General features: G+C 35.4%; 4 protein-coding genes across 4 annotated transcripts; 3 read left to right on the forward strand and 1 right to left on the reverse strand.

Annotated features, from left to right (window-relative positions):
* Window positions 1-19470: 19470 nt before the first annotated feature.
* Window positions 19471-22367, forward strand: LOC145043732 (uncharacterized). Its single transcript, XM_078992473.1, has 8 exons — window positions 19471-20466; window positions 20578-20853; window positions 20923-21045; window positions 21187-21267; window positions 21356-21419; window positions 21495-21577; window positions 21713-21837; window positions 21970-22367. The coding sequence occupies exons 1-5, from the start codon at window positions 19605-19607 to the stop codon at window positions 21382-21384; spliced, it is 1371 nt and encodes a 456-aa protein (XP_078848599.1). The 5' UTR covers window positions 19471-19604; the 3' UTR covers window positions 21385-21419; window positions 21495-21577; window positions 21713-21837; window positions 21970-22367.
* Window positions 22368-26382: 4015 nt separating this feature from the next.
* On the forward strand, window positions 26383-28676 carry APE1 (acclimation of photosynthesis to environment). The gene is made up of 9 exons (XM_078992474.1): window positions 26383-26797; window positions 27296-27342; window positions 27422-27524; window positions 27641-27727; window positions 27836-27919; window positions 28042-28095; window positions 28196-28276; window positions 28376-28421; window positions 28515-28676. Exons 1-9 carry the CDS (start codon window positions 26501-26503, stop codon window positions 28571-28573), a joined length of 858 nt encoding a protein of 285 aa, XP_078848600.1. The 5' UTR covers window positions 26383-26500; the 3' UTR covers window positions 28574-28676.
* A 5658-nt stretch (window positions 28677-34334) lies between these two features.
* On the forward strand, window positions 34335-38360 carry LOC145040730 (toll/interleukin-1 receptor-like protein). The gene is made up of 2 exons (XM_078988636.1): window positions 34335-34449; window positions 37942-38360. Exons 1-2 carry the CDS (start codon window positions 34335-34337, stop codon window positions 38358-38360), a joined length of 534 nt encoding a protein of 177 aa, XP_078844762.1.
* Window positions 38361-38957: 597 nt separating this feature from the next.
* On the reverse strand, window positions 38958-43198 carry LOC145043735 (uncharacterized). Its single transcript, XM_078992475.1, has 12 exons — window positions 42812-43198; window positions 42109-42206; window positions 41949-42035; window positions 41707-41875; window positions 40664-41587; window positions 40372-40526; window positions 40090-40281; window positions 39917-40007; window positions 39662-39830; window positions 39471-39581; window positions 39284-39383; window positions 38958-39197 (listed from the first exon to the last, which is right to left on the reverse strand). The coding sequence occupies exons 1-12, from the start codon at window positions 43022-43024 to the stop codon at window positions 39149-39151; spliced, it is 2358 nt and encodes a 785-aa protein (XP_078848601.1). The 5' UTR covers window positions 43025-43198; the 3' UTR covers window positions 38958-39148.
* Window positions 43199-72089: the final 28891 nt, after the last annotated feature.

Consider the following 72089-nt stretch of genomic DNA (forward strand, 5'->3'; position numbering starts at 1 on the left):
CTGATGAATCCTTTTGAGTAATGGTTTGACTACAGCTAGGGACTTCATTGGCCGGTATAAGTCCTAAAGGCACTTAAGTCGTAATAGTATTTGTTGATTATAACATCTTCATTTCATATGTGTCTTTGGGTTATAAATTCACGCTAGCAACGTACTTAATAAGACTATCTCAAATTTCAAGTGTTGTCATCCTACTCTATTAGATTATCAGACATAGTTTTCAATTTCCTGATCAGGCCCACCGTATCTGGCTACCCAAAGGAATACTATTTCGTACTCCGATACATCAACCGTACATCAACACCTGATAGTTTCACAAAACAGAGTTCTACTCTTCGTTCCTATCGCGTACACCCTTAATATGATGCTACCTAATATCCAAACTTGATTGAAATAAGAACTCTTTAAGTCCTACTGTATAACTAGACAAGATTACAAAGCTTGTAATCAACTCAATTTCATGTCTATGTAATATTTTTACAATACATGGTGTAACTAATCACTCTTTTAATTTAGCTTGAACTAAGCATCATTTATAAATCTTATTTTATTAATAGGTAAGACTATAATGCTTATAATGGATTTCCAACCATATTCTTGTTTATACCATACTATTGTAATACAACATACTACTATTCTTTTATCCAACTTAACTGGACCTAAGTATTCTTTATATGTCTTAGTTTTAAACTTAGACAAGATTGCAATCCTTGTAATCAACTTCCAATACTAACTATGTTTAGACAACAATATCCTAATTTAGTGTATATTTTTAATATAGTGTATTAGGTATTTTAATATATATATATATATATATATATATATATATATATATATATATATATATATATATATATGTTATGTAATAATACTTATTTTTAAGATATCATGTAATAATATCATATAAACATTTAACACATAATTAACCATATATGTTTCACACAATATATGTTATCAAATACACGTTTCACAAAATAAACCAGATAATACGCAATTAACTCACAAATAAACTTTCAATGGATAATTAACACTTTTTAATAAGTATTTTATATGAAAGTCATGTTCATGAAAGTAACTATGCACTCACTTGATATAGGTGGAAGACTCGCGAAAAAGTTAGATCTTTGACTGACATTTCAGATTCCCTTTTTAAAATTACCTAAACACGAATATTACTAAGCCTTATATTCATTCGTATTTATACGTTTAAATCGTTATAATGTTTTATCAGATTTATCAATAATCTCAAAAGAACATTAACGTATAGCTGATAAGAAACAACCAGGTAAGATCGTATCGGAGGTAAGATCCGTTTGGCATATAAAGATATACAGTTTGGATAATCACTTTAAACACCTCACTAATCTAGCCTTGACATCATTCCCGTAAGTATATCGGTCAATATAACGACTGGTATTACCGAGAGATCTTATTTATATGTTTATAATAATGATTATAAACATAAATATAAGTTATACTTAAAGCACGGTAAGCATAACTCAACTTGTAGGTTGTTTAGTGGAAAACCGGACATTGCACGGGCAGAACTTCGAAACCGAAAGGTCTATTTCTCTGGGCTCTCTAGCGCTCCAGTTCTTCACTACTAACACCTAAGAAGTATTAGAATCGTGCCTAGGGACCTCGGGAGAGTTTGGAAAGCAATTGGCAACCAAATATGCAAGAAAACGAACCATTATATAAGAAAAATTAGAGGGCGCGTCACATACTCGACACATGTCATCATCCTATCGGTTGTCGTAGGGAGGAAGGGTGAAGGGAGATGGTAACACATGTCGCCCTTTGGTGGTACCACGTGTCAGCTTCTGGCCGGTCGGATTTTAATATTTTTCCAAAATTCATAAGTTTTGCATACAGACTCCGTATTAGATGGTTTTTATATCCACATGTAGACTTCGTCGGCTAATTTTTACTTTATTTTTCATTTTACGGTCCAATAAGGCTTAGATTATAAAGAAGGTTGTGAAATTTATAACTTCTTTATACGAACTCTATTTTCAACATTTTTTATATAGTTGACTTCATATTGAAGTGTAATACAACTTTTATTTAGATTGTTTCGACTAACAGTTAACCGATTTTTATTTCGATTTCTGTGTCGCACTCAAAACTTCGAAAAATCATAACTTCTTCATATGAAGTCAGATTTAGGTGTTCTTTATATCGAAACGTTCCTAATGACGAGCACTTTAACTTTCATTTGCATCACATGGGATAAAAAGCAACATATCTATGGTTCACTTTTTATAACGCACCTTGTCATATCGGTTTGAATGTGAAACTTAGATAAATCATAACTTCCTCATACGAAATCAAATTTGGGTGTTCTTTAAATCCACAGAATTTTCATTACGTCTGCTACAACTTTCATTAAGATAATTTATCCAAAATAATCTTTTATTTTTAATCTTTATTTTATCGCTTAACGATAATTTTCATATTAAGTTTTTCTAAAAATTTTACAAATCCTAATATTTTTTCACTTAATGTGTATGCGATAATTATTTATTAGCTCGTAACACATCTAAAGAACAATTACTTTAACCATCGGATTTAATTTTTCTATAAAATGTATAATTATTGTGATTATACTCTAAACATTTAGCATGGATTTACGGGCGTTACACTCCAAGTCTTAGTCAACAAGTTGACCATGCTTTCTATCTCTCTACTAGAGTTCTTTTAAATATCTAAAATTATCATAAACTTGTCACACTCTTGGAAAGATTTCTCCAAAAGGATGATGCATAAGTCTGAGGACTACTTGTTGGGTGAAATGTTGAAACACCTCCAAATTAATGAGGAAACTCGCAGCATGGAAAATAAAGTAAACTCATATCAATTGTGCACCATAACCAGCTATCAATCGGGAACTCTGGATAAAGAGAAAATCAGAGCATAGTTTTAAGGAATCATGTATGCATTCATGTATGTCTGAACTCTAACCAAAGCTCAAAATTTTCGAAAACGATTTTTTAAGCAAACAAATCTTAAAAAGAAAGAAATATGAGACGAGCAGTCAATCGAAGTTCAACGGGGTAAGCCACAATACTTAAATATTGATGAATGTAATTGCATGTTATATTTTACTAGAAAAAAACAAATGTTAAATGTACTCATATCCTATAATATGGTATGTTTGAAGAAATTGATGTTATATGGATTGATGAATGTTGTAAAGTCCCAAATTCAAACCAAACTTTTCTTTTTGAAATAAGGAGTACAACACCTAAAACCATTTCATAAAATCAAGTACCAATTTATATCACATCTGCTAACTCTAATGATATCAATCAATCCTTTAAAATCTACTAGCGAAAGCGTTTCCTCACAATCATTTTCATAAAGTAGAGAAACCTCTTGCCACTTAGATTTTATAGTGTATGTGTTTCTATCCATGTTAATTTGTCATTTCCAACCACTATCATAAGACAAGGTTTATGACAAATTCAAACTAAGATGGACTGAACTTGCTTAATCTTAATTTCTTGCCATCCGGTAGCACAAGATCCTACCAGTGCTTCCAAGTTATTGATCATATCACCCATATAGATCAATGTACTTTCACTAATCAAGGTGCTTTTCCTTATGCAATCAAATGAGAACTCATAGAATTCACATGCATAGTCAACTTAACTGAAATGGGCACAGAAACAAGATTATGTCAACATGATAGGTTATCAACCTTAGGTTGTGTGCTAGTGATAACTAAAAGGTTTATTCTTGATTAGTTCCTGAAACTATTCAAGACCTTTAAGACTCCCACTGACCTCTCAACATATAAGATTCTCTGTTAAGGAGTATTCCTTCGACAAACAAATATTCAAGGGTTAGTGTGAGTTCTTATCAAGAAAATACTTCATATAATTGGTCTTAGTTGGTCTTTGTTTAAACCAAAACATCACAACTACCAATTTCAAATGTGCAAGAGTAAGAAAACATTTATATGCCACATATCATGAGGTAATGTAAACCTACTTAAAACATATTACTCAAGGTACAACTTTGAGTAATTAGAGTATGACTCTAAAACTTTATTTTGGAATGAAGTATGACTCATCCTTTTGATTTAATCATTTCAACAATTCTTGATTTCTCTTCTTAGTCATATAAATGCACTAAGGTATCCTTAAATGATCAATTGTGACGTGGTTTCAAAATATTTAGGATGATCATAAAACATGATACTAAAGTACTCTCATTTCCTTACAGATTGGAGAAACTTTTATCTTTCTGCCCAGTGGATTCTTCTTATTCGTTCTGCTATACTTTGAAACTTTTTCAAGGTATCAGAATTATACTTAATCTTATAAGCATAACCAAATTTACTGAACCAACAGTAAATCATGACGAATGGGTCTATCTTCCTTTGTGGTGGATCTGACAAGTCCACATCAATGTGCACTAGATCCTTCATTCCTTCACTTGACTCACATACACATGTGAACAAGGAATTAGTCTTAATCTTCCAAAGATTAAGATTCTCATACATCACACAATTTAAATCGCATGACTCCAAGTTTCTGTCCAATTGAGACTTGGGTGATGAGAATCCATCCTCTTTTGGTAAATTATGACACTACCACAAGCGATATAACTAAGAATCTCCATTTTCGACATTGCTATCAATAGAAATACAAACACCAATTTTCATAAATTCCATTGCAAGGAAACGTAAAATAAGATAAAATCAAAGTTTGTTTTATTAACAAAATGCGGATAACTTGTCCTTACAATGCAAATATATATGAAAACTATGTTTATAAATATTCCTAAGCAATCTATCATAACTCCTAAGTAGCATCTCCAAATTCTGATCTTTTGAACCATGTGACCGAAATCCATTTCTTCAGATCAGAATCATCCTTTACTTCCTCTCAAGCTTCCTTTATTTTCTTTGATCATACAAAACATCAAAATGTGATTAACACATCATGTAATAAGAATCTATAAATATGAACTTAATAGAGTTAGAAATTGGATGTACCTGAAGTAGAGTCATACAATTTGACTTTATCATCTCTAAGATCTCTCAGGTAGTCTGGGTAGCTTCGTTTCTAATTCCCCTTCAATCAACAATATAGACAGATGGAGTCTTCTAGAGTGACACGTGAAACTATCTTAGAACTAGCCTTTCTCTTGTGGTCAAACTTTTCAACCTTGGTCGGTTTCCCTCCCTTAGGAGTCGAAACCATTTCTAGACTATCACGGTTGCCGTCACCAACGTCCATGGAACTTTGGGAGGTAGATATTCCAAACGAACTTGCTTGACCAATGCACCAAAGCATTGTTGCTTCAGCAGCAATTATAAAATATGTTAGATCTATGAGGGTCACGTCGTGATCTGTCATATACTAATCCTTAACGAATTGTCTATACGACTTGGGAAGCGATTGAAGAACCAATTCAACAACCATCTCCTTTGGGAAAAATACACCCAACATTCTCAATCTGTCAATGTGCGACTTCATCTTAAGGACGTGTGCACACACAGACCTTCTATCTTGGTGTTTGCATGCCATGCCAATAGGGCTTGAGTAAACTTGAACTTTTCAAGTTGACGAAATCGTGGGTCAGGGAGAATCATTGTAGGAGGTGAAGGAAGAGAAGTACGCTTTCCAGTTCCACCAATGCACAAAGAAGTGAATGATCTTCCACCTTGATCGACACGTGGAATATCATCTTCAAAAGGAAAACTTTTTCCAAATGATTGAGGAAAACCATAGTTATCAAAACTAGACATATACAAAAGGGAGAAAATGAAGTTAGTTGATTTGATCCTTAATATAACACCCAAATGAAATATTAAGGCTAGGACCCAACACAATAATTCACAATTCGGAAGAGGAATGTCGTAATCCAGTTGTAAATTATTTGAAGGTAGGTAAATGACGATTTACCAATTCCACCACGAAAACGAAATTTTAAATGAATTAGGTTTTAAATGAAATTCCTAGATCTTTTGAGATTCATTGAACTTTTCAATGGCATGTTTAATCTCTATTATTCCCTTTAAATTTGTGACTGGGATACTCAGGATCACGAACAAGATGTGAATAATCATGCAAATTAGCTTGGTACTCTCAATGCCATTTATTATCTAATCAATGTGTCAGTTAACCACACACGCTCCATTAATCAAGGATAATTTACGAGCTACCCATTATCATCCTTCATTAGTCCCATATTAGTGTGTCGGTTAACCACACACGCTCCACTAACGACCAATAAGGTGCAATGTGCAATTTCATGGGTTAGCGTCAAATTCACATTTTTCCTCAAGTAACTAAGATTGAGAATTTATAAAAACGATTAGTTACTTTATAATTCATTATACTTTTAATGAGAATTTAGAGTCCTATCTTACCCATTCGGCTAACGACCCTCCACTAGTCAAGAGTGCGGTGGGTAAGAGTCGATACCCAATGTCGGTCATTTTACAAGTCACTTCCTTAAACATCCCTTATAGACCAGCTTCGTAAATGAGGCATACTAACTGTAAGACTGACTTTTCTTATACATATATAATATATTAGAATTTTAATTTTATATAGTATAAGGGTGTATTTTAAACTTTTAAAATACTAAGTGATTTAATCATTTAATAAATTAAACTTTTAATTTAGTTAAACTTAAACCATATATGGATTTATCAATTCTCTTTTAATTAAACAATTAATTAATTTAATAAAATCCATGAGGGTGTAGTTTTTAAACAATTCAAAAATACTAGGGTTTAACCATTTAAATTTTCAAAAATTAAAACTTTTAATTTCAAATTTAAACTATAAAACCATAAGGGTGTATTTTAAAACTTTTCAAAAACACTAGGTTAAATTTCAAATTAAAATAATCTTATTATTATCCATATTTAACCAAATCTTTTAGTTTTGATAAGGATATCAAGTTACCATTCAAAAAATTCAGTTTTAGGCAATAAAAACGAATTATGGTAATTATCCTATTCAAAAAATGATCAGAAAATTGAAAAATCTGGAAACTGATGAGTCAACTCGTCGAGTTGGCAAGTGAACTCGTCGAGTTCATATTGAAGTCAACGAGTTTAAGCTTCGGATAACAAATTTCGACTTTCTTGTTCTTTGGACAATTCACTATTGCATCAATTCAATTGAAAAACATCCTAGGCTTTGATACCACTAATGGGATTTGAGCATATCTACATTCCTATGTGATCATGCAACCCTAATTGCTTTGGATCTAAGTTTTTCACAAATTGAACATGCAAATAGAACACCAAAGCAATAACCCTAGATCTAGCATACTATTTTCGAAATCCATATATGAAGTACGGTTAGAAGATTACCTCATTTGCTATATTGTAATAACAAAAACACCTTTGAAGATCCTTGACTATTGAAAGCTTAGTGCCCCAAGTGTTGCACCTCTAATGGAGTCACAAACACCCAATGCAAGAGGATGAGTTGGAGAGATAAGGAAATCGGCTACACTAGGGTTTCATAAGCATTGGCCAAAATTCTAATGCATGGGGGGTTCCTTATATAGCTGTGGGATGCTAGGGTTTCTGGAGGAAACCCTAATTCCTGCTTAAGGCCTAAGCAGCCCATGGACTCCTCCTTGTGCGACCAAGAATGCAACATAATAAAATTATGGGGTTAAATTTAGAGGTACTTTAACATCGGGATATTACAATTCTCCCCCACTTGAACTAGACTTCATCCTTAAAGTCATCCACAATGAATACTCAGGATAATGCTCTCACATCTCAGTCTTCGGCTCCCAGGTCCACTTGGAGCCTCTCCTATGTTGCCATTGTACCTTTACCAAAGGTATCTCCTTGTTGCACAAAACCTTCATCTTCCTTTCTAAAATATCCACCTGTATCTCAACGTAGTTCAGGCACTAATCGACCTAAATGTCATCAAAGGAAACCATTGCCTCATCGTCCAATATGCACTTTCGCAATTAAGAAACCTGGAAAGTGTTGTGAATCTGACTGAGCTCCTCAGGAAGATCCAACATGTAAGCCCCCTCTTCCTGAAGCATATCACACCTATCCAAGGTGAGACCTTCAGTAATACCATATCTCCGACCTGAAATTCCAACTTCGATCCGCACCGATCGGTATAGCTCTTCTGCTAACTATGTGTTGTCTGTGGCCTCTGCCTGATCTGCTGAATAAGCTTCGTAGTCTGAAGGACTACTTCAGTCCTTCCTATGACCTTGTGACCAACCTTACCCCAACAAACCAGGGTACGACACCTCCGACCATACAAGAATTCAAATGTCGGAGCACCAATGTTGGAATGATAATTATTGTTGTAAGAGAACTCCGCAAGTGGTAGGTAGGAGTTCCAACTCCCACCAAAATAAATAACACATGCCTACCACATATCCTTAGGGGTCTATATCGTCCGCTCACATTGGTTGTCAGTCTGCGGATGATATGCAGTGTTGAAATGTAGCCTCGTGCCCAGTTCCTCGTGAAACTTCTGCTAGAAACAGGAGGTGAACCGAACATCTCGGTCAGAAAACAATGGAAATCAGAACCCCATGGCGAGCAACAATCTCTCGGACATAACCATCAGCCAAATTTTCGACCGAAGAGCTCTCTCGGATAACATCAAAACCCTTTACCATCTTCAACAACTTGGTGATAAAATTCATGGTGATCTGCTCCCATTTCCACATGGGAACCTCCAGAGGCTGCAGCGTGTCATGCGGTCTTTGATGCTCGGCCTTGACCATCCTGCAGTTCAAGCATCTCTTGACATACTAGGCTATCTCCCTCTTCATACATAACCACCAATAGCTCAATCTCAAATCTTGATACATCTTGGTGGCTCCTGGGTGTATAGAAATGTGAGATTTATCAGCCTCCTCTTACACAATCTATCTTACCCCACCAGAAATTAGAGCCCATACCCAACCACACCTCTGATCCGTTCCTGTTTCCAGTTCTCTTTCTGAACCCCCTCTACCTGGGTCTCTCTGATCAATCCCAAAGAGCTCACTAAGAAAGTACCTATTAGGAGCATATACATGAGCATAACCTAAAACATAATCAATAAAACAATAAATAGAAACATTACCAGTGATGACATCTAGAGCTGCTCTGGCCTCCTTGGTAGTGAGCTAAAACGCATGACCCCAAGCCCTTTGGGGCTTTGCACTCCCCTGGCGTCCATTGGTGATCCTCAAATTAGCTGGCTTCAGGGCCAACGTCGACTTGGCGGCGAGCAATGGACAGTTGAACTTCACATGGTCAACCTGATCACAGTGATAGCAAATCCTGGAACTCAAAACTTGGGTCGGTTGGCGACAATCCCTCGCATAGTGCCCCTCCTTGCCACATTTATGGCATACACCACCTGATCAAAAGGCCCCCTCATGAACCTTGTTGCACTTCCCACAAGTGCGGCCCTTCTGATTTCCAGATCTAGCATCAGCGGCCTTGAACCGCTTTGGTGTAGGTTGCGACTGCTTTGGGTCCGGTCTTTGATCCCTCGTCTGGAGCTCCATCTCAATCTCACGCCGCTTGGCAGATTCCTGCAACTCCAACAAAGAACCATAACGTTGAGTAGATACGAACTGGATGATATCCGTCTTGATCATGCTTAATTAACTGGTCATCTAAGCTTTCTCAGAAGCAGCAAACTCATGAAAAAACATGGCCATCTCTGTAAACATCTTAGTGATCTCCGTCACATACTCAGTTCACTGTCTCATATCCATGTACTCCTGGGCCAACCTCTCACGGTCCACCAGCGAAACATATCTAGAATGGAACATCTCTGAGAACTACTCCCATGTCACAGAAACCCTCATATTAGAAGAATACGAGTTGGTAACAAGTATCCACCAATCCTTTGCTCCGAACCGTAGAAGGTTCAGACCACACTTGAACCTCTGGTCAGTTGGGCAAGAGCAAGTGAAGAAACATCCCTCGATGTCAAACAACCACCTCATGGCTATGATCAGATCCCGAACTCCATTATATTTCGGGGGCTTCATATTTTTGAAGTCCCAAAACTAAAAAGCCCTCCTATCACCAATCCTAGTAGCAGCAATGGTTGTGGTGGTTGCAACAGCAACAGCCCCAGACAAGGAAGTGTACCTCTCATCAAAGTACTCTAACATAGCGGTCTTAATAGACCCAAACATCTCCGGCATCTGTGCCCGAAAGAGGGAAACAACCTACTCCTAAAGGATCTCTCTAACCTGATCCTCAGACATAGTTGACCTATCCTCGCTACCCGATCCCGATCCCGATCCGGACCCTGTCTCAAATCGTCTCATCATCACCATACTGAAAATAAACTAGAGAGAGGTCAGATAAAATGCACATCATACCAGGGAACCAACTCCCATCAAAGCACCTAGGGGTTATGACTTCTCTGTTACGCGTACGGGTCATGTGCTTCCAGTAGTATGTGCCCATACTAGCTGCCACACCTACCCATATTTGTCTCGGAGGATCATCACAACAACCCTAACAATACATAACATACGAATACATTCTATCCTTACTCCTAGAGGAAGGCTAAACATCACAAAACTGGCCAAATGACCCCATACAACTCACCCATGAAACTTCCACAAACCTTGCAGCACGTGTGTATGATAATCATACATAACACTGGACCCTATAGATAGTCAAATACTTGATTCTACCCTAAGCCCTTCACCAAACAAGAATAGGAAATAAGGCCAAACCAAACATTCTTAGGCCATAGAGTCTTAGTTATGTACAACTATGATGCATACACTAAGCAAACACAATAATGATGTCAATTCCATATAAAGAAGAACCCTAGGCTATCAGGAATCATATAATCAAGAAATACTAACATGAAATCCCTGAGGATCCCTAGCCTATCACTAGCATGTTGTTTTAACATATCACAATATCAAATAACAGTATGGTAATTTGGGGTCTACTTACTGGCTCCGACTGATCGTACACATCACATCCTCCTTAATTATTTTAAAAAACAATTTGACAATCATTTTTAAAATCTTTTTTCCTTTGTTTGAGATTGGATTCACACGATTGTTCCTCCAATTCACTCAAACCAAGGCTCCGATACCAACTCGTAACATCCATAAAAATCATGATAAATTTAAACTTTTTAAATAGAACCCAAAACCATAAAGTTTTTACAAAATAGTTTTCAAGTCATTTCTGACATCAAAGTTTCCCAAAATCATAGATCATAAACAAAGGATGAATACGGTTATGCCTTCGCCTTCACACGGTCATCCGAAGTACTTGAAACATAACCTAAATTGTAAGCCAACTCTTAGTGAGTTTCCCCCAAAGTACCAACACATAACATAAGCATAATAACAAACAGCATGCATACTGAGCCTTCATGACTGGAACATCACATCGGCCTACAGACTATCTGGTACGCTCACATAACCTTCCGCATGACTGGTACGCCTCACTGGGCCTTCAGCCCATCAAAACGTTCTCCGAGCCTTCGGTATGACTAGTACGTCCCTCGAGCCTTTAGCCTATGCGGTACACTATGGTCTCTTGGCCTTCAGTCTACATTGGCCCGCCTCAACTGAACCGCACATAACTATGTCGACATATACATAACATATAAGCATACATATAACAAATCCACAGACAATCAGACAGATCTTACAGATCACTAAGAACAGCATCATCCTATATAGCAGGATACCATTCTAATAGATCACTATAACACAACACATACTATCACATAACATGATATCTAATCCAATGAGCTGGCCTTGGTGCTTTCGACCCGCAACTACAGTCTACAGTGAGGAAAACCCACCTCACATACAAAATAGTAGTTGATGAGGTCCCGACTCCGAATCTCAGCTCAACCTATCACCTATCCAACCAAATAACCAATCATAATCAAAACCAAAAATACCCTTAAGTCAAACTTGGTCAAAGTCAAAGTCAAACTGGTCAAACCCACCGAGTCAACCCAGCCGAGTCTCCTTAAAATGTGTACGTAGGGCGTACTCCAAAGGTACGTTGGGCGTACTCGCCTACTCACACGTTCACCATCGAGGTGGTTAACCTCGTACGCAGGGTGTACTCTGAGTATGTGGGGCGTACTCCCAGACACTCCAAAACCCATTAAATGCTTAATGGCTTAAGCCCTTACGTCCATATTTCAGATCCATGGCTAAAATACACTCAAGATTCATAAATTTTCCAACTTTATGACTTTACATGCCCATTAAGTGTTTATCTCAACTTCTTAATCAATTAATACATTCTACAAGATGCATGGAGCAAAACCAACCATTTGAAACCCATTTTTATGACTCAAGACCCTCCCAAGGGTTTGAAAGGACAAGTTAATAGGTCAAGAACATGCTTTGTTCATGAAACACCAAATTTGGGACAAAAAGGGCCTAAAACAAGATCTACAAGAAATTACACCAAGTTCATAACTTGATACCTCAAAATGGTGCCAAAAGGTGGTGTGATCCTAGATTTAGAGAGCTTCAATCCTTCAAGGTGGTATCCTCTTCCTTCCTTCTTCTCCAAGAGCACCAAAACACACACAAAAGCTTAGAAATGGCTCCTCGAGATGATACTATGGTTGCAAACACGAATGAGAGGGTGGAGGCTGATAAGGTGAGGGAAAATGAGGCTATAATGGGGTTTAAATATGAGCCAAACCCTAAAAATTAGGGTTTTCATGATGGGCGCGTATGTGACAACCCTATATTTTCCAAAAGCAGTGTAACACTCAAAAGTCAAATACAGCGAAAACTATTTGGAATCAACGAAATTAACCTCAAAAATAAAGTGTTCAAATATCTAAATTGGGATGCATCAAATGTTAGATATCGTGCCAAGGTTTCCAAAAACATAAAGAACATTCAAAACCGGGTTATATTGAAGAAATTATAACCACTCGAATATTTACGACACACCGTCAAAACATTATTTAAACGTAAAAAGTGAAATTACAATAAAATGCATTTTAGCCTTAAGTATCTAAACAAAAGTTGTAGAGTTCGTTAAGTTGTAAACGTACATAAAAAGATCGCCAATTGGACCTCATATGAAGAAGTTACGAATTTTCTAAGTTTCGTAACAGTAGTAGAGGGTTAAAAACTCGAATTGAAGATCGAGCGTTATTTAGCTATCGCAACTTAAACGAAAGTTGAAGGCCTCCACAATAGGAGTAAAATGATAAAAAGACAAACGAAAACCAATGTCGAATAAAGAAGCTATGAATTTTTAACGAACTTTAGCAGTCCCGGCCTATTAAAAACATATCATTAAAAATAAATCAAAACTAGCCGATGGAGTCTAAATGAAAGTTGTAGAGCATAATCTCACCTACGCGTGGATATAAAGAACGCGAAAAACGGAGCCCGTACGCGAAAGTTACGGAATTTAGAAGACGGAAGTCAGGATTACGCCCAGCGTAATGTAGGAGTACGCCCAGCATACTCAGGTGCAGGGTCGAGTCCCATCGGCTGCAGCTCTACGCCTAGCTAGACTCGAGTCGTAAGCCATGACGCAAAGTTACGCCCAGCGTACTCGCCCTTCCAGCCCTATAAATAGAAGGCATAAGCTCCGGATTTTAGCACACCTTCTCTAAACTCTCAATCACTCCCACATACTTCCAAGCACCAGAAGCTGTCCCGACGCCCTCGGTTTCCGCACCCGATCCCCCGACGAAGGTTCTATGCTACCGAGATTCCCGAGGAGCTCGAAGACGCAGCTTTCCGCGGTTGAAGTTCTGCTCGACTCTAGTCCCATTCTCTTCAAACCAAACAAGTGAGTTCATACCCCTACCTTTCAAGTCTTTTCATGTTTTAGGAGGGAAATACAAGTACAATACGAGTAAAAGTATCGTTTTATAAACATAAATGTAACATCTATCCTATTGATTATCGATACCAACATATTACTTTACGTATAAAGGGCTAGTATATCATCAAGTTATTTTCATCAAATGGAACATACTTTCTGAAAAACTATAATGAGTATAGTTAGCAAGTTATTCATACATTCTTACGTATACATCTTGAAAAACAAAATACTTTCAAACAAAATGAAGTAAAGTCTTTCTTATCGTAAATCTATTTATACTAAGCGATGTGAGATATTCAAACTTCAACGTACTCTTATGTATGCATTTCAAGTCCTGTATTATATACCATAATCTCTTGGAGGGAGAGCGTGATACTTGTGTATAGATCTATACGGGATTGACAACCCCGCACCTAAACTGTTAGCTACAGTTAGACCGGCAGGTCTGGGGTGACAAATGTCATAACACTACAACACCTGAAGAATGTTGTTACAGGCAGTCAGTGTCAATAGTATGGTTATAAAACTCACATGAAAGTATAAAAACAAGTTTGATTTACGAGATTCATATATGCATTCAGTTTTCTTCATTATTTTGAGCACAAAGTTTATCTTTATCATTTAAGTATGAAAAACACTAACGCACTCCAACTTTGAGAACTTATCAAACTATTTATAGAAAATATTGGATTTTCTGAAAACCTCGTTCATTGATTTGCTACCAAAAGGACATACTTTTTAATACAAAACACTTATGAACTCACCAACTTAATTGTTGACACTTTTTCGAAACCACTTGTATTTCTCAGGGAATCAGTAATACAGGTAACCGCCAGCTTTTGAAGAAGGAACGCTAAGGACGTTTATTACTAAACATTTACATCATCATATTGTAATATTCTTTTGGAAATATGTATAACACAACAATATACGTTTTTATTATATATATGATGGTTGTGTTATTCTCTTTACAATATTCAATTGTTATGGTACTACGTGAAGTCATCCACCCCCGAATGTTTCCGCCATTCTGGTTTGGGAGTGTGACAGCGTACGCCCTACGTACCTATATACACCTTGCATACTAAGGTGCACCTTAGTACGCTAAGCATACATACGTACGCATGGTGTACTCTCAAACCTCCCAAATTACAAAATTGTCACTAGGGCTACCCATGCACACTTCCTTCTACTTAGGGACCCATAATGTAACATAATAAAATTATAGGGTTAAATTTAGAAGTACCTTAACATCAGGATGTTACAATAAGGGCCACATGCTAAATATTTCTTTCTAGTTATCTCTATATGTGGTATATGTCAACATATATCATTAGTGGAGTTTGGTACTATCATTAAGCATCACCTCATGATTCCACAGGATGATGACATATCCAAATTATGCTTGGAATTATTTAATTAGAAGCATGCAATACATTGTAGAAGGCTCCCGAGTTTCTAGTGGAATTCTACTAAGAAAAAAGCACCAATGCATTGCTTGACTGGCCCAGTGAAATCAATACTAAGACTGGTTGATCTTTTGGTTTTTGGATATATATAGGGAAAAATACATGTGTAGATCTAACAAGGCTACAACGGGTTCCCCTCTCACGGGCTTGAGTAATGAGGGTTTCACCATAGGTTAGGCTTTTTTAAAATGTGCATCTTTTAACGTGGAAAAACACAAGAAAGTGCGTATAGAAAATTAACATGTATTTATACCATCTGTGCTTGATATGTTTGGTTTCCTAGCATATAAGGATGTGTATATCCTTAATATTGTCATATGGTTCATGCGTAGTAATGTTATGACCGTTAGATCCATAGATATTGTTTTAAAATAATTAGTTTTTTTATCAATAAAGTATTGGTAGTGCAACTAGCTGTCTATTTTCCTTCAATCTTGATGTAAATGAGTTTTATATACTGATTTTGATGCTCTTGTATACCTTTTGACTATTTATGTTATCATTAAAAGATTTGATGATTTAGGATGCTTCTCTATAAGTTTTATTTCAAATGATTTTCGAACTTGTTTTTATAAAACTATTTTTAAACTACCAATACAAGTGGTGTTTTAGATATTTCATTAGATTTAGATTACAATTTAAACCATTCTTGGGAACGCATAGAATCAATAAACCAAGTGTTGATGTTAAACCTATATTTTAGGGATAGAGTTTTTGTAGTTTTTAGTAAAACCAAAATTTAAAATTAAATATAAATAAACGAAAAAAATATGTTACTTAGTGAAATTAAAAAGTTTCAAGGTTATTAGAAAGTTAATATAAGGTTATTAGGAATCTTTAAGTTTGATGGACTAAAGTTGTTAATTTTGAGGAACTTTGGTTTGACATATAATTAACAATGCTTAGGTTCAAAACAGTAGTTATTTAACTAAATAGTAGAATATAAGTTACATGTTATGTTTGGGGTCAACTTAGGATAAAAAGGTGAAGAAATATAACTAGCAGGACTAAAACCATCAAATTGAAAAACTTCCTCTCTAAGCCACTTAATGTTATTCTCCATCTTCATTTTTGAATATTTTTTATATATATTAAATAGGGGAAAAGACTTTGAGTTTCATTGGAGATCTTGTAAATTCATTGAAGAATTAGGTATAAAACAAGTTTATTATGATCAATAGGGTGCTTAGAAGGTATAATTCAATCTTCATTTTGTGGTTTAAGCTCTTAGATGTTAGATAATCTCCTTTAAATCTGATTTCTATTGTTTAACTATCGGGTTAAACTGATTTTGCGTTAGATTCTATATCTATAACTAAATCTAACAATGTGATTTCATTTGAAATGGTGAATTAGAGTTCATGAAGCATTACCAAAGGTTTTGAAGCCCTAATTTCATGAAACCTTAACTACAGCTTACATATTACTAATTCAAGCATTTATTAGGTTAACGATGTAGTTTAGATGTGAATTTATTGATTACCTAAATTATAGCATTAAACCTTGAATTTGATCAACGGTGATATTAGGAGCTTTAATGGAAGTGTTATTAAGAGATTTAATGGAAGTGGTTATGTTAGGTTTTGGGATACAAACACGCCACAAAGGCATAGCGGAAGTAATAAACAAAATAATCCTATAATCTAATAGCAAATCCATGTTCAACTAAGTATAATGCAACTTAACGTAACCATAAAAAGATAGTAATCATACCCTTAACATCTTTTGAAAAAACTTCTTATGCTTGATGGAGAGAGGATGTAAAGAGCCCAGACAAGAACTCATTTTTCATAGTCGCACCCAAGAATGGATTCAACAACATTGATACCCCCTTATACTTGTGCACACTTTACACACATAAACCCTAAACTATTTAGGGTTCTAATCGACGATTGCATTGCGACTTACAGCAGATTGGGATATTAAGAGTAAAGAAAAGCTAAAATCAAATGGAATGATTGTGTGTCACCTTATATCCAGTTTTTGCACTCCTATTTGTACGGGTAAGTTTAGGGTTTCCATATAATGGTTGCTTGGTCACAAAGCAACTATCTTTCACTTTAAACCCTTAAGGGTTTATAAGTTTATATTAATTTATTAATGACTAATAAATTATCAAAATAAATCCTCATTATTTCTCTCTTGTCAAATATTGCTTAAAATTTTATTGCGTGAAACCCAAAAGGACTACGCTGCTAATAGTGATATTACCAATTCTTGTAACTATGAGCACTATTTCCAATAGGTATACCCTAGTGTGCAGGTCTGATGACCCACTCGACCAAGTGGACTTATAGGCATAAATCCACTTGACCGGTTACTTTAATGTAGGTGCATAAAGATATTTGTGATCCAATCAACTATGATAGCTTCCATTATCTTCGATAAGCTGAAGTAAGATGAAAATGAACATTTTAGGTGTGTATCTTTGGTGTATATAATTTAAAATATAACTACTCATTATTTACTTTAATTAATGTTCAACTATATGTGGCTACTAAGTGTTCAAACAACACTATAAGTGAAGTGGTGTGCTTATTTATTCCAATGTGAGTTTATACCAACATTATATGTCCGCAAACGTATTTTAATGATGTTGATTGATTGATTTCATATGATATTAATATTATATGCAATGTGAACACTATAACTATTTTGTGCATTCATGAAATATATTTTGAAAGTGATTTATTCACATAAAAGAACTCAACAAAATTCCTATAAATGGATTTAATGAAAGGTGTGTGTATGGATCAGTTTGACCTTAAATCGAACCCAACCCAAATATCACCAGCTTTAAAGAATTTATTTTGTACATTCATGAAATATATTTTGAAAGTGATGTTTCATCTCTCTTATGATATGGGATGGTTGAGTTTCGAATTTGAAACCTAAGGTACCATTGTCTACAATATTAACACCAAACCAAGATGCATCTTGTTATCGTGTGTGTGTGTATGTGAAGTGAATATACCTAACAACCTTGTATAAGCTTAGGTACCTAACCTTGTTATATTATTTTGTTTTGTATCATATTTGCATTGTAATTGCCCAAGGTTGTTAAACTTCAACCCCGTAACTTGATTACTTTCAAAAATCTTTGAACTTTCACCATTATCTTCCTTTTACATCACATATTTCTGTCGAATACCTTCTAATGAGATTCATATACTACCTCTATAAATGAAATGATGTAGGAGGAATATAATGGTGAAATTCCAAAAAAAATTGGATGTAAATCAAGTTAATGATTAAAGTTTAAGAACCTTGAACGGGCAATGATAATAAAATGCAAAACCACGTAGTATGATAAGGTTATGTACCTAAGCTTATATAAGATTCTTAGATATATTCAATCGTTGATTATTGTTCGATTTCTGATTTGATCCTTTAACCACCCCTAAAGTTAAGAAAAGATATTGTCCATTCAAGTCCATAATGACTTTTCTTAGTTAAAAATAATCACTCAACAATATTTAGTTTTGCAGTGATATTATTCTTTTATATTTCGTAAATATGATAGTTTATTATTAGAAAAAAATAAAGGACAGTAAGGGCATCTTCAACCCACCCCCATACTCCATTTCTCCCCTTATTTCTCCAACCCTACTCCATTTTCACCTCCATTTTCTGAGATATGAATAGTATTCCCCCATATATGGGGAATAGTATTCATATCTCCAAAAATGGAGGTGAAGTTTGGTTGTCAATTTTAGTCCCTCTCATTTTTTTTATACATTTCTAGTTTATTTTATCTACTAATTATAATTTAAATGCAATATTTAATACTTATAATATCATGTTGTATACTAATTTATATTAATTAATCATAAATATAGAATTTAATTAGTAGAGGGGTGTATTTGATAATATATATAAGTTATAAAAATAGAATATTCCAAAAATATACTTTTTGGGGTAAAAAATGGGATAGAAAATGGGATAAGGTTCGAGATGAAACACTGATTACTCCGTTTTTTACTCCATTTATAGGAGAAAAAATAAAGATGGGTTAGAGATGGTAATAAGGTGATTTAAAAACTCAATAACTTTTTTAAAAGTTAAAACAGGGTTGAAAGTAGAAATTTTGAGATTTCAAGGGGTTTATTGAAAAATTAAGAAATGGGGTCTCCTCTTCCGTATCGACAAAAACATCTTTGTGTTCGTGTCCCCAACTCTAATCTGCCGGCGAGTAAATCGGTCTAAAATCCAACCCTCTCAAGAAAATTAGTTGACTTTTTAATGCCGTTAGTTTAGCGTTAACTCGCCGTCGTAGGTCGTTAGTTCAGGTGGCTCCTTTTCTAAATGTGATGGTTGTTATCACTCAGGCACGGCAGCTCCGCCTCTCTCCTCCACCTACCACCACTATCTCCTCCACCCTCTACGACCCTACCTCTCTTTCTCTTGCTCTCATGCACTCTGACTCCTCTTTCTCTCTTTACCCTTCCATCTCCCCGTTCTCTCCGCCTCCTCTCCACTCCGCCACCACCACCGTCGTCTCTCCTCCCTCATCCTCCGCTACCTTCCTGCGCCTCCGCTCCACCGACATGTCTCGTGTTATCTTCCTTGTCTCCTCCCCAAACCTCGTCGGTAGCTCGATACTCCTCCGTTTCTACATCCTCCGACCGGATAACCAATTCGCTAGGGTTAGGGTAATTTGCAATCAAAGTGATTTGAGTTTTGACGAGAGGAAATTAGGGGTTTTATTTAGGGTAAACCACGGGGTTTCAATCAAACTTGCGGGGTCAATCAATGTCTTCGCGATGTACTCCGTTTCTAACCGTAAAGTTTGGGTTTTCGCGGTGAAGCTTGCGGGAGAAGGAGATAACGTGAAGTTGATGAAAACTGCGGTGATCGACTGCGATTCGCCTGTGTTTTCTATAAGTATTTCTATTGGGTTTTTGATGTTGGGGGAAGAGAATGGAGTTAGGGTTTTTCCCTTGAGGCCTCTTGTGAAAGGGCGAATCAGTAAAGATCGTCGCCGAGATGCAAATAAGAAATCCGACAAATCGGAAGTCCAGAAGATCAAATTGCTAAATGGATTGACCCCGGAAACGAACGGAAGCACCATTTTGTATGTAAATTCTGCAAAAGTAACTGGCAACAGCAGCAAAACCATAAATGTCAACGGTAATATAGAAGAAAAGATCGGGAAACATTCTGATACTTCTGGTAAGTTGATATTCTTCTTTCTCACTCTTACCTTATTTAGGTATAAGAAATCACGCTTACCTTGAATGAATAACCAGATCCAACTGTGATTTCATGGCTGATTTTCTGCAGCAAGGTTGAACTGTGTGAAAACGAGACAAAATTCTAAAGAAGGTGGAGTTCGTTTTGTGGCATTTAACTCATCAAAAGTACGATTGGGATCAAAAAAGGCAATTTCTGTTCACTTTTTGGGCCATAATAAGTTTCTGATCTTAGACTCTGATGGAGAGCTGTATCTGTTATCTCTATCAAATCCTTTTTCTGGATCTGAAACAATCTGTGAGATGAAGAAGTTGACCCTCACCATGAAAGTTCAGAGTCTTGCAGTTCTTCCTGATGATTCCACAAGTATGATGTTTTCAATTTCTTTTCTTTCATAACAATAACAATAACAATAACAGAAACAATAAATTACAGGAGCTCAAACTGTTTGGGTATCAGATGGGAACTATACTATACATGCAATGGTGGTATCTGATATGGAATCTCCTGGGAATGAAAATGACACCAAGAACAATGAAGAAACTATTCAACACTCAGGTATCATATATTCATATGCATATTGAGCATGTTGATATTTATTCCAGTCAAATGATTCAAATTACTTGTATGAATCCGTATGTTGCCAAAGTTTTGATTTTGTTTACTATGATTCGGAATCTCTTTCCAATTATTGATCAGCCACTGAAGCGATTTTCACCAGTGAAAAGATTCAAGAAATTATTCCTTTAGCTTCAAATGCAATATTGCTTCTTGGACAAGGTACCCTGTGTTATTTTCTTAAAATGTAGTCACTTTATTGAAGTGAATTCATCATGTTGATTTATTTTCTTATTTCCTATTTCTGCAGCCAACATCTTTGCTTATGCAATATCATAATGATATTGATGCCAAGTGATTTTCTTTCCAAACTGGTGATTCTCTACTAATGATCTTCTTGTTATTATAGAATTATTTACTTATGGAAGTTTTATTTATTCTCAATTTAGAATTTTCGGGGGGTATATCTGATCAAATGTTCATGGCTTGTTCCACTTATGAAAATTCATGGAGTGACCTTTTTGTTTAAAGAGTAAGTTTTTTCTACATATTATATGACTTTCTTTATTAATTTTTTTTTTTTGTGTGTGGATTAAGTAAAAGAGAAACATCCATATATCGCTTAACGCATAAAGTCATGTTCATATTTGCTGTTTTGACTTTGTAGGTGGGTCCCATATTCTCTTTCCCTTCAATGTCATCTCATTGTTATATCTGACAAATCACAAGCTTCATTTGTCTCTTATTCTTACATTTTGTGTATATGCTTCGGACAATACTGAGCTTTTGAAGGTATGAAAACTAGAAATTTCCTCCCATTTGAAACTCGTTGGACCAAAATACCCTCTGTCCCAAAAAGTAGTTGACTTTTGACCTCGGATTCGAATCCTCGTATAATGATATTCAAACCTATTTATCTTTCAGAGAATTTTATGGAAGCAGTTTGGTGGATTGGTCTTTGAGTTTTATGATTGGTTTATTGCCACCTAAGCAAGTAAAATGCTCCTGAAAGTAGGATGCTATAATTTGCATGGAATTTCAACTTCTGGGATTCTGAGTCATATCAGTGGGAAAGGAGAGAGTCTTTCATGCCAATTGGTGCTCATAAATTTTTAAGAAACGGATTGAAGAAACATTATCTTTACAAAAATTGGCAAAGCTTGAAGACAATTAAACATGTTTTTTTTTTCTCATAAACTTTGTGTTGATTCCCTCTTTGTGTTGGTTTTCTTGTTTGAAAGAGTTGGTTTTATATGAGCAACATAAGTGATATGGAGATTATGTTATTTGAAGTAATAAATGATGGCTGAAGTTTAATTTTACTTGGTTGTATATGCAAAGTATATAGGCTTTATCTAGTCCGATTTTCATCTTTTTTCTTGTGGATCGAGTTGATGAAGCAAAAGTATACTAAATTTCTTGACATGGTACTTTTGGTTTGGTATACTAGGTTAGCAACTTGTTGGGATTGCTTGCTATGGTAATTTTTAATGATAGCAATAAGACATTAAATTTACACCTAATAACAAACTTTATGAAAAATAGGAAGAGTATGTTTTAAAAGAGTTATTAACTAAAATGACCATGTGTTAGGGTCTGTTATTACCCAAGAACCTTCTTTCTAGAAAATGTATGCAAATGATTGCCAAATCTGCAAATGAATATCGTGAATTAGCAATGATGACACCTATTCTGACATAAACTCGTGAGTTAATTGTGATTCGCAAGTAGTTCTCATGAAATTATTTTACGAGCTACTCTAGCTAACTCTAATTGTATTCTTATAAAATGAAGTTTTCTCACCAAAATTGCCAAAAGTATAAAAGATTAGATCTAAGAGCTCCCCAATCCTCTTTCCTATTTGTTTCAAACAATGGGAACTAGAAAGGAGTGCAAATTGATTTTCAGAGCAAATGATGGAATTAGAAGGAAAACTGAAGATCTGGTGCGAGTCAAATTCCTATAAAATGAAGCCTGTAAGGTAGCAAATTTTCCATTTCATTGTTTAAGCTTCAATTCCTCAAATATGAATTTTGTGATGAAATTCATGATTTTATCAAGTTAAGTGTTGAATTCTAAATTTATAACTTTAATCTAATGATGTAAGTTCAATTCTATATTAAAAATTGAGTTTACGAAAGCTTTAACTGTGGTTTGAACCCTAGCTTCATGAATTTATCCATAAATCCATTGGAATTTCACTTTGATTTTTGATTTAGTTTCACATTATGTCTGGATGTTGTTTTTTATGGTGCAAAGTCTAAATCATATAGTGTTGAATCCTTTATTCAGATCAGATAGAGGTTAATGATGTTTTTGAGTTCACATTTGGACAAAACTCTCATCAACTCATTAAATGAATCGTGTTATTTATGTTTAATTATACTTTCGGGTTAGTTATTGCCATCTTAATTGCAAAGCATAGGTGAAAACCATATTTAAGAGTCAATTTTGAAGTTTTGAAGCTTAGACTTGCAATTTGGGGATAATCACTTTGATCCATTATTTGATTAAGTTAATGATGATTTAGGAATCATATAACTTGATTAAATAGAGTTTTGGATATATTACAATTATTAAAAGTCATTAAATTTGGAGTTGGAAGTGTTTGAAATGGATTAAGAAAAATAGGTTGACATTTTAGGAGTTTCTGTTTTTATGTAGGTTTGCACATTTGGCTCTATCAAGTCACCATTTTGCTTGACTGTGCTTTTTTCGTAATGTCATAGGAAATGTACTTTGCTTTATATTGAGTTTAGCTCCTAATGCTTCTCTAAGGTCACACATGATAGTTTAAGAGATTAATGAGTGCCATGTATACAAACCTAGATATAGTAACTAATATTATTAAGGTATGGTTATTCACATATTATACCTTCGAGCTTGTTGGATGTTAGTTTATGTTTGTAGTGATTTCATTGCCAAGAACACATGTTCCTATAGTATGCACTTGATTTCCTTTTGTGATTTATCTAATGATGTGAGTGTCTTATGTGAAGGATTATATGTAAAATGTGTTGCATTCATGAAATGGGTTTTATAAAGACTTTTCGAAATGGGGACAAACTTTCTAGTTTCTGAAATGACTTTTGAATGTGGTCATGTTCATCTACTTTAGGATGTATTCCATGCTTGTATGTTGTTCAGACATTCTGAAATTTAGGATCATTATCCTTTTGCAAGTAATGGTATGAGTTGTGATTGACTAACTAAATAGTCATGATTGAGGGGATTGTTCATGCAAACCCATTTTATGGTTTCACATAATGGTCACATGCTATCAAAGTCTTTAAATGAGGCCTTTAATTGTGTTTTGATGATGATGATGTTACTACCTTGTTTATGCTTCAAGTTAGTATGGAAGCTTATGCATTGCATCTTTTGATATTGATGAGTTATGATGATGTTTTAATAATGTTTATATTTGAAGTACTTCTTTCCTTAATTGATAATTACTTATTATTTTTTAAAACTTTGAAAACATTTTTAGGGGTTTGACTTTAGGATTGGATTGTTGACTTTATCTAACCCTTTTAAGAGATTTGACATGGTGAATGTTCACTAGGCTTTCCAAGTGTAACATATTTATTTTGAAATGTGTTCAAATTGTTAGACTTACCTGAAGACCAATATAAATTCCGTTTTTGGATATTTAAAATATTTTATTTTGAAATTTAAGATGTATATAAGGATATCCTTTGTCTTTTTATTGTTTTGTTATACCCTCGTATGTTTTGACATTTTAAATCTGAAATATATATATATATATATATATATATATATATATATATATATATATATATATATATATATATATATATATATATACACACACACATATATATATATATATATATATATATATATATATATATATATATATATATATAACTTTTTTCTTTCAAAATTTCAACTTGTTAGGATTTACAATTTGAATCTGAATTGTATTTAACTCACTCATTTTTTGGAAACGACCAGTGATTTAACGGAAACCTCACCACAATATTTCAGTGATGATCTCGAGTTTTAGCTCCTTTACAAGGCAAACCCGTCCTAACGGGATTTCCAGGAAAAACTTTTCACAATGACCTCAAACCCATTTGTGTATCAAACTTGGAACATCAATCTAGCTAGGGTGGACATCACTTGCTAATTCACTCATTAACATTCATTTTATGAATCTATTGACTTGTGGATCTCGATAAGTTTATATGTAAAAATGAGCAAATTTATTTGTAAATCTTACTGAATTCATTAGTCAATGATTAAAATGTTGAACTAGTAAAAAATACAATGAATTTACTTATATTCATATGAGCATGCGAATATTTATTCGAACTCATATGTTAATGTGAGTAAAATTATTTGTGAATCTGACTAAAAAATTTATGAATAAAGATACAAATAGTAAAAAAAAAAAAAAAAATTGCAAATCAATTACTTAAATATCGTATGATTTTTGTACACAATGTCATATTAATATTTTGAATACCAACCTCTGAATTAGATATTGCTTAGATTCATAGTAAGAATCTCTTATAATAAGTTGAAATCTTAAGATAAAAAATTTTATTGGAAAAAAACTAAATATATAAATAATACATAATTTTTGTTCTTTACAAACGTGCATCCATATCAATATATAAACAATGTTTTTATGGGATACAAATCGTCAATATACGTACAAATACGGAGGTTCGTTTGGATGGATCGATTCGATCTGATCCAATCAAGTGAATTCAAATTGATTTCGGTTTTCAGAAAATGGATCTGAATTATCTAAACTAAATTTAATTTCGATCAAAGCCAACCAAATTACAATTCAATTGGATGAGTTTCACATTTTGGTTTTCAAGAAACGAATATTTTTAAAAAACAAATGAATAACTTAAATATTTTTCAACTTTCAACAAAAATATATTGTTTAGTTGTGAATTAAAACTTATAAACTACTAAGAAAAATTATACTATTTAATATTTTATTGATAAAAAACATTTGAAAGTTACACATTAAGGTTTTTAATTTAATAAATTAATAATTAATTAAAATATGGGTATTAAAAAATATTAATAAATAAATAATAAATTGTTATTTGGCTTTTTAAAATATTCGGTTTTTATTATATTTTTATTTTATAAACTGAAATCAATTCCAAATCCAGATTATTAATTCAGTTTTACTGAAAACTTATAAAAAAAGAAAAAATCTATATCCAAACCACCCAATAATTTATCATATATTCCTCCCAATTTGTATGAAACTTTAGGACCTTAGGGTAGTAAAGTGTAATTACTCGTAAACTTAAGTCGTAGTTAACACAATGCCACGTCATCATAAATTTGGCGGTTGATACAGAACTTCATCCATCTTCTTCTTCCTCTAACTACATCCTCTTATTCCTCTCTGCGTCTGCGTGTTTTCAGTGTGTGAGAGAGAGGGTAATCACGAAGCTCCATGACGATGAAAGCATTATCTGTATCGATCGGCGGAGGAGGTAACATCATCTGTTCTCAACGATTAAATCTCTCCGGCAACCACCAATTTATCTCTTTGAATCAGTTTTCACCGTTAAATCTCCGACGGAGCTACAGCAGTCTTACTAATCAGGATCATTTTCTCGAAAGGCCTAAAACTTACCTTAAATTTAAGCTTGTTATTGCTAGAGCGGCCGATTCTACTCAGGCGCCGGTTCCTGCTGCAGTTACAGGCGGCAAATCGATCGTCGAAGACGAGGAGTTTTCACTCGCAAAGGTACTAGCTACTATTGTGTCTTGCTTATGCTTCGGAGAATATTTGGTATCGACTATTTGCTTGATCTGAAAAATTGGAGATATGTTGTCTCCGTTCAGATAAGCGAATCTGCATACTGCATACTTATGTCGAGTGTTAGATGATTATTGAAGTTAGATTTCCCGAAACGATGCTTGCTTATCTTATTCATTTTATCTACTTAGTAAAGATATAATAGAATTGCTTCAATCGGATAAAGAACAGATGAGAAGTAGTAGCCCTAAATAAATAGAAACCTAGAACAAATTTCTACACCTTTTCCAAGTGTTCTAATCTTCTAGCAACTGAAATTATTAAGCAGGATGCCAATCTAGCCCTAATAGTATGATACAAAAAGAGGTTTAACTTTAACGTTTAAACATCCATGAATGCATTATGCTTGTAAAGAAAATTGCTGCAACCCTAAAATCGCTCTCAACTCTATTATGCATTTAAACATCCATGGATGCCAATCTGCAGGTCTCCTTTGGTGTAATTGGACTAGGTCTTGGATTATCACTCCTCTCGTAAGTACCTTACTTTCATAAATAACACTTGTTTAATTTCAATTTGCATTTCTGAGATTGTTTTGCATACACTTAACAGCTATGGTTTTGGAGCTTATTTCAACATCCTCCCTGGATCTGAATGGTCTGCAATTATGTTAACATATGGATTTCCATTGACAATTATCGGAATGGCTCTTAAGGTCAACCATTTTTGCTATTCTTTCTCATCTTCCTCCAACTTTTCTTCTCAATCTCCATGAGAAACAATACAAATGCTATTTTGATCCTTTATTTTAACTTATATTACATTTCCCAGTATGCAGAACTCAAACCTGTCCCATGTTTGACTTACTCTGATGCTCAAATCCTGAGAGAAAAATGTGCCACTCCTATCCTTAAACAGGTTAGAAAAAAAAACAATCATACCAATTTGTATTATTGTTGTGTTATAAGTTATAACTTATAGTAATTGATTAAGTAATAAAAATAATTGGTTTTTGTTATGTATTAGGTCAGAGATGATGTCATAAGATATCGTTATGGAGATGAGCAGCATTTGGAGGAGGCTTTGAAACGTATTTTCCAGTATGGTTTGGTAAGTTCTTGCTTTTTTTAGACGAAAATCTTTGCTAATCTCTAAAACATTAAAAAAAAAAAAAAAAAAGAATATAGTAGTTAAATTTTGTTGATGTTGATATGTTTTGTTGTTTGGTTTAGGGTGGAGGTGTGGCAAGAAGAAATGCTCCAATTCTAACAAAAATCCGGGAAGAAGTAAAGCATAAACTTTAATAAAATATTATTTGGTTTGTTTAATTATCTTCTAGAAATATTAACCTTAAACTTTCCAAATATGATGATTTTCATTTTTCAGGTTACTGAAGATGGAAAGTATTGTTTAGTGTTGGTGTTTGAGGCAAAAGCGCTTGAGTTGGCTGACTTCGAGAAAAGACAGGTGAGTCATGTGTTTTTTTCACATTAAATAAATAATATTTAAACAGCATTTGAGAAAAGGGAAGAAAAAATTAGGCTTTAAATAATATTTGTTTTGTAGGAAAAATTTGCTTCTTTTTTTGGCCCGGGAATAACAGCGGAAGTTGGTGAGTTTTTGTTACGTTTGGATTTTTATACAAAATTTAAAAGCTTTATTATTTTTTTTTAATAAAATTTATTGGAGATTGTTGTGTGTGTAGGGAAAGGAGAAGAAGAGAAAACATATGATGTACGCCTTATTTCAAACACAACACTGTAATTATTTCATTATCGCCTTCCAAACGTGTTCCCTAGATTTTGCATAGCATATGGGAAAACTTTGTATCATTGATTGTATAAAAACTAAAAATATTTCCATAAAAGATGTCATACACAAATAGACACAAACAAGCCTTCACTAGGTGATCTTGGAAGTAATCATTGCATTTCAAGAAAAAAAAATCCAAATATCAAATTCAACTAGAAAAGATACAAAAGATACATATTTGAAGAAAAGAAAAGATTCTTCAAATATCTGAGATCCTAAAAGCTATGGTTAATTTAGTTTTGTTAACCGAATATAATACTTTACTAGGTTGGGTTTTGGTTAATTTTTTGTTAAACCGAATAAACAATATAATTAATACATATTTATATTTTATATCTATTAATTAACATTTTATATGATTTATAGATTAGTTGCTAAGAAAGATTTTCATAATTAATTATTTAGCTATTAACTACTATTGTAAAGTTATAATTGATTTATATTTTGTATCAAAAACCAACAATTAGCCAATTAACATTTGATTATTTCTTTCATTGTTGACTAAGTCTTCGTTTGATGGACATCTTTTCCGGTTCAACAGATTTTTTTTAGTTAAATGGATCGGAAAAACTATTTGATATATATATATATATATATATATATATATATATATATATATATATATATATATATATATATATACTAGGTTATAATCTGTGGAAACCACGGATAAAAGATTTATAAAATTTTATTAAATTAATAAGATATAAGTTTTGTTTAAACTTGTATATTGATTATTTAAAATTAATATATATTTTTTATTTGAATATCCGATACACATTGTGCGTGTTCGGCATGGAGCGTTTGAGAGTTTCTAACTTTTGACAAAACGTTCCGTTTTAAACATAAAGTCTCATTCGGCACTATAAGCTTCTAGTTTTTGGTTTAAACAAAACGTTTCAAATCCAAATGTTACTTTATGTAACGTTTAACAAAACGCTACAAGCTATCCGCTACAAGCCACCCGCTACCAGCTAATTTTGCCGAACACGCCCGTTAAAAAATATATATTTTCAAAAGATCTTTTAATTAGATCATATAATATACCTCTTTTAATTAACATAAGGAAACACTTAACATATGTAATTTCTCTTAATCAAACTCTTGCAGGTTGCAACTTGGAGGTTTACCAAACTTGTTAAAGATAAATGTAAGACAAAACTTAAAAAATGGTCCATGTGGTTTTCAAAAATATCAAGTTTAATCTCTAAACTCAAAAAACCTCACAGATGGTCCCTGTGGTTTCAAAACTTTTAACAAATGGTCCTTTTCGTTAACTCCGTTAGTTTTTTGTCGTTAAGTGAATAGTATTTCTGTCATTTCACTACCACAAGGACAATTTATGAAGATTTGCCTTATTTTTAAAAAAAATTATATTATTTAATATTAAAGGGTCTGGCATCTCTCTCTCTCTCTCTCTCTCTCTCTCTCTCTCTCTCTCTCTCTCTCTCTCTCTCTCTCTCTCTCTCTCTCTCCTTGAAAGTCAACACCCTAAATGCAGAAAAATAATAACTTCTTTCTTCCTGATCAAATGAGATCTTGCATAATTAATTAGAGCATTTGTTTGGTTGCTCTTAAACTAAACCCATAACGCCCCATGAAATACCACCATTGATTCGATCAAACATCACCACCTCACCTCCTTTTTCTCTCCTTCTCATGAACCTACTGTCAAGAAACGACACCACCACGAAGGGTGGCCAAAAGACATCGCTGCCTCCATTAAAGAACCAACACCGGTGGCTTTAACTACCGTGAATCACCACCATCTGCCACTGTTATTGACCAGTAACCCCCTCCATCCCTCTCCTATTTAGATAATCAACCACCACCACCATTTCTGTTGCAAGAAAGGCCGATAACCGCCATCCACCACATTCACCGGAGAGAAAACCAACTACAACCACCTATAAAGGTAAGAATGGCGGAGGCCCTCTTGTCATGAACATAAACGCCAGCTTAGGCACTCGATCAAAAGGGTACTCAGGTTTATCAGGTACCATTGAAGCCCTCTAAAAGAGCTCGTTATCAGTCATTTGATGCGTCAGATTCTTAGGCATTTGAAAGCTCTCCATGCTTAAACAATCATCGTTCTTGCAATTTGAATTCGTACTACAGTTCTGATCGTAAGTAGCTGTTTTGGAATAACTTGGCGCAGGAGCAGCCATTATGTAATCTGTATAGAAATTATCGGGCCTTGAAGTGATGAAATACCTATAGACATGTGAACTTCAAGTCAAACCAATTATTATACCGATGACGAAAAGAATTAGAAAGCAAAGATGCCTAATTAATCCGATTGACGAATCTTTGAACACAAACTCATCTTTTTCCCCTCTACTCCTCTACCCCTCATTTTATAATTCATTACACAGAAAATAATACTCTAAGTTAAATTAAATCGATGCTTATAAGTTGCAGAAATTTTAAGTTAGTGAACAAAGTTGAATTTCAAGACTGGGATCGTGTTCATCCAATCTACATTGTGTTGATGGAATTGCAGTTTCAATCGAAGTACGAGATCTAGGAAACTAAATCGAGTTGTTGAGACCGGTGGATTATTTTGAAGGGGGAAACTAGGGTTTGATAAGGAAGTTGATTGGATCAAAAAAATCAAATATGCCCACAACATAAGAGTAGAAATCAAAGGCGACCCATGTTAGGGTTTATAAAGATTTAGAAAACCCACAAACACAAACATGCGAACTTGTGCTTATCGAGAAGTGAGAGATGGAAAATCGAACGAAGATTCGAGTAGTAAGTGAGTAACAAAGCATTAATATGTATGAGAGAGAGGTGGGACCTTTAATATTAAATAATTAATTTTTTAAAAAAATAAGGCAAATCTTTATAAATGGTCCCTGTGGCAGTGAAATGACAGAAATACTCTTCACTTAACGGCAAAAAACTAACGGAGTTAGCGAAAAGAACCATTTGTTAAAAGTTTTGAAACCACAGGGACCATCTGTGAGGTTTTTTGAACTTAAGGATTAAACTTTATATTTTCGAAAACCATAGGAACCATTTTTGAAGTATTGTCTAAATGTAAAGCAAAATAAATACAACATTAATTGTAAGCTCATAAATTCTTCTTTCTTAAAATTTTAGATTTGTACAATAGGATAGGATTTTCAAAATAAAAAACAAACATTTATATCTAAATGCAAACATCTAAATAAAAAATAAAAAATAAAAAATAAAAAACCTTTAGAAACAAACATTTATATTTAAATGAGTCATCTAAAAAAGAAAATTAATTTTACAGATTTCGTGGTTCTTTTAGCTTCTACATATCAAAATATAGAAAAGTGATTCAATCTGTCATAATTTAATTCGTAAATTTTTGAACTATTTAGAATTTTGGATCGGTTTGGGTTCTGATTTTGTTGAACCTCAACATGTTGGGAACTCTCCGAAAACCAAACCAAGTTTCTACAAAAAGGGAATATCCCTACAAGTTTCTACGATAAATGTTTATTACCTACAAGTTATACTAAATTAATATCAAATCACCATCTTGCCATATCCTATAAAATATTATTATTATTAAACCCTAATATTATGACAACCCTCAAATTAAAAAAGATTCAAAGAGATGTATGGAAAGAAACATGATTTTCATAAACATTATCTCCTATTCTTTCATTTAACTTTTATCTATTGAATATCAACTTTTAAATTAAATTTGAAGCAAATAAATAGATATTAATATCAATCATAAGTCCCTTGCCTACAAGGCTACCATATAATATAATATATTTACATCATAAGCTTAAAATTTAATTGTTTGGTACATGAAAAATAGCATGACACTTAGAAGATTTCCATAAAAACTCAGGCATCTTTTTCCGTTAACGGTTGCACAATTGAATTGTAATTTAAGTTATGCTTTTTAAAAGATAAACTTGTGTTAAATACCCCAATTCCATCAAAGTTCAGAATCAATACACAGGTCTGTTAATCATTATGTTTTTTTCTTTAAAAAATTACAGTTATACCCTTGTAATTTTTTACCTGAACCGTAGACCACCAAATTTTTTCTCATCAAATAAAAAGGGCAAAAATTATATATATATATATATATATATATATATATATATATATATATATATATATATATATATATATATATATAAGTACACTCATTCCTGTCTACATGTTACATTGATGTAAAAACTTCAATGAACAATTTTTAAAAGCCTTTATCAAAATCAGAGTACACTCTTGATATCATCTTCAGAAACATTCATTCCCCCGATAGAACTTTCCAGGCTATCTAATCCCACCCTTTCTTCTATTGTTGTACTTTCCTTTTCGTTTTGATTCATATCCACTCAGATCTAGGTAAGAACAATTCAAATTCTTGTGTTTGTCTTTGATTTTAACTTGAATATTGGACTATTTTTTCTCAGATTTAAAAAAAAAAAAAAAAAAAAAAAAAAAAAAAAAAAAAAAAAAAAAAAAAATCTACAAAGTGTTATAAGTTATAAAGAACGCCTCTATAGATATGTCCAGGTTAAGTGCTTATTGTATTAAGTTCATTGAGTCAAGTCAATATTGCTTTGAAAGTCATCACATTTTTCTCTCTTTGTGTGTATTTGTGTGTGGCTTAATGCATTAGATGACACATGGTTTACAAACTACTAATTGGGTTTATCTCTATCAGCAGCTCCTCTGAATTTGTTTGTATCTAAAAATTCAACACAATTCAACTCACTTTTATGTATCGTGACTATAAGTCAGTATATATAGTCATTTTATCAAATGTTTTATATATTATTAACAAACAACACTAAATGGGACAAAAAAGGGCATAAGCCAAAATAGAAATCATACCTCTCTCCACCACAGGTATACTTACTCGATGCCTGTGATTGAAAATAAAAGGTCAAAAGGTCAAACTTGTATGGTATATATGATATCTAAGTCCAGATATAAATCGAATGTGGTGTACCTTGCTATAAGGATTAGGTTTTTTAGTTGCATAAAGCAATCAAAATATCAATCAAATATTTGAACTTATTTAAGTTGAAATTCATAAAATAGTAGAAAAGATTCTAAAAATTTATATCCAGTGATTGAAGCACAATGAAAACTGGAAAGACCTTAGAAAGAATGAGTGAGATACTTGGTACTCTGATGACACAAGCTGTAAGTTTTTCTTTGACGATGCTTGCTGCTAATTTCTTACCTAAACAAAAGGAACGCATGAAGCATAAGAAAATCAGCATTTAGAAGTTTGGAACAAGTTTTCGTAAGAAACAATGCAATCGTAAAAGAGTTTGTATCCGTTTTAAAGCAATTTGATTCCTTTACACAAATCAAAACACAAAATCCTTGAAAATTGTTACTATCTCGTGTGAACAATCAGCATAAATAACCCCTTGTATAGAGTTTGTAATGTTAAGAAAGTACCTCGATAGCATCCATTAAAACTTATAATGCATAAATTAATCAATTTCATCCAAATGCAAACTTTGTAGTGAACAATAACAAGAGAATCAAATTATTTGTGACCAACCTGCCTATTTGTTCGGTACAGTCACGTACACAATGATACTTGGCACAGTCGTTTGATTTGATGCTTCCATTCTTATATCGCTACTATGAAATCCCTTCGTTTTGCCACTGAAACTCAACCTAAACTGAGTGAAGACCCAAAATGGGATCGGTGCATACTAAGATGAGAGACCACGAATGAATCTGACTTGAAATGCGAGAGACAAAGGTGAAGGAGATGATTAGCTTTATTAGAGACGAAGGCGGAGTGAATCTTGGAATTCCTGATTTCTTGCTATGGAATTCGATATCGACTGTCGATAATTTTGGTATATCAATTCAAACGTCAATGCATAACTATTAAAGCCGAAGCAGAGGGCATTTGGGGAAATTCATTTTGGTATTTTGAGCAGAAAAAATTGATTGGGAAGGGCTTAGAGAATGCCACCTGGCAAAAATGTACTTATTTATTAGATTAGTGGATATATATATATATATATATATATATATATATATATATATATATATTCCCAGTAAGATATGTCTTTCCCATAAAGCCCCAAAATCATATCTTTCTGGCTGAATTGTTATTTTTCATCATTCGGTACAGTCAAACAATCAAACAACATGGTTTCTTTTCCGGTCAGTAAACTTTCCTAGACAACACTTTCTTAGACATTAACTATCAGACGAGGCCTAAAGCTATTAACATATCTCTACAATTTGTATGTATGTATGTATTGTTGTATTGCCCTTTAATAGGGCTAGCCCATTCAGTGGTGGATCTAGAAATATTTTTTTGGTGGGGACACCATCAATAGATTATATGAATGAATCAGGTCAAATGGACTATATAATTAGGTTGGATGAAACTAGTGGAAAATTGTGGTTGTAATTTGTGTTTTAAATTTGGATGTTACATTTTCCTCATGTTATTAGGAAGTATGTTATTAGGAAGTAATCAACTCCTAATTCCTTGAACATGCATAATGTCCCTGTTAGGTTGTTGATGGGCATTTCATTGGTTTAGTTTCTTAAATCATAAAGGATCTAATAGCGACATGCTAGGTCTTCCATGAACCATGAGTGGTCGCCTAGGTGTGTCAAAGCATATCTTACCATAATGTTCAAATTTGATTTATTAAAATCATTTAATTGATGCATGAACTTTGCATATTGTTCAAGACTTAGCTTGGCGTTCGCTACGTTAGGTTTTAACTTCATTGTTTTCTTTTATTTTTGTTGTTGGTATTTGCTCACGAGTATCCACCATTCTAGGTATCCTTTTTCGAAGAAACCCTAGATTATGTGATTGGTTTTGCCACAATGTTTACACCACAATCCATCCTGATTCCCCTTTCTTTTGTCAGATTGGTTCTGCTTATGGTTACATATCCACAAATCTGATACATAACAACTTCCACATTTGTCTTTCTTAAAACAAAGATGTTTTTAAGTGATAAACATTAACGAGAATAGGCATTGGTTTGTGCTTAATATTTCATATTAACAGTCCCAAAGGAATCATCAAGTCCCATCAAGAACATGTAATTTCATCCTTCTCTTTTGACTCTACAAGTCTCTTCTAAGATCACATGAACATTTACCACATGTAGATCTTGGGATTTGTGAAACGAAAAGGATATTGTCATAGATTTCTTTCTATTGGATTAGATGTCTAAGCCAATAACTAAATTGGTATATACTTGAACTATTAGCAAAGTCCTTTTGGGTTGCCCTCAAACCTAACAATTGACTAGAATGTTTTTTAAAGAGAAAGGTTGATTTATTGATCTTTTATAAGATTAATAAACTGCAATTAATGATTTATTAATATATTATGAGAATAATATATTAATTAGAAATAGTATTATTTAATTAATAATTAATCATAAATTAATTAGAATTAATTTTGGGATTAATTGGATTAATTAAAAGTATAAGGACCGAAGCTGTAATTGTTCAATAGTTAAACAAAAGAGGTTTCAGAACCTTCCCCAATGTGGTGGACGGTTTTGGGGGTATATTCTAGGGTTTCTAGAATATCTCTTGGAGATAGTTAGGAGATTAGATAATTACCTAATTTGAAATAATAGTATTATATTCAAATTAGGGTTTCCATGGGTTTCTAGTTCAACTATAAATACGGCCTTAACCCTTCATATTTTCGGCCACTCCTTCTCTCAAGAGAATATCCGAAAAATATCATCTCTCCTCCTTTCTCCTTAAAGATCTAATTGTTAGGTTTTAGGTACAAACCATCAGAGGCACGAGAGTTTTGGTGTTTTGATTCCAAGTCAATTCAAGAAGGATTATTTGATTATTTACTATAATAATCAAGAAGGTATGTAAACCCTAAACCTTTTATAATTTAAGATTTTACTAGATTTACACTAGGGTTCTTGATGTTCAATAGATTCTAGCATTCAATAGTGAAAACATATATCCAATTAGGTCGCATGTGAACTTAAGAGTTAAGTTATTTTCCGTCACATGAATTTTTGTAACCTATAAAAACCAACACTTTCATCTTCATAAAGTATGTTAAGATGGACATCTTGTCTTGCCTCATTGTTGGCAGAATTTGGTTTAGTTGGTAAGCTCGTAGTGTGTTTTCCTTCCTAAGTTTCTTTAGTGTAACATTTGTTTTCAGGTATTGCTCTTAGGATTCAAAAAATCTAAGTTCTTGGAGATTTAGTGAATTTTTTCTAACCACGGCTTGGTGATGGAGCTCACTGTGGTGTGGTCTCATCTCCTGGATGAGATGCACATTTTTAATGACCAGATTCTGGTCATGTATTGGCCATGACATGGTGGTGGTTGGGTGTAAAACCCTAGGTCTCGAGCCTTGGGATCTATTTAAGCAAGATTATGATTAGGTTTTGCTCTCAACTCCAACCTTCATCCCTTTGAGAGAAACCCTAGAGTGTGTGTGTGTGTGTGTGTGTTCTTGGTGCTTTACTGTATGTTCTTGGCTTTCAAGGCTCTTTCAAGAATAAGAAGAATGAAATCCAAGATAGTTGTTAGAGTGGTTATTGTTGAGGGATTGTTTCTACAAGCCTTTTAAACTCCAGAAGGTATAAAGTTCATACCTTTATTATCTTATGAGTTATTTACTTGAGTTTTAAGGTCCCATATTGGTTGAAGAAAGTGAATCCTTGGAGTTGGATTTATTGGAAGCAACTCCAGGACCTTGGGAGTGATTCATGTTAGTTTTTGGATCTTGTAATCCCATAAAGTTTGTATCTAGATCAAGAATCAACCATGCATAGATCTTTAAGGTCTTTTGTCACCTTCGTCTATTAATTTAGGGTGCCAACAAGTTTTGTCACCTTCGTCTATTAGTTTAGGGGAGCAGAGAACAAAATGTGATACCAATGTGAAAAAATAGGGTTCGAATATCTTTTCTTGATCATTTAGCATGCCAATAAAGTGTTTAAATGCAAATACAAAAGAAAGAGATAACTACTAGTAAACACAAATAAAATCAAAGAAACCTCTGAAGTACATAAAAGTAGAATACAAGTCTCTTTACTTTTTTAATCTGTTCAACTAAACCTACAGTCTTTTTTTTACCAAACGAGTGTCTATCCATGTCCATCCATTTCATATATTTTCCATATAAACCTATCAGATTGACTTTACTGGTAAATGGTAATATACACGGAGGGTTATCCCATTCATCTCATTCAAGTTTCTTTGCAATCATTTCACAAAAAGTTTCCCAACTAAGATTTGATCTTTTAGGATCCTTCAATGACGTCTTCTTCAACTTCATCCGTTCACAAGAACTTTAAGTATGATGTATTTTTGAGTTTCAGGGGCGAAGATACTCAAACAAACTTTGTCGGTCATCTTTTTCATACTCTCCAGCAAAAAAAACATTCGTACTTTCAAGGATGATGAGAGAATCATAAAAGGTAAAAAGATCAGTGATGAGCTCATCGGATCCATTAAAGATTCAAAATTCTATATCATTGTTTTTTCCAAGAACTATGCATCTTCATCTTGGTGCTTGGATGAGCTTGTGAAGATAATGGAGTGCCATAGGACGACAGAGCACACTGCGTACACTGTCTTCTATGACGTGGAACCCTCGGAAGTCCGCAAACAAAGTGGGGCAGTTGGAGAAGCATTTGCCAAGTATGAAATGGAAGAGGCTGATGGGAAATGGAGGGTGGCTCTAAAAGAAGCAGTGGACCTTGCTGGGTGGGAGTTGAAGAAGACTACTGATGGGTAATTCCTTCATTAGATCTATGCAATATTCTTCTATTTTGTTTATTTATGATCTAGCATATCACCTGGATGTAAAAGGCTCCAAAATGTTTCAACTCAATTTGTGTCTTGTCCAGAGAATAACTATGAAACATGACAAATAGGGTTGTATCATTTATGTTATTGATCTGAAAGTAACCTGCATGTCATGTCGGATTTTGAATAGGCTAATTGAATCATTTTTAGAATACAGACATGAAGCTAAATTCATTCAATAAATAGTTGAAGAACTTTCACTAGAGTTGTGTTTTATAAGTTTCAATGTTGATGAAAAGTTAATAGGAATGGAGACCCGGATCAAAGATCTGGCACCATCTTTAGGAATTGGTTGTGATGATGTCTGAATGATCGGGATCAAATTGTTAAACATCACTTAATAAAATCATCTTTTTTGCAGTTATCCCTAAAATCCAGCTCAATATTAGCTTTTTTAGAAAAATTAAATACAACTAACAATATAATATCAATAATTTGTTTCCAAAAAACATCTTACTTTCATTTTCTTCCTCTTACAAAGTATCATATTTATTTAAAAAAAATCCACCCAATTAAACAAATATAATGATCACAAGAAGATTAAACTCATGTCGTTTGAAGAACCAATATATAGTTAGGTTACAAAACCTTTGCAACTACTCGATCTATACATGTAGAAAACACAACACAAAAGGTCTCATTCAGGGATTACAACATATTAAAAAAAAAAAAAAAAAACTAAAACCTAATAAAAGATGTAAATAAAACATGAACATTTTACACCAACTTCATCGCATAGTTTTTATACCCTTTTACAATTCTCAACCTACACAATAACACAACAAATTTTAAAAAATATAACAATTATAACTGTAAAAAAATAAATTACTATTAATAAAAAAAAATAGTTACCTCAATGAATTTATATGTTTCTCAACCAAATCCATCTGTTCACCATCATATTCAGTCCACTTATCAACTGTTTCAACCGAAAGATCCCCATCTCCAATATCTGTAAATCAAGAAGTAATTATAAACTTTTTTAAAAAAACAGAATTTTTATAAAATGTATATAGAAGTAGAGAAATAATCCACTAACCTTGAAGGAGAATACCAGATTTGTCAGAACACCCTTTTAATCTCCAGAAAAAATGACCATCATTGCCCCTGAATGTTGGCTCTATTCTCACAGCATCAGGCCTCTCATTATCTAATAACATAAAAGCAACAAGTTGATTTATATAAAAATATAAATTAATAAGAAAAACTTAATATTATAAAAATAAGTACCTATGGGGACCAATTGTTTACATGCAAGCATCTCTGCATGTGCTTCAGCTGCTTCTTTTTTAATCTTGGAAACAATTTCATCATGTTCCATTAAAGTAAGAGGAGCACCTTCTCTTTGAATAATTGCTTTTGCAATATCATCTTGCATTTTTTGCTTCAAGCTTTTCTCCTACAGATTTTATAAAACCAAACCATTACTACTTTTATTTATTAAAAAAAAAAAAAATTAAAACTCATTTATGGACTTTTATATACCTTTTCTCTTGCATCAGAAAGCTTACTCCTTGCTTCCTTTCTCCTTTCAACAAACTTACCATTTTGTTCATCCATCCAGTTTCTTATTTTTCTGTTGAAAATTTTCCCAACTTTAAATAAAGTAAATTAATTAATCTTTAAATTTTCAACAACATGAAAAGTAATAATCTTACTCAGTTCCAAGAACTTCATCACATAGAAATGTTAAGACTCTAAGCTTTGTTGATGAGTCTAAAGTATCATATCCTCCAGATTTTTTATCTAAAGAATCGATTTTTTTCTCTGATAGATAAGATTTAGGGATGCAAGTTTTTAAACCTTTTAACCATGAATCATTTGCATGAGTTAGTTTTGATACTGGAGATCTGAAAGAAGATGAAATGTTAATATTAAAGAAAATGAAATATTGTGGTATAAGTAAATGAGGTGAATAAAGGAATGAGTAAGTGTTATACTCTGATTCCGATTCTGATTCCGATTCCGATTGTATAACAGAAAGCAATTGAATGTGAAACTGGATTGCTACTGAACATTTCCCACGTCTTGTACTTCTAACTTTTATTAAATCTCTTAAAACTGCTTCAGCTTGTCCTTTTTTCACATCTAAAACCTTTAAAAAAAGAAAAGATTGATGTAAAGTTTCAGTCTTTATTAACAAATAAGTAAATATGTGGGTAGAATGATGTGATTAAAAAGAATTAATAGAAATACAAAAGTAGAATGTTGTTTTCTTGATTTTGAGAATACCTTTCCAAAAGTAGAACAGAATTCAAGAAACTGTAATGCATTACCAACATCTTCTTTTGGGAGGTCAACTCCAGCTACATTGACCAATTCACTTCCTGTTGGCAGAGGAATGATGGGGTCAACAATGGGTTTAGTTAAGTTGAGGGCATTTTTGTCAACTTTGTTTTTTTGGTCTGTATTTTGATCACATGTAATAACTATGACTTCTCCATTTTCATTAACAATTTTCTTCTCTTCAATGCTTTTCTTGATACCCTTTTGCTTTTTTTGAACACCATCAACCTTCAAAATTGGATTTTCTCCATTTGACTTTTCTAGTTTTAACTTCTTTTGGGTTATTTTCTTTGGTTTAATTGAATCAATATTCCCATTTTCTACAATCATCTCATTTGACCCTTCTACCTTCAGTTTCTTTTGTTTGATTTTCTTTGGCTTCATTGCATCCTTATTCCCATTTTCTACAGTCATTTCATTTGACTTAACTGCATCAATATTCTCATTTTCTACAATTGTCTCCTTTGACTTTTCTAACTTCATCTTCTTTTGGGTTATTTTCTTTGGTTTAATAGCATCACTATTTCCATTTTCCACAATCATCTCCTTTGACTCTTCAGGCTTCAACCTTTTTTGGCTCATTTTCTTTGGCTTATTTGCATCATTGTTCCCTATTTCCAAAACTATCTCAATTGACCCTTCTGGACTTAACTTACTTTGTTTCTTTTTCTTTGGCTTAATTGCATCACTATTTCCATTTTCTAAAACTACTTCCTTTGACCCTTCTACTTTGGGTTTCTTTTGGTTTGACTTCTTTGGTTTTTCTTTAACATCAGATGCAATTGGGAGTGAAGGATCAGCATTTGCATCTGTCTTTCCATCAAAAAGATTTTCTTTCCCTTTTGTCTTTGGTGAAGTAACCATGACACCCTATTCAGTTTCATACAAAAAAAAGCAACATAAGAACTCAGATATGTTCTAGAAAACAATACATGAATTAGCATGTTGGAAACAATACATAAAGAAAAGAGAGAGGAACAGAATCACACCTCTTCTGAATTATTTTTCTTTCTTGGTGAAGCACATGTTTCTTTCACTCTCTTGTAATTACTAACATTCTCAGCACCCTTCACATCAAGCATGTTGGAAACAGAGGAAAAACCACCTGCTTTTGCCATTACTGCAAGCATACCAGTGGGCGCATGACCACGTTTTTTCCTAAATAAAATTGCAAAGTTAACACCAATCACAAAATAATAAACACATGGTAATTATATCTTCATAAACATACCTACAGATGCTGCAATTGCAGGCATCTCTACACTTGGGACAACTCCATTCATCCATCAAAGCCACATCTTCAACTTTTTCTCCATACCTATAAGATAATACATACACATTAATACCAATGCATACTTTAATGTAATATTATCACAGGACATGGAGATTACCTGTTCAAGAGGCAAGTGTTGCAGTACTTGAGGGGACATGGCTTGGTTTTTGACTTGTTCTTGCAGCTTGCAAATACAGCATATGTCTTCTGTCGACACTTCAAAACATCATGCAGATTGTTGGTAAGAAACAGAAAGATACTACGAGATATATTTTATTTAAGTAGGATCTGAGGTTTTAAGTTAGATGATATAAGGTAAAAGGGGTTTGTGGCATTTGCAAACACGCATAGTGGGACAATGATTAAGAGCTACACAGTTGACACGATTCTAAATGCTTAAGAATCTCATGATATAGACTCCAATTTTTTTAAGAAATGACTCCAGATTTCAACTATTACTAACGGATCTTTGATTGTTTAATTTATAGCAACGTCCATATCAATCTAGCAGCTTAGATCTAAAAAGGTTGACCTCAGACGTCAAAACCAAACCTAACAAGATAAGTGTATAAAAGCATATTTACAGATCTATAGCTGATTCGTATCTCTCACCATCATTTCATATTCACTTACATCGCCCTACTGAGTTGTAACAGCGAGTTTATACTCAAAATGAGAAGCACTGTTTTCACAAATCGCAGTAACAGATTGTATTTCATGTGTGCCTTGAATCGAACTCAAAAACGTTAAAACCTAAAACCTAGGTCCAGAACGTAAACAACAACATAATGATGCTGGTACAAAATCAAAATTAAACTTACTTGATGGCAAGTGGTTCCATTCTCAGAGTCATAAACTCGTCCACCGATGACACGAACCCCTGGATTACTGTTCCTTTTCTTCGGTTTTGAGCTGGAATTATCGACCTTGATGTCATTCTCCTCCTCGTCACTGCTTCCGAGCATCTTCCGCTTCTTCTCCTTTGTCGGAGCAGATACGCTTGCTTTGGAGTTAGGGCTCGGAGCGACAGCCATTATTGCAAAATTTTCGTTGGGGTACTTTAGAAGAACTCGTAAAACGGTAGAGATTGAAAGATTTATAACTTGGAATCGAGATTTTTGGAGGGATGATGGTGAATTTTCGAATTACAGTTTTGGAAATGAAGGAGGGAAAATTTTGGAGTTTTGGGAATTTGGAGGCGGCAATTGAATTTTCGATTTTCTTCCAAAATTTTGAAGGAAGTATTTTGATGCGTGTATGCAACTCCAAAATCCAAACCGCCTTATTAGATATTATATTGTAAAATATGATATATTTGGTTTAATTTTTTTTATAAAATTAATAATAATAATAATAATAATATTATCTTTAAAGATAACCTGATTACATACCAATGTTTTTCAGATTATACATCTTGTTAATATAGGGATGAACATGGATACCCTTTTTTGAACTGGAACCGTCTCGGAATTGCCGATTCTGAAACTAAAACTGCCTTAAGCGGTTCCGGTTCCGGTTCCTAAAGTTATGGAACCGTCTTAAGTGGTTTCGGTTTCAATTCTTATTTTTTCATAATCGCTACTCGTTGAGTATCCGCCGAAACCAGTTTGGAATATACTGGTCCAATTTTGTCGGGTCGATTTGGTCATTTTGGAGGAGAAACGATGAGTCAGGTCAAAAAATGGACAAAATTGGACAAATATATTCTAAATTGATTTTGGCGGGTACCCAACGAGTAGCGATTCTGACAAGCCTACAAAGTGATTCGACCATCCGCCACGATGTGGACTTATAAGGCCATGACGTGGACATGTTGTTGGCAGCCTATAAATAGCAAGTTCAACCCTTTCTTTTCTTACACCTAAAACTTTTTATGTATCGTCTGTTTCCTGGTATGCATTTAACTCGTTTATTTATTTATTTTGAAAGAGAGACTCGACGAGTTGATGGCCCTAACTCGTCGAGTAGAGGGCAGATTATCCGCGGGGTTTGAACTATCTACTCGACAATTCAAGAGCCCTCGACTTGACGAGTAGCTCGACCATAGTGAAACCCTAATTTTCGGGGTTTTGCACCCTATTTAAGCTCCTTGACCCCCACCATTGGCCTCAATTCCAGCTTCCTTGTCCCAAACCCGAATCTACGAAACCGTAGAGTTTTCTTTAAGAGTGTGAGCCATTTTGAGTGATCTTGGTGTGCTTTTGAAGCATGTAAAAGAAGAATAATAAGATAGAGGGCTCGAGAGGGGAATAGTAGATCCAGGAACTACACTCAATTTGCTACATCATATGGTAATCAAGCTTTTATCTTGGCTATTAGTTCATTATATCTCTTTATGTCCTCTTTATGTGGGTTTTTGGTCAAAGAATGATAGCTTTTAGAGAATGATCGACCCAAGAGGGTAATCTTCCAGATCTAAGACCTTAAAGGGTTGGTATGGCATGAAGGTGTAAGCTTTATGTCATTAGAGCCCCCCATCCAAGCTCTAATGACGTTATTATGGCCTTTTGAGCCCAAAAGGCCATGCAATGAAGAAAGCTCAAGACTTTACGTGTTCAACTGGTACCTAAGACCTAGATCTAGGTTTTCATGCTTTGGGTTAGGATATTAAGGCTTTTTGTACAGAGATCTATGTCCTTAAAGAATTAGGGTTTTAGCTAAACCCTTTAAGAAGGGCCATCAACGGGTCAAGTTTGAAACTTTACCCTTAAAAAGATCATTTCCAGTTAACAAACAAAATAGGGACTTTGGATCTAGAAAATAGGTGTTTAATCTGTTAAGATGGCCAAACAAACAGAGGGACCCGTCGAGTCCATAAGGGAACTCGGCAAGTCGGCTCGTGTTGTCCCGTTCCAGTTTAAGGTAGAACTCGACAAGTCTGTAGAGGGACTCAACAAGTTGATTCGCTAACTCGTAACTATGAACAACTCATAGGACTCGATGAGTCGGAAGAACGACTCGACGAGTTGGGTCGCGATTCCAGGATTTATGATTTAAAGAGTTCGGCGAGTCGATAGGTGGACTCGGCGAGTTGATCGATCCAGAATGTTGACTTTGACCATAGTGTTGACTTTAACCATGGGTAAAATGGTCATTTTACCCTACAGATGATATTCAACTTTTAACTAAATGTTTCTGTGAATTTATAGTCAGGGAGTCGTTAGAGCAACCATCGGAGATTCCTCACTTGAGATATCAGCAGCCAGTTTGAGAGGTGAGTTTTCCTCTGGTAGGATCAGGTCGAAGGCACCAATGTCAACCCATTTATGTATGTTAGCATGTACCAGAACTTGGTCCGGTGTTGGGGTTAGCCCGATGTAGATTATATGATTTCGGACTTCGGTCCTATGCCGGGGCGGTCCCGAGAAGTGTTTATGTATGCTTGATGACTTTGTGATTATTTCATGTTATGCGTTATGTGTTCCAGGCTTCGGTCTGATGTCAGGGCAAACTTGATGCATGTTAGCTTATATGTTATGTGTTATGTGTTCCGGGCTTCGGTCTGATGTCGGACCAAACCCAATGGATGTTATATGCTGATGTTATATACTTATGCTATGTGCTTATGTTATATGATATGTTGTATGTATGTCGGGGCAAGTCCGATGTCGGGCGAGGCCCGATGCCAAACACAATTTGATGCCAAGGTAAGCCTGATGTCGAGCAGGAGCCCGATGCCGAATTCATCCAAATGCAGTTGGGCGGAGTTCGAAAGTTATGTTATATGTTATGTGTATGGTATGTGGTAGTTTGGGGGACTCACTAAGCTTTATGCTTACAATTTTGAGTTTTTGGTTTTAGGTACTTCCACTAGAAAATGGAAGAGCTCAGGATGACTGCATAGTACACACCACAACTTTTCAAACTGGGATATTTCACTCTTATATTTTGACATGTGATTTTGATACATTGATAGTGTTATGATATTTTTGAGATACATTATGTGTGATTTTTATCGATGATGATATTTATGGTTTTATTAATGATTTTTAAAACAGAATTTTTGGACCGTATTTTTTGGATGTTTCAAGTTGGTATCAGAGCCTTGGTTTGATAGATTCGTGCACACTTTCGAGTGTGTCTGAACTCAAACTAAGGAATTGGTATAGAAATTTTCAAAATAAAACCCATTTTTATAGAAATGGTTTTGAGAAAAATAAAATAATTTTAGAAAAAGCGAAAAAGAATTTTGAAAAATAGAAAAAGGTGTGGTGCATGCAATCAGTTGAGCTCAAAGTAAGTAATCCCAAATTACCCATACAAGTTTATGTTATGATATGCTTATGAGAACTACATGTTAGATTAGGGCTAAGGATCTAGGAAGGATGCCTTATGTGCCTGTTATATGTGTATTATCTTTACAAACTACATGCTAGTGCAAATTAGTCTGTATGATGGCCTTAATAGTATATGCTTGATTATGTGTACTCAATGCTCAAATGTTGCTTGCTTTGTGATTTTAAGAGTTTTAGTTATCTTTTACTATCTAGTAAACGAATATGTTAAGTTACATATTTCGAGGACTAAATAATTTCAGACGGTTAGGTTTAGCCTTATTTCACAAATCTCGTTTGAGTCTAACCGTTGTAGGGTAGAACCTCTCATTCGAAGAATTGTTTAGTCTTAGCAATATGTATGAGTATTCGCGAGTTAGTCAGGGAAAGATAACAGGGGATTCTTATGCAACTGATGATGGATAGTGGGATGGTGATTACCCTAGGGCAAGCCTAGGATGGGAGTAGCGCGTGAAGCATTAGTAGTAAAAGGGACTTGGTGAAGTCAAGATAGTTCTTGAGGAAAATAGGGATATATGTGTAAGATAGTATGCAGCCGTACTACTGAAAGCAGATGATCCGTACTCGAGTCATGGAAGGTTGAGATGAATCAAAATAACTTGTAGTATATGTGATCCCTCGAGAATTGATTAGTATTTTGATGTTTGTTATGATGCGTTTTTCATAATGGTGGTTTTACGCACTAGACCAGTTTGCAGTTCAGGCACCGGTGAGGGATCAGGCTCAGGCTTAGGAGTCAGGCAGCTAGACGACCAGACTAGGGAGTTCATCTCCTATGAGATCACACACAGTATCCTGGACCAGAATCTTGTGATCTTCGGCACAATCAATGAGGGTATTTTAGAGTTTTTGGATGAGAGGTTGAGTGCTTTCCGCACTGAGGTGACGACCATGATAAGGTCACGCATACTGACTTTCAGGGAGTTTAGAGCTTGTGGAGCTCCCAACTACCATGTGGCTTGGGGCCCCCATTGCGAGCACTAGATGGTTGGCGGATGACGCTAGCGCATTCTGCACCAGCAGATGTCCCGAGGGGGGACAAGGTTTGGCTTGCGTCATGTCTTTTGAAGGACATGGCATGTGACTGGTGGGAGGAGGTCGGACATGCCATTGGTGATGATGCATCTCTTGATTCTATTTCCTGGAGTAATTTTATGGCCAGGTTCAGGGCCGTGTTTGCACCTGTGATAGAGGTGCAACAGATTTCTAGGGAGTTCCAGGATCTCTAACAGACAACTGAGACGGTGGCCGAGATCACCGCGATGTTCAGGGAGAGGGCCCTTCTCGTTCCGCAGTATGTGGCAGACGAGGAGATGAAAAGGCCCGATATCATGAGATGTTGTGGAGTGATATCCGCCAACTTGTGAGCCGCTCCAGCTGCAAGACGTTGGAGGACATGATTGCTAGGGATTGAGAGGGGGAGAGATAGAGAGAGAAAGAGATAGAGAGAGAGAGAGAGAGTTGGATTTGGAGATGGAAAGGAAGAGAAAACCCGACAGGGTTCAGTCAGGGAGGTCGGGTAAGAAGCCCAAGGTGTCAGATCACAAATCTCAGAGCCAACAGAGTCATGGCCGTTGTGACAAATGCGGCAGGATGCACGAGGGAACGTGCAGGGAGGGGAGTTCAGGCTACTACAAGTGCGGCCGAACCTGTCATGTGAGTCGAGATTGCACAACCACCACCACCACCACAACATCAGATATGATGTGCTTTCAGTGAAATTGGAAGGGGACGCAAGCGGTTCCAGTTCCCTAGTTTAGCAGCATCAAGGAAGGTAGCAACACCTTCTACTGCCACATTGAGGACTAGAAATGGTCGTCAATTCCAAGCTGAGGTGTCTACTACGCGAAGCAGGGCTTTTCAGCTTACTACAGAGGAGGCATGAGCAGCTCCTGACATGGTGATGAGTATGTATCTTTCCCCTATCTATTTATTGATATTTATTATTACTTATGTTTATATGTTTTGTTATTGGATCGTTCTCAGTGAACGGTATATCAGCTTTGGTACTGTTTGATTTAGGTGCCACCCGATCTTTTGTGTTGCTCACGCTCAGCAAGCGATTCGTAGGAGCTCCGGGGGAGCTGGATTGTCCATTTGATGTGGAGAAAGCAGATGACAGGATTGTCAGTGTTACGAGGGTTCACAAAGGATATACACTACAGGTATTCGATGAGATGTTCTCAGTATACTTGGTCCATATTCCCCTACGAGGGAATAAGGTTTTAGTGGGTATAAATTGGTTGAGCCCTAATGGGTCAGTGATTGACTGTGATCAATAGCTAGTGAGGGTTCGCATCTCTAGTGGGGGAGGGCTAGTTATCCAGGGCGAGAGGCCACAAAGCGGACCGGTTTTCTATTCAGCAGTGAGGGTGAGGCGTCACCTTCAGTAGGGTTGTGTAGGATACATCACCTATGTCATGGATACCCGGGATAAGGGTAAGGAAACAATTGATGATGTACCAGTAGTGCGAGAGTACCCGAACGTATTCCCAGAGGATTTACCTGGGGTACATCCGGTGAAACAGGTTGAGTTTAAGATTGACCTAGTCCCTGGTGTGGCTCTGATAGCCAAGGCACCATATCGGTTGGATCCTCCCGAGATGCAGGAGTTGTCTACACAGTTGCAAGAGCTGCTAGACAAAGGATTTACTAGACTGAGCAGTTTGCCATGGGGAGCCCTGTCACACCCCCGAACCAGACGATGGAAACGTCCGGGGGCTCGTGTGACTAACAATTGAATTACCATCACAATGAATATACATGAAACACGACACATTCATCACCAGCATTACATATTACAACTGACATTATTCACATAAAGTACATAGTTAAAGGTTACATAAATTCCAAGTATTAATAGTACGATAGGTGATGTTACATAAAATAAATCCATACACACTTGAAAATCTTCCTGCTTAACGATTACCTGAGAATACAAGTTATTTTGAAAACGGTCAACATATATAATGTTGGTGAGTTTATAAGTATGTTTGAATAAAAGTCTTTGTATCTTTTGTAAAAACCCATAAAATCCGATATTTTTTGTAAAATGTTTGAAAATGATGTGAAAATCAAGTATAAATGCATGTGTGAGTTTCATAGCAGTAACATATATGATTACAATTTAAATTTCTTTGTATTGTAAGTAAGTTATAACTGAACAATGGTATTCCCCCAGAAAATCCGATATTTTATGATTTATAATAATGTCGAGGTTCTTGTATCATTAGTTAAGTTGTTTTGTATTGACACAATCGAATGGTTAATCTCTGAAATGTTAAATTGGTATTGGATCTCTATATGAGTCGTTATAACCATGCATGATAATGACTAGGTTGCCTGTCTTGGCGTTTTCTAAACGCCAGTAATTGCTCAAGGTTTTGTCGTCCTAGACTGGCCTAGTCTAGCTGTAGCGAACAACTAAGGCGTGGGGGTCACCCCGTATATATCTACACACAAACTCCCGCTCTCCCTCCAAAAAAATCTGGTTATAACTAAAGGCTACGATTGTACACTCAGAGGTGCTAGCCGACAAGTCTCACTGGATTCTCAACCTTTCATGTTTGTTATGTTTTTCACCATGATTAATGTTTACGTGAATATTATATGTTTTCAAATCCAAAGGTATGTATATAAATATACGAAGTTAAATGATTATGTAAAGGTATAGCTACGATCTACTAACATGTGAATTTCAGTCCAAGCCCAATTAGCATGTAAATGGACCACACAGGTCCAATAACATGTAAGAGGGTAATTTAGGGCCAATAGGCATGTAAGTTGACCACCAAGGCTCAATCAACATGTGACCCATAGCTCAGGCCCAAATTAACATGTAAATGAGTCGTAGGACCCAATAAACATGTCATGGAAAATATCGGGCTCAATATACACTTGAATGGGCCCTTAAGGCCCATTGGCCATGTAATGTGAATATTAGGTCTAATAAAATTGTTATCGATGTATTTCGTCCATTTGTTATGATTTCGTTGTTTGCTTTAGCTCGATGTTTAACTAATTGAATATAAAAATCATATTTTTGTAAAAATGACATTCTTGGCTAATAAGCCTCAAATTTTCAATTAAGGCCCAAGGTTTTGTAAAAATAACACTTTAGTCCATAATTTATTAAAAATTGTAATTTCATCCCAAATGTTTAGAAATTCATGGATTTAATCCAAAATTTTATATTATGAAATTTATGGCCCAAAGTTTTGCAGAAATTACATTTTCAACACTTTGTTTGTAAAATTGACACTTTCAGCCTATTTTTGATAAAAGTTACATTATTAGTCCAATTTAGAAATAAATGTTATTTTCACCTCTAAATTTGGTTTATTTACATTTATGACTCAAACTTTGGCCGAATAAGATATTTAATCCCAAAACTTTCATTTTTTCGCAAATTTGGGCCCAAAACCGTGAGGCCCAAATAATAAGCCCATTTAGCTAAAATTTACAATATTGGACCTTTGGAAAGCATTTTTATCATAAAAGTCCTTTTTTATACAAGTAGGACCTGTTTGATCCAAAAAAACCGTAAATGTCACTTTTTGCCCTTATATTTTGTTTTCTTGACAATTTAGACCCTTAACAAGGTTTTTGCTTTAAATTTTTATATCTTAAACATATAAACACTTTTAACTTGATAATATGATGTATAAGGTGTCTTAGTTCATGGATCTTTACTCAATTTCACTTAAGATGTCGAGATTTGTTAAGACCCAACACATTTTTACAAAATAAAGTAAGAAATCACACAAGACATGCATATAACACATAGATCTACACATTTTACTTATATTCTCCCCCAAAAATCAGATGAAAACCGAAAACAAAGGGGGTATGAACTCACATTTGCTTGATGTTTTGGTTTTTGAAGAAGAGATGAAGAGATTTTTGGTCCTAGCAAGCTTTCTTAAGTGGATCACGAACTTAGGAGGTTTCTAGGAGTATGATAACCAAAAACTTGCTTAGAAGGAGTAATTTAATATGAGAATGTAGTTACATCACTTGGATACGTAAGGACTTACGAAGAAATGGTGATTTTTGGTGGTGAAAACCTACTTGAAGATGCTCAAAATCTCAAAAATTAGATAGGAAATAAAGGAGTGTTCTTCTGGGTGTTTGAGAGAAGTTTATAAGTGAAGTGTGCGTGTGTGCTTATCTTCGGCCGTGAGTAGAACGAGAGGGGAAAGGGAAGGTTGTGCATGGATATATGGGACTTGTCTAGATGTATGTGGTGAATTAAATTTGGTTATCCTCTTAGTAATAATGATATGTCATGGCTTGGGTGATTAGCCATTGAATCCCTTTTTTTACTTGGGCCGAAAGTGGGCTAAATATAAGGGAGGTAGCTTAGTTTGGCCCATTTCTAGCCTTGGTTTGAAATTATGAGGCCCAATAATTACTTTTCAGCCCATTGGGCCTTTAGGGTACTTTATGGCCCAAAATGGCATAAAAGAATTAATTTATGACTTACTAGGGTTAATTGGATTAATTATGGCCCAATAAGGCCCATTAGGGTTAGAATGAATCATTCTAGGCCCAAATGGTCAAAAATGTTATAAATTTGTGAATTGGGTCCATTTAGAATCCAAATAGGGTTTCCAAGACCAAAATAGTTGAACTGAATGCTTATTGGTCTATTAGGCGAAATAAGGAAATCCTAGTCCAATATGGACTTAAACCGAGATTCTTAGGGTTTTTAGACTCTTTGTTGAACATGAGAGGGGAATTTAAATGAGCATTGGGTGATATTTACTTAGAGTATGTGTTTTACAATAGTTGAATGATTACACGAGAATATAATTTCCTAGCTAAAATGTCAGTTGTGCCAAGGCCCGATCCTGTTTGTGAAGAAGAAGGACGGGTCACATCGCATGTGTATAGACTACCAGGAGCTAAAAAAGGTAACTGTGAAGAATCGTTACCCACTCCCGAGGATGGATAATTTGTTTGACCAGCTTCAGAGAGCATCTTGGTTCTCCAATATTGATCTACGGTAGAGGTATCACCATATGCGAGTCAGGGACGATGATGTGCAAAAGACGGCTTTTAGGACTCGCTATGGTTATTATGAGTTTGTGGTGATGTCGTTTGGGCTCACCAATGCTCCAGACGTGTTCATGAACCTCATGAACCGCATGTGCAAATCGATGTTGGATCGGTCTGTAATAGTCTTCATTGATGACATCTTGTCAACCATAAGGGTATTTTGGTCGACCCAGCGAAGATAAATGGTCATGATGCAGTGGGAGGTTCCGAGGTCTCCAACTGATATTTGGAGCTTCCTGGGTATAACGGGTTATTAACAGATATTTATTCAACACTTCTCCAAGATTGCAGTTCCTTTAACCCGACTGACCAAGAAGTCGGTGATATTCAGCTGGGGGGCTGAGCAGTAGGCAACCTTCGATACCCTTAGACAACGGTTATGCGAGGCACCGATTCTGACTTTGCTAGAGGGAGTTGATGACTTTGTAGTTTACTGTGATGCTTCGATCACAGGTATGGGAGCAACTTTTATGCAGTGGGGTCATGTGATAGCTTATGCTTCGAGGCAACTAAAGTCTCAGGAGGCTAACTATCCGAAGCACGGTTTAGAGTTGGGGCTTGTCGTGTTCACTCTCAAAATTTGGCGACATTACCTCTACGGGGTCCGTTGTACCATTTACACGGACCACAAGAGTTCGAGGTATCTCATAGATCAGCCGAATATGAACATGAGGCAACGTCGGTGGTTAGATGTGGTGAAGGCCTACGATTGTGAGATCCTTTATCACCCGAGTAAGGCCAACTGGTGGGTTTTATACAAACAATCCTATGTGTGCATCCAACCCTAGATTTGGATCTATGTTTTCTCTATTAGATACACGACTTTATGAACACAAGAAGAACCCTATCATGCACCTAGGTATTTTGAAATCTATGTAGTATAAAGGATTACATATCTCTTGTTGTTATATTGTAATAACAACACAAATCTTCAATCTCTTTGTCTTGGAAAGCAAATACCACAAGTGTAGTTCCTCTAATGGCTCACAAACACCACAAGCAAATGGAGAGGCAATAGAGAGATAGGGGAGAGGCAGGAAATCGGCTTTAAGCCTTCTAGGGATCAAGTGGGCAATTTCCCTTAGCCAAGGGGTCTTTATATAGGGTAGAGATTAGGGTTTCAGTCCTTCTCCTTATCTAGTTGCTTGCCTACCAAGCAACCCATAAGATAAGCCTATAAGCCTTATCCTTGGATGAATTTTAGGGCCTTAACCCCTTGAATCCGTCCACCACTTCCTTGGGGCAACCAATGCCCTAATTTCCAACTATCACACAATTGCAATTCAGACCCTCTAGTTTAATTTAATTACATTTGATCACAAAATTAATTCTTAATTAATCATTGACCAATATTAAGGTGCTGTTTGTTTTTTCGAAGCGAAATTTCATGAAGTTTGCAGACCACCTCTGCAATCCTCTGTAACAGAAGAGGTGGAACAAACGGCTGCAGCCTATAATAAGAAGCATGTTTGTTTTTTAACATCTGCAAACTGCTGCGGTAAACTAAAATTTAAATAAACTAATTTTATAAACTGAAATAATTCTCAACATTGAAATTTAATAATTCTAGTCTTAAAACATTGAAATGATAATAACAATAACATGTAAAAAACAAAAATATCAAACTTTTTAAAAAAAAACATAAAAAAATGTAAAAGAAGCTAATAGTTTTATTCTAGAAAAAAAAACTAATTTAAAAAAAGCATTAAAAAAGAAAATAATAAAAAATTTAAGAAAGTATTGCAAACGTTGTCTACAAAGTTCGTAAAAAATTACACACGTTAAAAAAAATGTAACTGAAATTGAAAATATTATTAATAAAACGGTAAAAAAAAAAAAAAAAAAAAACAAATTAAAAAAATTGTGGAAATTATAAAAATAAATTGTATAACATCCGTAAATAAAAATTTAAGAAAATCAAAGATTAAAAAAAAAAGAAATTAAAAAAAAAATTATACAAAAATTCTTAAAAAAACACTTAGAAAAAATGAAAGCTGAAGAGGTTAGAAGAGGCAAGTCAAGTGCTGCGCCACGCAGCACATGCGCAGAGGTTTTGTAGTCTGAAGTCTTCCAAAAAACAAACTGCTGCGAGAGGGAAAGTGCTGCGCGTGTGCTGCGCCGCGCAGCAATAAGTGGTTTGAAGAGGTTTTTATAGAAAAACAAACAGCACCTAATTAAACAAATATGATTTCTCCTTTAATATATTACTCTTATAGTATATTAATAAATCATAATAACCTCTTTCTCTATCATTTCTCCAATCAAGTTGCTTTGGTGAAGGCAACCCAAAAGGACCATGCACAATCGGGTCAAGTACTTACCAAATATGGTTACGGGCTTAGACACTAATCAAACAGTCTCCCACTTGGATAAGTCTAGTAACCACTAATGTAAGTATAACTCGATTAGCAATTGTAGCTCTCAAAGACGCTGTCGAACTCTGATCTCATCAGTAACATGTCCTTTAGATAAGGGATCGTACAATCCTCTGTTTTAAATATCGTGCGAACAATCTTATGGAACATAGTCATACTTATTGCCCAGCAGCTTGTTTCTCGCTCTCATATTCATTTGACATAGAACTTAATTGAACACATCAACTCAATACAGACTGGGCCCGACACATAAGTCAAGTTAAATCATCGAGGCACCCTAATATCGCTTTTACCCCCTTAGGATAAAAAAACAGATAAACTTCGACTTATATCCATTTACTACTCACTAATCAAAATATACACAACAATGCGTTTTATGAAATCAATTTACTGATGCGGGTTCGCATTATCAATGCACAATCAATTAGCAACCAATAAAACATATATCGTGGTTTTAAGACCATATGATATTATCGTCTTGCGATCACTCATGATAAATTCCATGAATTGATTCCAGCAAGCGCGGGGTTTACTCCAATGCTCAAAACTTATTCATAAGCACTCATGAACGTTGTAACAAACCTTTGTTATGTCTAATACCTATCAGACAATCTACACACCAATTCATGACAGTCTTCGCTCATACTTACTTCCAACATATGAACGACTGTGGACCGTTTGAATAATTCGATTATTCTTAATTAACTCAATCATTAAGGAAGTCAAAACATGCAAAGCAAAATAATAGTCAACCAATCAACATAAGACAGTAACTGTACTAATAAATAACACTCCTTTATCTAATCATCAAATGTCAATTATCTATTACACATTTCTAAACTATCTAATCCAAACTAACATCATCCTTCAACCCAATGCTCCTAGCGTGCTGCAAATGCTTAAACCTACTCAATCCCTTTGTAAGCGGATCTGTTGGGTTATCCTATGACGATATCCTCTTAACTACGAGGAGTCCTTCTTCTACCCGATGTCTAATAAAGTGATATTTTCTGTCGATATGTCGAGATCTACCATGATCCCTCGATTCCTTGGTCAAGGCAACCACTCCTTCATTATCACAGAAAATTTCCATAGGCTCCTTTATGGAAGGTACAACTCCAAGGTCTCCAATGAAGTTCATCAACCATATTGCCTCTTTTGACGCTTTGCTCGCTGCAATGTACTCTGATTCGCACATTGAATCAGATACGGTTTCTTGCTTGGAACTTTTCCAAGTTACTGCTCCTCCATTAAGGGTAAAAGACCCAGCCTGACTGTGAAAAATAGTTGTCCCTGTCAGTCTGGAAACTAGCATCATTATACCCTCTCACCTTTAAGTCATCACTCCCTTCGAGAACTAGAAACCATTCCTTGGTCCTCCGAAGGTACTTAAGGATATTCCTGACTGCGGTCCAATGTGCTTTGCCAGGGTTCCCTTGATATCTACTTACCATGCTCAAAGCAAATGCCACATCAGGGCGAGTACAAGTCATAGCATACATGATTGAGCCAACTGCTGAAGCGTAAGGTTCTCGGCTCATCTTTGCTATCTCGGCATCGGTACTCGGACTTTGAGTCTTACTCAACTTGGCATTACTTTGGATCGGTAATTCTCCCTTCTTTGAGTTTTACATACTAAAACGTTTTAGTACCTTGTCCAAGTAAGTATTCTAACTAAGTCCTATTAGTCTCTTACTTTGATCTCTCACTATCGTTATTCCCAAAATATAGGAAGCCTCTCCGAGGTCCTTCATAGCGAAGCACTTCCCGAGCCAGGACTTAACTTCCTGTAGTGTCGAGATGTCGTTTCCTATGAGTACTATGTCATCGACATACAATACGAGAAATCTAACTATACTCCCACTGGCTTTGACATACACACATGAGGCATCTTCGCTTCGTACAAATCCAAACTCTTTGACTTTCTCATCAAAGCAAAGATTCCATATGCGAGATGCTTGTTTAAGTCCATAAATGGACTTCTCAAGCTTGCACACTCTATTGGGATGCTTCGTATCGACAAAACCCTCTGGCTAAGCCATGTAAACATCCTCAGCCAACTTCCCATTAAGGAAATAGGTTTTGATATCTATTTGCCATATTTCATAATCATGAAATGCAGCAATGGCCAGCATCACCCTAATAGACTTTATTTTAGCAACTGGTGAGAAGGTCTCATCATAATCAACTCCGGGTGTTTGAGTAAAGCCCTTTGTAACCAATCGTGCCTTATACGTGTGCACATTCCCATCCATGTCCGTCTTCTTCTTGAAGATCCACTTGCACCCAACCGTCTTACGTTCGGGCACATGGTCAACCAAATTCCAAACTTGGTTTTCATACATGGACTGAATCTCGCTGTCCATCGCCTCTTTCCATTTCGCAGACTCCGGGCCTGCCATGGCTTCCTTATAGCTGTTAGGTTCATCTAGATTTACGAGTGTACTATCACTAATATACGTGTCCCATTCGGTAGTAATATGAAAACCATACAACTGGGGTTGAACTCTAACTCTTTCAGAACGTCTAATAGGTAAGGATTCGTCAATCGGTTCAACCGGAGTTTCCTCTTCGGGTTGAGCGCCAGCATTAGATGTTCCTTCATCGCTCAAATCTTGAATCTCTTCAAGATTTATTTGCCTCCTACTGTCCCCTTGGCTTATAATTTCTCTCTCCCAGAAAACCCCTATCCTCACAACGAAGACAACATTGTCACTCGGTCTATAGAAGAGATATCCAAAGGATTTGTGCAAGTAGCCGATGAAAATACATCGCTCACTACAAGGTTCGAGCTTGTCATGAGTCTTTCGTCTTACGAAATCCTCGCAAACCCAAACCTTGATACGTGCCAACGAGGGAGCTTTCCCTGTCCACATCTCGTGAGGTGTTTTGGTAACCTTCTTCGTATGGACTAAGTTAAGGATATGGGCAACAGTATCTAAGGCATACCCCCATAGTGAGTGGGTAGTGAAGCACGAATCATCATGGAACGAACCATGTCCAACAAGGTTCGATTACGCCTCTCAGCCACACCATTCAACTGCGGTGTCCTAGGTGGCATCAATTGCAAAACTATTCCACATTCCTTGAGATAGTCATGGAATTCAAGACTTAGGTACTCTCCTCCTTGATCGGATCGAAGCATCTTGATTTTCCTGCCCAATTGATTCTCCACTTCTTGTTTAAACTCTTTGAACTTTTCAAAGGTTTCTGAATTGTGCTTGATTATGTAAATATACCCATATCTACTATAATCATCAGTGAAAGTCACATAGAAGCGGTTCGCATCCCTTGTGCTAGATCTAAAGGGCCCACACACACCGGTGTGTATTAGATCCAATAAACCCTCACCCCTTTCACAAGTGCTAGTGAAGGGTGACTTGGTCATCTTTACAAGTAAACAAGACTCGCACAAGTCATCGTCTCTTAGGTCAAACGACTCCAACACTCCATCCTTTTGGATTTGGGCTATGCGTTTCTTGTTAACATGTCCAAGACGATAATGCCACAAGCATGCTTTATCCAAACTATTGGAAGAATCCACACACAATACATCATTTCCTAAGTTATCTACAACCATGACAGTTTCATAAATTCCATTACAAGGCAATGCTTCAAAATATAAAACACCATTTAGATAAGCATAAATTGAACCTTTCTCATTATCAAACGAATATCTAAATCCTTGTCTAAACAAACCATGAAATGAAATGATGTTTCTTGCCATATCTGGCGAATAGCAACAATTATTTAAATCTAAACCTAATCCATTACTAAGTGCTAAAGAATACACTCCAATCTTGGTGACATGCGACGATCTTCTGTTCCCCATGACTAGATTTATTCTTCCACACTCCACATCTCTATCTCTTCTTAGTCCCTGCAAATCAGAACATATGTGAAAACCACATCCTGTATCAAGAACCCAAGAAATAGCATGTGATAAATCATTAGATTTAATTGTGTAAATACATGCGAAAGACACACAAGTGTGCTATCTAAGGGAAGGTGTATGATATTGATAAAGTTTTATCAAAACAATCTGGTATCAGAAATCTGAACTTTGGTAAGAAAGTCAGCTGATTTCTGAGAACATGTCAGAGCTACTGGGAGCATAAGTGTTATGCTAATAATCATCATGTTAGTGGGAGCATGATAATTATGATTGCAAGTTAGCAATGTTAATTATAGAAAACAAAAGGTTTCAATTGGGAAAAAGTTGTTTTGCTATAATTAAGGGAGAGGAAATTATACTTCATCGCAAATCTATAAGCTTAGATCGTGAGGCTTTAATCATTTAGTCAAGGAAGTATATATGAATTTCATGTTGGAATGGCTCAACATAATGAAATTCTGTATATGAGTCCATTATTTGTGTTCTAAAATTCAGTTATGATTACGACATCCCTTTTCATAATCTGAATTATGAGAACTTGGCAAATAGAAATGGAAATGTTATAGCGAACGACTGGTTTAGTCTTTATGTGAGACATCATGAATCGTGTCCCATATGCTTCGGATATAGGATCGATTACAGGTGCTGTATTCATCATTTCCAAACCTTTTTCCTATTTCATGTTAGAATGGCTCAACATAAGGAAATTCTGTATATGAGTCCATTATTTGCGTTCTAAAATTCGGTTATGATTACGACATCCCTTTTCATAATCTGAATTGGCAAATAGAAATGGAAATGCTATAGCAAAAGACTGGTTTAGTCTTTATGTGAGACATCATGAATCGTGCCCCATATGCTTCTGATATAGGATCAATTACATGTGCTATATTCATCATTTCTAAAAAATTTCCAAATGCCTGGGGCATTAAGAAGGGAAAAGGTTTAGAACTGGATATGACTAAAAGGATTAAAACAATTTTCGAGGACAATCTAAGGCTTACCAAAGATTGGTTGCTCAAGGACCGTTGGAAGTATAGTGATAATTATGGAAGGACCATATTGACATAATCAGTAAGGAGGCAACTCTTATTCAGAAGTAATAGTCAAAATGAATCTGGAAATGTTTCAAAGTTAGAAATTTCAATCTGTGTAAGATTAAGGAAACTTAATGCAAGAAGGATGTTTCCAAGGAGTTGATCTCCTTTGGAATACTCTGTAATGATTGTTGCCAAGTCTTTGTGAATTTGTGCATAATCGTTACAAGAGTATCAATGCATATAAGTTTAGAATCTAACAGATTTCAGTAAATGGCATGAATTTGGAATTCTTGCATTTGCAGTAAGGATTTGGGAGTGTGAAAAGAGAATCATTGAAGTTATGTTCAATTGATCTAGTTCACAAAGTAAAGATCATAGACAATCATAGTATGCATACTTGGTATATAGCATGACTAGTGTTTAGAAAACATAGTGTACATGCTTGGAGCATGGGACAACTAGTGTTTTAAATTTAAGAATAAAGTTGATAGCTGAAACAGCATACACTGAATAATGTGTAATCATATGGTGATAAATAAAAGGTGTTTTATTTATGTTCATAGGTTTTGATACCATATTGGATTCAATTATTATTGTGTTTCGCTTTGCATGTTTTTGACTTCCCGAATTAACTAGGTTATTCTTCCGGAATGACTAAGTTATTCAAACCATCCACAGTCGGTCATATGTTGGAAGTAGATATGAATTAAGACTGTCATGGGTTGGCTTGTAGATGTCTAAGGTGTTGGACAAAGGGCTACAACACTCATGAGTGCTCATAAGTTCTGAGTATTGGTTTCAACCCGCGCTCATTGGAATCACTTCATGGATTTTATCGTGAGTGATCATGAGATGATAATATCTTATATTCTTCAAACCTAGAGATATGAGTTGTTACTATGAGTTGGTTGTACATTGATTGCACGAAAACACATTTGGTAACTCGGTGCTATAAAACGTGCCTTTGTGTATGATTCAACAAGTAGTAGAACAAGCCATATGAGTCGAAATTTATCCATTCCTTTTACCTTTAGGATAAAAGCGATATTTGTGGGCCCCTCGATGATTTGATGATGACAAATGGAAGTGCTCGGCCGTGCCAGGACTGATTTGATTTGTTCAATTAGTCAGTCGTCATAAATCGGAAATCGGGAAACAACAAATGGACAAAGAGAATGATTATAATCCATGTCTCAGTCCATATGATATGTAGAATGGAGGAATATATGATCCCTTATCTAATGGACAAGTCATTGACAAAGATCATAGTTCATCTACAAGGTCAAGAGTTCGACAGAAGCTTTTGAGAGCTACGATTGCCAGTCGGATCCTGAAGTCATACGCAATATTAGTTTTAGACTTATCCAAGTGGGAGACTGTTAGATTAATGTCTAAGTCCATAACTATAATTGGTAAGACTTGACCCGACCCGGCATGGTCCATTTGGGTTGCATGGCATCATGCACTTGGATAGACTATAATGAGAGAAATAAGACACTTATGGTTATTAATATATTATAAGCTCTAGTATATTAATAATAAGAATAATAAGATTATTTAATTAGTATTGATCAAGAATTAATCTAGGATTAATTAAGTGATCAAAAGAAGACTAATTAAGTATATGGGTTGATTGTACAAAAATCATCCATACTTATATAGTGGGCTAATGCTCCATGGATTATCTAGTTGGGCTAAAACCCATATGATGCTTCATGGATGCTCCATGGTGTTTTTGTACCCATGGATCATGGAAATGAAAGGCCATGTCAATTAGGGTTTACATGGTGTAACCCTAACTACATAAGCATCTTATTCTTGACCAAATTCGGCACTAGAGAGAGAAAGAAAGGGCTAGCCGATTTTCATGAAGTGTAGTATTCTCTCAAGTTATTCCAAGTGTAGTTGGTGTTGTGTGAACCGTTTGAGGTGTCACACTTGGGGCACTAGGCACTCAAGCTTCATGAAGATTTCTACATCAAAGAGGTATGTATTCTATCTTGTTATATTCATTGTTTTGTATGCTATATTAGGATAATACCTTGGATGTTCATATTTGCATGTATAATAGAGAAAACATAGATCCAATGTATTTAGGGTTGCATGTGCACTTAGGAGTGTTAGAATGCTCATAACCCAACAACATCATCGAACTATGACAAATAATGAGTCACCCTTTTCCACCTTTTCTTAGAACCAATTAGTGTGCCGGTTAACCACACAGGCTCCACTAACTTCTTAGCAAGGGTGCAAAGTGTAATTTCTTGGGATTGCATCAATTCACTTTGGCCTAAAGTAACTAGGATTGGGAATTTTGTAAAAACGTTTAGTTACTTTATATAGGTTCATTATACTTATTAATGAAGAGAGGATTGCCATATCCTACCCGTTCGACTAACGACCCTCCACCAATCAAGGAAGCGGTGGGTAAGAGTGGATACCCATTAAACAACCATTTTATAGGCCATAACCTTATACCCCTTTATAGATCGGCTTCGTGAATGAGGCCTACTAACGGTAAGACTAGCATTTTAGTTATATATATATATATATATATATATATATATATATATATATATATATATATATATATATTAATCTTGTAATAATATAATAGCATATGGTGTATTTTAAACATTTTAATATACTGGGGTTTTAATTTCAATTTAATTTTTTTTAAATTTATAACCTTTAAATTAAAATTTTAAATATTAAAACTCTCGATTTAATAATTATCTAAATTAAAAAATTAATTTGAATTACTAAATCATAAAGGATTATCTTAAATTAAACAATTAATTTTATCCTAATCCCTTAAATCCCTCTAGAATTCAAAAATCATGGGATGGGATTATTCAAAACTTTTAATTATCATATTTAACCATTAAAAGGTAATTACAAGATATGGGATTATCCAAATCCCTAAAATTTAGGATCTTATCTTGGGGAGGAGGCATATTTCAAAAATTATAGGGTTTGCAAACCCTAGATATCGAAATCTTGGGCACTAAGGAAGGGGTTTCAAAAACCATATCAATTCTCGAAAACAGGGTTTCAAGAACCCTAATTTCGAAATCTTGCATCCTATGGTTTATTGGCCATAAACCCTAAAGTGTCAAATTCATACAAATGTATAATTCTAATTGTAAACAATTTAACCATAAGCTCTAATACCACTGATGGGTTTTATACAAACAATTTTATGTGTGCATGCAACCCTAGATTTGGATCTATGTTTTCTCTATTAGATACACAACTTTATGAACAGAAGAAGAACCCAAGCATGCACCTAGGTATTTCGAAATCTATGTAGTAGAAGGGATTACATACCTCTTGTTGTTTCATTGTAATAACAACACAAATCTTCAATCTCTTTGTCTTGGAACGCAAGTACCACAAGTGTGTACCTCTAATGGCTCACAAACACCACAAGCAAATGGAGAGGCAAGAGAGAGAGAGAGAGAGAGAGAGAGAGAGAGGGGGGGGAGGCAGGAAATCGGATCTAAGCCTTCTAGGGATCAAGTGTCCAATTTACCTTAGCCAAGGGGTCTTTATATAGGGTAGAGATTAGGGTTTCAGCCCTTATCCTTATCTAGTTGCTTGCCCACCAAGCAACCCATAAGATAAGCCTATAAGCCTTATCCTTGGATGAATTTTAGGGCCTTATACCCTTGAATTCTTCCACCCCTTCCTTGGACAACCAATGCCCTAATTTGCAACTATCACATAATTTCAATTCGGCCCCTCTAGTTTAATTAATTACATTTGATCACAAAATTAATTGTTAATTAATCATCGAACAATATTAATTAAACAAATATGATTTATAATTTAATATATTATTCTTACAATATATTAATAAATCATAATAACCTCTTTCTCTATCATTTCTCCAATCAAGTTGCTTTGGTGAAGGCAACCAAAAAGGACCATGCACAATCGGGTAAAGTACTTACCAAATATGGTTACGGGCTTAGACACTATTCCAACACCAACATGGTGGCTGACGCTCGGAGCCACAAGGCGGTATTGTCCCCGATTCGAGATATATGAATGAGGATGACAATGGTTACTCCATTGTTAGAGCATATCAAAGATGCACATGTTAAGGGCCTGAATGAGAAGCGCCGGAAATGCGATCGGATTATAGGCCAGGTGGCCTCCTTTGATTACAAAAGTTGTGGATTGTTGACCCTTCATGGGAGGGTATGGGTACTGTACTGGGGCGGAGTACGACATATATTGATGGATGAGTCCCACAAGTCCAGGTTCTCCATCCATCCCTGGGTAATGAAGATGTACTGAGATCTTCAACCCTATTAGTGGTGGCCCTGCATGAAGCAGGATGTAGCCTGGTATGTAGAGAGATGCCCAACCCGCAGGAAGGTCAAGGCAGAGCACTAGAGGCCTCATGACAAGATGCAACCGTTGGATATCCCCGTGTAGAAGTGGGAGGACATCACTATGGATTTCATAACTAAGCTTCCAAAGACCGCAAGTGGAGTTGATTCGATATGGGTCATCGTGGATCGATTGACCAAGAGTGTCCATTTTATCCCGATCCATGAGAGCATATTGGATGGGAAGCTACTCGGTATTTACGTGCATGCGATAGTGGAACGTCATGGAGTGCCTGTCTCAGTAGTGTTAGATCGAGGTGTCCGTTTAACTTCCATATTTTGGAAGCGGTTCCACGATGAGATGGATACTCGTTTCCACTTTAGCACTGTTTTCCACCCCTAAAAAAATGGACAGATCGAGAGGACAATCCATACTCTCGAGGACATGTTTCGTGCTTATGTTTTGGATTTCGGTGGCAGTTGTGATATGTATCTTCCGTTAGCGGAATTTTCGTATAACAATAGCTACTACGCCAATATAGACCGACCTTTCTTCGAGATGCTCTAGGGAGGAAGTGTAGGACCCCAATTTGTTGGGGCGAGGTCAGTCAGAGTGTCCTGAGTATGGAGGTAGTACTCAAGACCACAGAGCGGATCCAACAGGTCTGGAGCAGGCTCCAGACTGCTCAGAGTCGACAGAAGAGCTACGCCGACAAGCGGCGTTCAGACTTGGAGTTTCAGGTGGGCGACATGGTCCTCCTGAAGGTGTTACCTCAGAAAAGTGTCATTCGGTTCCGGAAGCGGGGCAAGCTGGGCCCCATGTAATGATTGGATATTACCGCATAGCTCAGTCAGATCCACAACACTTTCCATGTTTCTCAACTACGGAAGTGCTTAGTGGATGACACGGTGTTTGTGCATTTAGAGGACATTTAGGTTGATGACATCCTAAATTACATCAAGAGACTAGTATTTATACTCGATAAGAAGACGAAGGAGCTGAGGAGCAAGAGGGTTAAACTAGTGAAGGTGCAGTTGCAACATCGCAAGGCTTCGGAGTGGACTTAGGAACCCAAGGAGGTGATGAGGGAGCACTACCCGAAATTGTTTCCAGATGCAGTAGACTTCGAGGACGAAGTCAAAGACAAGTGGAGGAGAATTGTAACGCCTGGTTCCTGGTACACATTTAACTTATTTGTTTATTTATTTTGAAATAGGGACTCGACGAGTTGGTGGCCCTAACTCGTCGAGTAGAGGGCAGATTATGCGTGGGGTTTGATCTATCTACTCGACGAGTTAAGAGCTCTCGACTTTAAGAGTAGCTCGACCAGAGTGAAACCCTAATTTCGGGGTTTTGTACCCTATTAGGCTCCTTAACCCCCATCCATTGGCCTCATTTCCAGCTTTCGTGTCCCAAACCATAATCCATGAAACCCTGGAGTTTTCTTTGAGAGTGTGAGCCATTTTGAGAGATCTTGGTGTGCTTTTGAAGCTTGTAGAAGAAGATGATGATAGAGGGCTCAAGAGGGGAAGAGTAGATCTAGTAACTACACTCCATTTGCAACATTACCTGGTAACCATGCTTCTATCTTGGCTATTAATTCATTAGATATCTTTATGTCCTCTTTATATCCTCTTTATGTGGGTTTTTGGTCAAAGAATGATAGCTTTTGGAGAATGATCGATCCAGTAGGGTAATCTTCATGATCTAAGACCTTAGAGGGCTAGTATGGCATGAAGGTGCAAACTTTATGTCATTAGAGCCCCCATGCAAGCTCTAAGGACATTATCATGGCCTTTTGAGCCTAAAAGGCCATGCATGGAAGAAAGCTCGGGACTTTACGTGCTCAAATGGTATCTAGGACCTATATCTAGGTTTTCATTATTTGGTTTGGGATATTAAGGATTTTTGGACAAAGATCTATGTCCTTAAAGAATTAGGATTTTAGCTAAACCCTTTAAGAAGGGCTATCAACGGGTAAAGTTGGAAACTTTACCCTTAAAATGATCATTTCTAGTGAACAAACAAATCATGGACTTTAGATCTAGAAAATAGGGGTTTAATCTGCTAAGCTGGCCAAACAAAAAGAGGGACTCGTCGAGTCCATAAGGGAACTCGACGATTCGGCTCGTGGTGTCCCGTTCCAGTTTAACGTAGAACTTGACGAGTCTATAGAGGGACTCGACTAGTTGATTCACTAAGTTGCGATTATGAACAACTCGATAGGACTCACGAGTAGGAAGAACGACTCGACAAGTTGGGTCGCGATTCCAGGATTTCTGATTTAAAGAGTTCGGCGAGTCGATAGGTGGACTCGACGAGTTGGTTGACCCAGAATGTTGATTTTGACCATAGCGTTGACTCTGAACAGGGGTAAAATGGTCATTTTACCCTTAGAAGGATTTTCAGTTTTGACTAAATGTTTCTGTGAATTTATAGTCGGGGAGTCGTTGGAGTAGCCATTGGAGATTCCTCACTTGACATATCAGCAACCAGTTTGAGAGGTGAGTTTTCCTCCAATAGGAACGAGTTGAAGGTACCAATAATGACCTGTTTATGTATGTTAGCATGTATCGGAGTTCGGTCTGATGCTGGGGTTAGCCCGATGTAGATTATATGTTTCTGGACTTCGATCCGATGCATGGGCGGTCCCAAGAAGTGTTTATGTATGCTCGATGTCTTTGTGATTCTTACATGTTATGTGTTATGTGTTTCGGGCTTCAATCCTATGTCGGGGAAATCCCGATGCATGTTAGCTTATATGTTATGTGTTATGTGTTCCGGGCTTTGATCCAATGTCGGGGCAAGCTCGATGGATGTTATATGCTTATGTTATATATTTATGTTATGTGCTTATGTTATATGATATGTTGTATGTATGCTGGGGTATGCTCGATGTAGGGCGTGGCCTGATGCCAGACACGATCTGATGTCGGGGTAAGCCCGATGCCAAGCAGTAGCCCGATGTTGGGTTCGTCCATATGTAGCTAAGTGGAGTCCTAAAGTTATGTTATATGTTATGTGTATGGTATGTGGTAGTTTTGGGGACTCACTAAGCTTCGTACTTACAGTTTTCAATCTGGGTTTCAGATACTTCCACTAGCAAGGGGAAGATCTCGGGATGAGTGCATGGCACACACCACAACTTTTCAGCTTGGGATATTTCACTCTGATATTTTGACATGTGTTTTTGATACATTGATAATGTTATTATATTTTTTTAGATACTTGATGTATGATTTTTTTTTTATCGATGATGATATTTATGGTTTTATTGATGATTTTTGAAATGAACTTTTTTGACCGTATTTATGGGATGTTTCACTTTCTCTCACTCGTTTGCTGAAGGCGTTTCCCTTCCCGAGCCTGACGATCACGAATCGTCGACCATTTTTAGTTCGATTCTATCCAAGCATGCTACTAAAGTGAGTGCATAGTCCCTTTCATAAACATGATTTTAATACAAGTATTAAATTATATGTTTATGTGTGAAATATTTGATATTGCCTAAAATACATGTTAATAGCATATCTGATAAATATGTGATGATTTAGGATATAGAGTAGACCTAAATAAATTAAGAGGGATATTGGGTAGTATCTCCTTGTGAGTACGACTGAGATATACACGGAGGGAATAACTTTAATACTTTTCATTGATCCGAGAGTATGGATTAAACTTACTTAGTTGTCCTTAGTACGAGAGTATGGATATGACACAATTATTTGTTATCAATCAAGGAGTATGGATTAAGACATAGTCAATTGTCACTAGTCTGAGAGTATGGAATATGCATAATTATTGATCTAGGAGTATGGATCATACATACCCGATTCAGGAATATGGATTAAGTAAAGAGGTTAATCTTAGATCCGAGAGTATAGATCGTGTCGTTGTGAGGATCGACGGGGTAGGGTAAAGTTGCTTGTATATGGTGAAAGTGTATATTTTGTGAGTTTTAATATATATATATATATATATATATATATATATATATATATATATATATATATATATATATATATATAACATTGTGGGATTGAAATCCCTATGACTCACTAGTTTCCCAACCTGACCCACTCAGTTGATTTGTATCATAGGTATCGGATACGAAAACACATTGCACTGAGAGATTAAAGGATTTATCCCTAATGGTTATCTGAATATCAAAAACGATCTCTCTCATTCTTGGTCTCTTTCCCTCTTTGATGTATATGCATTGATTATCTCGCACACTCGTCACTCGCCTCCTTAATGTCAACTATCAAGAAAGTTCAACCTAATTATATGTCTTTACTTTGTAAACCTTACATACATTTGGTCCAATTAGTTGTTGTTGGTGGTGTTGGCTCTCATTGTTATGTGTTTACAGTGTGTACAATTTATCTAGATATTAATATTTTTATCTGTTGCCAACTTTTTTCTTAATATGGTTTTGTACAACCTCATGGGATGAATCTGAAATATGAATTAAATTTACTATGTTAAATCATGCTTAATCCAGAATCGGCCATGCTATTGGAATTTTGTAGAATATGTTTGTTGGTATTTGCTTAATAATTTGTTTAATCTGAAAGTTGCTTAAGTTGTTGGTATTTTTTACATGTTTAATATGAAATTATTGTTAATTAGTCTCACAAACACGAGGCTTCAAGAAACATGTAAAAATCAGTGTTTTTAGTGGTTTGTTAACTTTATTGCTTAATTATTTAATATAAGTTGAATTTGGAAGAATCTTCTTGTTATATAGACATAATATATGATAGAAAATGCCAATAAAATGCATGAATCACATATAGCCATCCCTAGCTGCTACATGTAGCTTGCTATTTATTTATTTATTTTTTTAAAATTAGTGTCTATGTATATGATGATATTTGTATTACTTGAAAGGCATAGACCATACACTATTGTATTAGAATAAAAGCTATATTTTTATTATGACAAAAATAATCATATTTTGGTAAGAAAATAATAAGAGTGATTATAGAGATATGGCCTTAGACCATGCACACAATGAGGAGACTCGCCTTGCACTGTTGAAGTCCTGTTGATACTTCTATGGCTACTAATTGGCAATTCCTCGAAATGATGCTCCTTCGGCTCCCTAAACTACCAGTAACAACATGACACTTAGTCCCATAATGTCCTCAAAGTCAAACTAGGCCGACCTGGGTCAAATTCAAAGTCAAGGTCAACTCCCAGCCAACCCAAACTCGTCGAGTTCATGCACTACTCAGCCTCGTAGTTAGCTAAGTCAACTCATCGAGTCCCTTCCCAAACTCGTTGAGTTCTTCCTATCATAACATCGGAACATATCAACTTTAACTCGTCGAGTCCCTCCTTGGACTCGTCGAGTTCTTCAGTTTCCGAGTCCTAATCTTGTTCAATTCACTGAATCATCTCCTAAACTCAATGGTTTCACTCACAACCAGAAAAGGGGTTAGGATTCACGACCCGAATCGCCGAGTCCAAGAACAACTCGTCGAGTCCTCCATGTGACATATCCATTCAGTCGATTCTAATCCATTGCAATGCTTCTGATTCATAGATATGGACTCCTTAGACTATCATTACATGTAAAGTTGCTAACTTTACGTGCGTGCATGGTGCTATGAAGCTAAAACACGCAATACAATCCAAAAATGAAGGTCTAAGCCATAGAATGGAGTCATGGCTGAATAAACGTTGCATCTTTGAGGTTCTAAAGCTCAAGAACGCCCAGATCTGAAGTCCTTTCGCCCCCAAGAGGTCAAATCTCAGAATGACCTTGGAAATTGCCCAAAAATGACAACATACAAGCTAAGAAGGAGATATAAGTTAATAACAGCCAAGGTATAAGCTTTATACCTCTATGAAGACGAAAATGAGTCCTTAGCTCTGGATATCCAACCTTCCTTCTGAAACTCCAAGCCTTTGCTTTCTTCTTCTAACTTTAAATCACAAAGATGGCAAGAAATTGCTCAATAAAACACAAGGCTGATTGGGGTGCACATCGTGCAACGCACGCCACACAATTGCGCGTGAGCCACCCATGGAGCTAACACGTGTCCCTCTCTGAAGGTGGCATGTCATCCAAATCTAGACGAATATGGGTGTCAGAATACACACTGCACGTAAGTCATAGGTGCACGAGATAGTGATTATCAAATTTCAAAATTTTGTAACTCTCGCATACGAGCTCTGTTTTCAATAACTCATATATATATATATATATATATATATATATATATATATATATATATATATATATATATATATATATATCCGTGCAGGTCTCGACGTATACTATATCTTTCATTTTGCTCGTTTTGGCTGATTCCAACTTTCTTTTTTAGTCTATATTTTATAACCGTTATGATTTTATAAAAATCATAAAATTTTCATGCACGATCCGATTTAGGTGTTTTTTATCTCTAATTTCTTACTTTAATTAGCACTACGTTTCTCATTTTGGTGACTTTTGTGAAAAGTCAACCGTTCTATTCGTAGTTTTGATGTTGTAACTTTTTGCATGCGGTAGATTTTTTATTTCCTATAAAACCAACTATTCCTTATTAAGTTTAATTTTTATGAAGTTTATATTTCTAGGTTTGTGGTAAGTTGTACACTCTTAAAATGTTAACCTGGTCGTAGATGACATGATTTGTAGTGCACTAAATTTTGAGCCTATATGTTGCTGTGTTTAAGGGCGAAAATCGAATATTTTTATTCATATACCAAATGGTTACAAAGTGGTTTAATTAAGTGTTGATAACATCGTTAAATCCTAACGGCGGTTGATGACGATTTTCTGGATTGTCCCAAAACACAAGTTATGAACACACCAAAGATGAAGAAGGCATTTCTCATCAGACTCATGATCCAATTGTTGATCATTTTATTTGATCCATCAGGTAGTGCTTCAACCGATCCACTTCCCATCAAAGTCATGAATTGTATTGTCCTCCATTCATAGGTTTTAAAAGAATGGATCAAGATGATCGCTATGAGTTTGAGATTATTTAAGTACGGATGTGCTTTTTTGAAAACAATTTTATTTGCTTTTGGAAACATTGTTTATTTGCTCATGTTAGAGAAGTTCGTATGTTTTTTTGCCCATGTTGGAAAAAATTTATGTTTTTGGATGGATGTTCTAAGTTTTATTTATGTTGTTGACAAGTGTTTGCTAGCCTATGGTGGAAACAATTGCATTTTCTTAACACATGTTAATGCTTTAATAGTTTCATAATAGATTACGACAAAATATTATTGCTCGTAATTCTTATGTATTTGTGTCATCGTTTTTTAATGGAAATATGAAATGAAAGCGACATAATAACACGAGGGCGCCGACATCAATTTACATTGGAGTTATTGAAAGATAATAACCAACGATGTATAGAGCTACTTCTCATGTCCTTTTAATCCTTTGTCCAACTATACACACATTTCAGAGTAATTATGTTGGTGATTTAAGTGTTACCATGTCATTTTAAGTAACTAGAAATAACATATGAGCTAAGGGGATTCATAAATTGTACTCTAATATATGTACGGGGTTGTGCGGAGTGCACACATGTATAAGATTGAACTAGAAGCTGGTTCATCGATTAGTCGGGGGTCCGGGGGTAGCGCCCCCTAGCAGGGTTCAATTCCCGCTGAGGGTGATTATGATAAAACTAACGAGAGTTTTGATAACCTTAAATACTCATTAAATTTTGATTATTATGACTTGCTTCCAAAGCAACTAATGACGACCCAACCCTAATGAAACCCTAATCCAGTTTAATATATAAACAGTTCTTCCTCTTCAGAAGAGGGTTACGATCTTAAGCTCCCGGTTTTCATTATACTTTCACAGAATCCTCTAGCGTATTGGCTTACGATTTCTATGATCGTAAGTGTCCACTTAGATTATCCTAGGTTGGATTTCTTGTAACGTAGGCATAAGGTATAAATATCAGTTCGGAAAGTGATATCACGATCCAAGTTGGTATCCAGATCTCCACCACAAACCCTAAATTTCCCTACACATTATTGCTTAAATGATAACAAACACGTATCAATTGAAGAAAAAAGATGACTATGTTTTTTTATGATGATCGATCGAA

The sequence above is a fragment of the Lactuca saligna genome, chromosome 4, assembly GCF_052625555.1.
Source record: "Lactuca saligna cultivar CGN05327 chromosome 4, ASM5262555v1, whole genome shotgun sequence".
NCBI lineage: Eukaryota > Viridiplantae > Streptophyta > Magnoliopsida > Asterales > Asteraceae > Lactuca > Lactuca saligna.

What these genes read in the sequence shown, in the direction of transcription:
- LOC145043732 (XM_078992473.1), top strand. Translation starts at nt 19,605, where the DNA reads ATGGTTGTTATCACTCAGGCACGGCAGCTCCGCCTCTCTCCTCCACCT. An exon ending in GAAACATTCTGATACTTCTG is followed by an intron (nt 20,467 to 20,577) that starts GTAAGTTGATAT and finishes GATTTTCTGCAG; the next exon opens with CAAGGTTGAACTGTGTGAAA. An exon ending in AATATTGCTTCTTGGACAAG is followed by an intron (nt 21,268 to 21,355) that starts GTACCCTGTGTT and finishes CTATTTCTGCAG; the next exon opens with CCAACATCTTTGCTTATGCA.
- APE1 (XM_078992474.1), top strand. Translation starts at nt 26,501, where the DNA reads ATGACGATGAAAGCATTATCTGTATCGATCGGCGGAGGAGGTAACATC. An exon ending in AGGAGTTTTCACTCGCAAAG is followed by an intron (nt 26,798 to 27,295) that starts GTACTAGCTACT and finishes GCCAATCTGCAG; the next exon opens with GTCTCCTTTGGTGTAATTGG. An exon ending in GGGAATAACAGCGGAAGTTG is followed by an intron (nt 28,422 to 28,514) that starts GTGAGTTTTTGT and finishes TTGTGTGTGTAG; the next exon opens with GGAAAGGAGAAGAAGAGAAA.
- LOC145040730 (XM_078988636.1), top strand. Translation starts at nt 34,335, where the DNA reads ATGCGAGAGACAAAGGTGAAGGAGATGATTAGCTTTATTAGAGACGAA. An exon ending in ATCGACTGTCGATAATTTTG is followed by an intron (nt 34,450 to 37,941) that starts GTATATCAATTC and finishes TTTGAGTTTCAG; the next exon opens with GGGCGAAGATACTCAAACAA.
- LOC145043735 (XM_078992475.1), bottom strand. Translation starts at nt 43,024, where the DNA reads ATGGCTGTCGCTCCGAGCCCTAACTCCAAAGCAAGCGTATCTGCTCCG. An exon ending in AGAAAAATAATTCAGAAGAG is followed by an intron (nt 41,588 to 41,706) that starts GTGTGATTCTGT and finishes GAAACTGAATAG; the next exon opens with GGTGTCATGGTTACTTCACC. An exon ending in GATGAAGTTCTTGGAACTGA is followed by an intron (nt 40,008 to 40,089) that starts GTAAGATTATTA and finishes AATTTTCAACAG; the next exon opens with AAAAATAAGAAACTGGATGG.